Genomic DNA, 72,089 nt, shown 5'->3' with positions numbered 1-72,089 from the left:
TTGTTGCTGCTGCTGTGCCAAGGAGACCTACCCCATGCTACTGTTGCGCCTGCTATGCCTCCTCTACATGAATCTACAACGAGCTACTGCTACTGCACCGCACCTGCACCACCGCAACACTACTGCACCACTTCATCTACTACCTGACAGAGAGGCACGCGAGCACCTCGCCGGATCCAGTCTGATATAAGGGGGAAGAAGGAAGGGGAGGTGCAGCCTCACCTTGGGAAGGAAGGGGGGATCCGATCGGAGGAGGAGAGCCTTGGAGATGAAGAAGATGCTGGAGACGCCTTGTTGCAGAACCGAAGACGCGGAGCAGATCACCAGGAGTGCGTCCTTGGCGAGCTCGGGGCCGTCGGTGTGGTCGCTCCCTGACCCTACCGACGGTGGGAATGGAACGCAGGGTCGAACCCCGGGCTCCTGGACATGGCGACGGCACCGGACGCCGACGAGAACGGAGGTAGACGGCGGCGATGACCTCTCTCTCTCAGCTATTCCTACATGACACTTACCGGCGAGGGAAGGAAGGGAGACTAGATGGAGATGGGGAGAGGTGGCGGCGATGGCTGAGGGGGGAAGAGGAACCCTAGGCAGTTGGGCACGGACGCCAACGAATATAAAGGGGGGCCCCTCGACGTGGTGCACACGGTGGCAACTCGCCCTCACTCAGCTTCTGACGGAAAGGTGCAGGGCACGGACGGCGTCAGGTGGGAGAAGGAGGAGCGGGGGTGGGCTCCGAGCGCGAGCGGGAAGGAGCGGGATGGGCCGGCCTGTGGGAGAGAGCCCAGAGGTGGCGCCATATATAAGAAAGGCCACCCTGCCTCTTCTTTTGACAAAATAAAAACAGGGAAAGAAAATAAGCAGAGGGCTATATGTGGTGGGAAAAAATCAAACTAAAAATGGCCTTGGTCATCAAAATAAATAACCTATTTAAATAAAATACAAATGTTATTTTTGGAGCAACTAAAATAATTACAAAATAATAATTGTGTTATCTGTTTTGTGATTTCTTGCACCTTTAGGACACTCTACAAATCACCAAATATGGCACCCCAACATCTCCACAATTAACTCCAAACACACGGCATCTTTAAATCAGCTTTGGGGAAGATGGATTTTTAACATGAGATTAAAATAGAGAAAAGGGTTTTTTGCAAATAAATAGAGGGGGTTTGAAAATATGACAAGCACCACTACCCTTAGTACTACCATCACAACCACATGAAATCATAACAGCACCTCATCACATATACAAGATCACATGCATCACAACGTACCTAACCACAAGATCACAACCACCACATGAAATGCTATGACCATAATGCAACAACACAAGACATATGTTATGCATGCATGCAAGGAAGAAAAATACAAGGGACATCACAAGAAGTCATGTCACAAATGATATCATCATATCCCTGATAAGGTGGACCCACTTGCAGTAGGTTCCAAATAGGGAAGGTTACACTTGGGGCACTACAACCCCCTCATGGCAAAGAACCTCTTCACCGGATTTTTTTGCCGTCTACTTTGCCGTCTGCTGACCGACGGCAAAGCCTTTGCCGTCCATGGTTCCCCCCTTTGCTGTCCGCCATGGCAGACGGCAAATTTCTGAATTTCAGTAGTGTATACCTTTGACGTTGCCGGCCTTCTTATCTGCTAAGTACTTGGGGCAGTTCCGCTTCCAGTGACAGGTTCCCTTGCAGTAATAGCACTCAGTCTCAGGCTTGGGTCCTTTCTTTGGCTTCTTCCTGGCAACTGGTTTACCGAGCGCGACAACTGCTTTGCCATCCTTCTTGAAGTTCTTTTTCCCTTTTCTTTGAAACTGGTGGACTTATTCACCATCAACACTTGATGTTCTTTCTTGATTTCCACCTTGATACGTCCCAAACGTATCTATAATTTCTGCTTCCTCCATGCTAGTTTTGAGTGATATTGCTATGTGTTTTGTACACTTTCATCCATTTTTCAACATATTTGGACCCTAGCCTTTGTTTGGGAGAGAAACACGCTCCACTCCACCCTAGAACACAACATAAGTTTTCATGCTCATCTTTTTGTGTGTTCTTTATCTTTTCATAGCTGCTATCACGTTTAGCTCTTAGTTTTCATGCTTTATCTTTTTAAGAGCTTTTATTTAGGATGATTTTGGAACTCCCTTGAGTTATCATGCTTATCTTGTTTAGAGCGTTGGCTTGTTGCACTGAGTTGTGAGTCTTGCATGAGTAGGTAATTGAGGTTGCTATTTAAGTATAGTAGTAACTTGCAATAGTTTTGAGGTATTGATTTGAGTAATGTTTGGACTATTGGTGTCAAGAGGTTGATCCTATTAGTGATAGGTGTCGTATTTTTGGAAATCCGTGTGTATTTTCAAAACTAAAAAAAAATTAGTTGATAACTCCAGCTACTAGATGGATCGCAAACCTCTCGAGGGGTTGGAATATATAGAGTACCCTCACGTTATCATGGATCGAGGATGCGCAAGGATAACCAAACCCCCAAACACTCCTCCTCGGGGTACTTGTCTCTTTGTGAATCTCCTCACTAGATAGAGAGTTACCGATAATAAGTGCATGAGTTCTTCGGACTAATGTGAGTATTCGATTCTTGGCACTTCACCATCCATATTTTGCTAGGCTCTTCTGTATCGTGCATTTCCCTTTCTCATCTTGAGAGTTTGTGCAAACTTCGCCGGTGCATCCAAAACCTTGGCATGATACGCTCTGTCATCATAAGCCTCATTATGTCTTTCCTCAAAACAGCCACCATACCTACCTATTAAGGCATTTCCATAACCTTTCTGAGATACATTGCCATGAAACATCCACCATCTCATGACTTAATCTTAATGTCATACATGCTTTTGCTTGATCGAGGAGCCGCATGCTAGTTGGGAGCCTTGAACTTATTATTGCTACATGACGCGCTAGTTTCATTGCATATCCTGCTACACTGGTAGAGGCATACATTTGCATACATCATGATAGTTTTCATTTATCTTTATGTTGAGTACTTATAAAGTGTGAAGATCTTATTTTTATTTCTTGTATAATATAGAGTGTTGCCTTTAAGTGAGGAAAATATCCCAAAGAGGACAAATTAAAAGATCCCAAAAGAGGACACATGAAAAGATCCCAAAGAGGACAAATGAGAGATAAATAGAAAGAGCCAAAGAGGCCCCAAAAAAAGGAAGAAAAAGGGAAAAAAGATAGAGAAGGGGGCAATACCACTATTCCTTTTGAAAGGTCCACACTCGTACTCCATTGTTATGTTTGTACTCCATAGAGATTATCATTCATGCATAACTATGTGGGGACCCTTACACTATAGAACTTGGCTTGTATATTCCAATGATGAGCCTCCTCAAATGAGCTCTAGGTCTTCATGAGCAAGAAATTTGGATGCACCCCCACTAGTTCCATTGGAGAGCTTACCTTAGCTCATATGTGCATCCCTTGCATGGCAATCCCTACTCCTCACATCATATCTATCATTTGGCTTTCTCTCGCCTATGATTCTCCTCATTGATGTGAGCCTTTCACACCTTTTTTGTCTTCCTTACCCATATTATTCTCTTTGCCATACTAAGTACCAACATATCTTCCTTGCGCTCATCCATTGCATGAGTGCTCAAAGTCGAAAGGGAGATAATCATTTTGACTTGTGCCTGACTAGTGGTCTGGGGATGAGTCAAAATAAGATTTCGAATGAGACGAAGTGTGAAGTTTTAGTAGATTGAGTTCTCAATTAAACCATATAATATTTTTTATGCTCTAAACCCATCTCCCACTTCTTGCACCCAAACACCATTTGGAGACATTCGAGTCACGCACAGCGAGAGCTCTTGCACCTTTATGTTCTTACTTTGCTAGTTTCAATACTAGATATAGACTGATGCTTGTTATTGTCTTGACTTGAATTGCATACCTTACTTGCTTTACTTTGAAGTTCTTATATGCGTGTTAGCATGTCACCATAGAAACTATGGTTGTTATCATTTACCTACTCGAGGACGAGCAAGAATTAAGCTTGGGAATGTTGATACGTCCCAGACGTATCTATAATTTCTGCTTGCTCTATGCAAGTTTTGGGTGATATTGCTATGTGCTTTGTACACTTCCATACCCTTTTCAACGTATTTGGACTAACCTACTAACTCAGTGCATCCAGTGCCAGTTTCTGTCCGCTGATGTGTGTGAATTGCAGGTTTATACCCATATTTACAGTGCCCGAAAAATTCCACAGAATATATATAAAAAACCAGCATTCCAGAAGACTCCAGACGGCAGAAGGAAGGCCATAGGGGGGTCACCAGGTCGCGCGGCCTGCCCCCTGGCCGCGCAGGGAGGCCACCTGGGTAAGGCCCACCCCCTCTGGTGCCTACTTTGGCTCATATTTTTACCCCCGTGGAGAAAACCCTGATTCCGGAACCCTTTTCTCCAGAAGCAATTCCGATATCCGCCTCCATTGCCAACAAGTTTTGGGGGACCAGAATTCCTATGTTGGCACCCTTCCGGGACGGGGAAGTGCCCCCGGATTCATCTCCATCGACGTTGCTTCCTCCCTCCATGAAGCGGGAGTAGTTCCTCCTCGGGGCTGAGGTCTTCTAGAGTAGCCATGTGGTTAATTCTCTCTCCCATGATGTGATCTTGATTGTGATCATGGGCTATGTTAATCTAGGGTGATCCCATGATGTTTCCCCTTCTTCTATGTCTTGGATAGATGTACTCACTTGATCTTATCTAGTATAATCCCCGAGACCATGGTGACAGCGGTCTATTGGACATGGATTAGAAGAATGTTTTCATGAGTGATTTCCTCTTTTGTGAATTGATTGAAGATTTAGAGTCTCTTGGTGCTTTTCTTTGACTATCCTTGAGAAATGTTGTGGTCATTGTGGTACTCTCTTTGGATGGCCGCGGTGACATTGGGAAATCCATAGATGAGAACTACGAACTCTGAAGTGTGCTTTTGTAGCCCTACATAATTCTCGTCCTCTATTGATCACAAAGGGATGACCTCCGAGTACGTCCTCATTGCATATTTTAGTGGAAATATCATGTGATTAGACTATGTTAATGTTGTTGGGAGTTTCCACTAGTGAAAGTGTGAAACCTAGGCCTTGTTTCTCACCATTGTTACACCGTTTATGCTCACTTTTGTCACTTGCTACCTTGCTGTAATTTTTATTAGAGATTTATATTACCTTGCTTTGCCACACCTATCACCCATATTTTACCATCTCTTCGCTAAACTAGTGCACCCATACAATTTACCATTGTATTAGGTGTGTTGGGGACACAATAGACTTCTTGTTTCTTAATTGCATGGTTGCTTGAGACAGACCATCTTCAACCTCTACTTCCCTGAGTTCGATAAACCTTAGGTCATCCACTTGAGGGAAATTGCTGATGTCCTATGAACCTCTGCGCTTGGAGGCCCAACATAGTCTACAAGAATAGAAGCGTGTGTATACATCAAGCTATTTCTGGCGCCGTTGCCGGGGAGGTGAGTGCTTGAAGGTATATATTTAGATCTTGCAATTAAATCTTTTCGTGTCTTGTTTTTATTTCACTAGTTAGGCTTAATGGAAAATAACAAAAATATGATAAATTTTTATAAACTTTATCTTGAACTAAGACATGAAGTGTTTGAGGAGAAAATTAAAAAACCTATGGAACTTTATTATTTGCATAACAATTATGATGGTGGCAATGTTATTAGTATGCTTTCTTTGAATATCAATATTGCTAATGACATGGAAAGCTCTAAGCTTGGGGATGCCGGGTTTGATGAACATGATATTTTTAGTGCCCCAACTTTTGAGGAGAAAATTTGCTTTGATGACACTATGGTTCCTAAACATGATGATTACCATGATGATAATGATTGCTTTACTCTCACTATTCCTAATAAGAAAGATTTTGCTTATAAGAAGAGTAATGATACTTTTGTGGTTTTGGATCATGGAAATAATGCCTTATGTGATAGTTATATTGTTGAGTTCATCCATTATGCCACTGAAATTTATAATGAGAGGGGGAGACATGGTTCTAAATATCTAAAAAATAAGAAGTTTCCCCTCTTTATGTCGAAGGTTTTGAAGCTGCACTTGTTTTGCCTTCCTATGCTTATTGCTTTGTGCTTCAATGAATTATTCTATTGAACTATTCCTATGCATAGGAAGCATGTTAGACTTAAATGTCTTTGGTATTTGCTTCTTGATGCTTTTTTTTCTACAACTCTTATTCCTACAAGAGCATCATTAAAATCTTAAGCCTATCTATAAGGCTATAAAGAAAGAGCTCTAGGGAGACAACCCTTGTTATCTTTACGTTGAGTTTTTACTTTCAGTTTTAAGTGGTCTTGATGTGTGTTACTACTGTCGCAACATCATTCTATCTTTATTTTTAAGCTTTGTGCCAAGTTTTAGCCTCCGATTGCAAGAAAGTTCAAAAGTTGTGACATGCTGTCTATAAACAGATTCTGTCTAATTGACGGAAAAAAATCACCAAAAATCACCAGATCATCTTTTTGATCTGAATTTTTTCCGCAGTATGCTATATGCAATTGTATTTCTGGCATATGTTCTAAGTTTGTTTATTTGAGTTGTAGAAGTGCCTTGCAAAAATTATTTACTACCTGTTGGTCTGTTTTTCAGAGATTCTGCCACATTTTGCGTTTTCATCGTTTTGCAAATCTTAAGCTTGCTTTTTCTTTGCAAAAACGTTTTGGCAATATTTAGAAACAGTAACTCTTCATGGAAATCTTTATTTCGAGTGTAGAATTATTTTTTTATCATGGGCACTAACCACTCTAATCAGCTTATGATGAGTTTCGTATGAAGGGAGTTTTCAAGTATGCGATGGAAGATGATGAAAGAAGATCTAGGAGTGTCAAGCGCTCAAGCTTGGGGATGCCTCCATGTAACCCCAAGAAATATTCAAGGATACTCAAGCGTCTAATCTTGGGGATGCCCCCGTGCATCCCCTTCTCCATCAACAATCATCAGTTCGTCCTTCTCCATGCTATATTTTTATCACTTCATATGTTATGTGTTATGCTTGGAGCGTCCCGCTCTTTACTTTTTAGTTTGTTTTAGTTTTGCTTGCTATTCATAACAAGTTGGACCCTAGACTTCTTTGTTTGGGAGATAAACATGGTCCACTCCACCCTAGAACACAATATAGGTTTTCATGCTTATCTTTTTGTGTGTTCTTTATCTTTTCATAGCTGCTATCACGTTTAGCTCTTAGTTTTCATGCTTTATCTTTTTAAGAGATTTTATTTAGGATGATTTTGGAACTCTCTTGAGTTATCATGCTTATATTTTTTAGAGAGTTGGCTTGTTGCACTGAGTTGTGAGTCTTGCATGAGTAGGTAACTGAGGTTGCTATTTAAGTATAGTAGTAACTTGCAATAGTTTTGAGGTATTTATTGAAGTAATGTTTGGACTATTGGTGTCAAGAGCTTGAGACTATTTGTGACAGGTGTCATATTTTGGGAAATCCGTGTGTATTTTCAAAATTAAAATAATAATTAGTTGCAAACTCTAGCTACTAGATGGATCGCTAACCTCTGGAGGGGTTGGAATATATAGAGTACCCTCACGTTATCATGGGTCGAGGATGTGCAAGGATAACCAAACCGCCAAACACTCCTCCTCGGGGTACTTGTCTATTTGTGAATCTCCTGAATAGATAGAGAGTTACCGATAATAAGTGCATGAGTTCTTCGGACTAATGTGAGTATTCGATTGTTGGCACTTCCACCATCCATATATTTCTAGCCTCTTCGGTACCGTGCATTGCCCTTTCTCATCTTGAGAGTTGGTGCAAACTTCGCCGGTGCATCGAAACCCTTGGCATGATACGCTCTGTCATTATAAGCCTCATTATATCTTTCCTCAAAACAGCCACCATACCTACCTATTAAGGCATTTCCATAGCCTTTCCGAGATACGTTGCCATGCAACACCCACCATCTCATGACTTGATCTTCATGTCATACATGCTTTTGCTTGATTGAGGAGCCGCATGCTAGTTGGGCCTTGCCCTTATTATTGCTACATGACGCGCTAGTTTCATTGCATATCCTGATACACTGGTAGAGGCATACATTTGCATGCATCATGATAGTTTTCATTTATCTTTATGTTGAGTACTTCTTATAAAGTGTGAAGATATTCTTTTTATTTCTTGTAAAATATAGAGTGTTGCCCTTAAGTGAGGAAAAGATCCCAAAGAGGACAAATTAAAAGATACGGAAAGAGGACACATGAAAAGATCCCAAAGAGGACAAATGAGAGATAAATAGAAAGAGCCAAAGAGACCACAAAAATAGAAAAAGGAAGAAAAAAGAAAAAAAGAGAGAGAAAGGGGCAATACTACTATTCCTTTCGAAACATCCACACTCGTACTCCATTGTTATATTTGTACTCCATAGAGATTATCATTCATGCATAACTATGTGGGGACCCTTACACTATAGAGCTTGGCTTGTATATTCCAATGATGAGCCTCCTCAAATGAGCTCTAGGTCTTCATGAGCAAGAAAGTTGGATGCACCCCCACTAGTTTCATTGGAGAGATTACCTTAGCTCATATGTGCATCCGTTGCATGGCAATCCCTACTCCTCACATCATATCTATCATTTGGCTTTTCTCGCCCATGATTGTCCTCATTGATGTGAGCTTTTCACACCTTTTTTGTCTTCCTTCCCCATATTATTCTCTTTGCCATCTTAAGTGCCAACATATCTTGCTTGCGCTCATCCATTGCATGAGTGCTCAAAGTCGAAAGGGAGAGGATCATGTTGACTTGTGCCTGACTAGTGGTCTGGGGATGAGTCAAAATAAGATTTCAAATGAGACCAAGTGTGAAGTTTTAGTAGATTGACTTCTCAATTAAACTATATAATATTTTTATGCTCTAAACCCATCTCCCACTTCTTGCACGCAAACACCATTTGGAGACATTCGAGTTACGGACAGTGAGAGCTGTTGAACCTTTATGTTCTTACTTTGCTAGTTTCAATACTAGATTTAGACTCTTGCTTGTTATTATCTTGACTTGAATTTCATATCTTGCTTTATTTATGTTAAAGTTCTTAAATGCGTGTTAGCATGTCACCATAGAAATTATGCTTGTTATCATTTACCTACTCGAGGATGAGCAGGAATTAAGCTTGGGGATGTTGATACGTCCCAAACGTATCTATATTTTCTGCTTGCTCCATGCAAGTTTTGGGTGATATTGCTATGTGTTTTGTACACTTTCATACCTTTTTCAACATATTTGGACTAACCTACTAACTCAGTGCACCCAGTGCCAGTTTCTGTCTATTCATGTGTGTGAATTGCAGGTTTATACCCATATTTACAGTGCCCAAAAAATTCCACAAAAAATATATAAAAAACCAGCGTTCCAGAAGACTCCAGACGGTCGAAGGAGGGCCAGAGGGGGTCACCAGGCGTTGTGGTGGCGCGGCCTGCCTCCTAGCCGCGCATGGAGGCTGCCTGGGTGGGAGCCACCCCCTCTGATGCCCTACTTTGTCTTCTATTTTTACCCCCGTGGAGAAAACCCTGATTCCGGAAACGTTTTCTCCAGAAGAAATTTCGATGTCCGTTGCCCTCGCCAACAAGTTTCGGGGGGCCAGAGTTCCTGTGCCGGCACCCTGCCGGGACGGGGAAGTGCCCCCGGATTCATCTCCATCGACGTTGCTTCCTCCCTCCATGAAGCGGGAGTTGTTCCTCCTCGGGGTTGAGGTCTTCTAGAGTAGCTATGTGGTTAATTCTCTCTCCCATGATGTGATCTTGATTGTGATCACGGGCTATGTTAATCTAGGGTGATCCCGTGATGTTTCCCCTTCTTCTATGTATTGGATAGATGTACTCAATTGATCTTATCTATCATAATCCCCGAGACCATGGTGACAGCGGTTTATTGGACATGGATTAGAAGAATATTTTCATGAGTGATTTCCTCTTTTGTGAATTGATTGAAGATTCAGAGTCTCTTGGTGCTTGTCTTTGACTATCCTTGAGAAATGTTGTGGTGATTGTGGTACTCTCTTTGGATGGCTGCGGTGACATTGGGAAATCCATAGATGAGAACTACGAACCCTGAGGTGTGCTTTTGTAGCCCTACATAATTCTCATGCTCTCTTGATCACAAAGGAATGACCTCCGAGTACGTCTCCATTGCATGTTTTAGTGGAAATATCATGTGATTAGACTATGGTAATGTTGTTGGGAGTTGCCACTAGTGAAATATGAAGCCTAGGCCTTGTTTCTGACCATTGTTACACCGTTTATGGTCACTTTTTTTCACTTGCTACCTTGCTGTAATTTTTATTACAGATTTATATTACCTTGCTTTGCCACACCTATCACCCATATTTTACCATCTCTTCGCTGAACTAGTGCACCTATACAATTTACCATTGTATTAGGTGTGTTGGGGACACAAGAGACTTCTTGTTTCTTAATTGCGGGGTTGCTTGAGAGAGACCATCTTCAACCTCTACTTCCCCGAGTTTGATAAACCTTAGGTCATCCACTTGAGGGAAATTGTTGTTGTCCTACGAACCTCTGCGCTTGGAGGCCCAACATAGCCTACAAGAATAGAAACGTGCGTAGACATCACACCTCCGCTGATTTCAGCGTTGAATACAACTCGGGAATGGTCTTCTCCATCCCTTGCATGTTGTAGTTCATCACAAAGCTCTTATAGCTAGGTGGAAGCGACTGCACGATTCTGTCAATGACCGCGCCATCCAGAAATTCAACTCCCAGCTGAGACAGACGACTGTGCAACCTAGACATTTTGAGTATGTGCTCACTGACAGACCCATTCTCCTCCATCTTACAACTGAAGAACTTGTCGGAGACTTTATATCTCTCGACCCGGGCATGAGCTTGGAAAACTAGTTTCAGCTCTTGGAACATCTCATATGCTCCATGTTGCTCAAAACGCCTTTGAAGCCCCGATTGTAAACTGTACAGCATGCCGCACTGAACCAGGGAGTAGTCATCTCTTTGCGACTTCCAGGCGTTCTGAACGTTCTTATATGCGTGTTAGCATGTCACCATAGAAACTATGGTTGTTATCATTTACCTACTCGAGGACGAGCAAGAATTAAGCTTGGGAATGTTGATACGTCCCAGACGTATCTATAATTTCTGCTTGCTCTATGCAAGTTTTGGGTGATATTGCTATGTGCTTTGTACACTTCCATACCCTTTTCAACGTATTTGGACTAACCTACTAACTCAGTGCATCCAGTGCCAGTTTCTGTCCGCTGATGTGTGTGAATTGCAGGTTTATACCCATATTTACAGTGCCCGAAAAATTCCACAGAAAATATATAAAAAACCAGCATTCCAGAAGACTCCAGACGGCAGAAGGAAGGCCATAGGGGGGTCACCAGGTCGCGCGGCCTGCCCCCTGGCCGCGCAGGGAGGCCACCTGGGTAAGGCCCACCCCCTCTGGTGCCTACTTTGGCTCATATTTTTACCCCCGTGGAGAAAACCCTGATTCCGGAACCCTTTTCTCCAGAAGCAATTCCGATATCCGCCTCCATTGCCAACAAGTTTTGGGGGACCAGAATTCCTATGTTGGCACCCTTCCGGGACGGGGAAGTGCCCCCGGATTCATCTCCATCGACGTTGCTTCCTCCCTCCATGAAGCGGGAGTAGTTCCTCCTCGGGGCTGAGGTCTTCTAGAGTAGCCATGTGGTTAATTCTCTCTCCCATGATGTGATCTTGATTGTGATCATGGGCTATGTTAATCTAGGGTGATCCCATGATGTTTCCCCTTCTTCTATGTCTTGGATAGATGTACTCACTTGATCTTATCTAGTATAATCCCCGAGACCATGGTGACAGCGGTCTATTGGACATGGATTAGAAGAATGTTTTCATGAGTGATTTCCTCTTTTGTGAATTGATTGAAGATTTAGAGTCTCTTGGTGCTTTTCTTTGACTATCCTTGAGAAATGTTGTGGTCATTGTGGTACTCTCTTTGGATGGCCGCGGTGACATTGGGAAATCCATAGATGAGAACTACGAACTCTGAAGTGTGCTTTTGTAGCCCTACATAATTCTCGTCCTCTATTGATCACAAAGGGATGACCTCCGAGTACGTCCTCATTGCATATTTTAGTGGAAATATCATGTGATTAGACTATGTTAATGTTGTTGGGAGTTTCCACTAGTGAAAGTGTGAAACCTAGGCCTTGTTTCTCACCATTGTTACACCGTTTATGCTCACTTTTGTCACTTGCTACCTTGCTGTAATTTTTATTAGAGATTTATATTACCTTGCTTTGCCACACCTATCACCCATATTTTACCATCTCTTCGCTAAACTAGTGCACCCATACAATTTACCATTGTATTAGGTGTGTTGGGGACACAATAGACTTCTTGTTTCTTAATTGCATGGTTGCTTGAGACAGACCATCTTCAACCTCTACTTCCCTGAGTTCGATAAACCTTAGGTCATCCACTTGAGGGAAATTGCTGATGTCCTATGAACCTCTGCGCTTGGAGGCCCAACATAGTCTACAAGAATAGAAGCGTGTGTATACATCAAGCTATTTCTGGCGCCGTTGCCGGGGAGGTGAGTGCTTGAAGGTATATATTTAGATCTTGCAATTAAATCTTTTCGTGTCTTGTTTTTATTTCACTAGTTAGGCTTAATGGAAAATAACAAAAATATGATAAATTTTTATAAACTTTATCTTGAACTAAGACATGAAGTGTTTGAGGAGAAAATTAAAAAACCTATGGAACTTTATTATTTGCATAACAATTATGATGGTGGCAATGTTATTAGTATGCTTTCTTTGAATATCAATATTGCTAATGACATGGAAAGCTCTAAGCTTGGGGATGCCGGGTTTGATGAACATGATATTTTTAGTGCCCCAACTTTTGAGGAGAAAATTTGCTTTGATGACACTATGGTTCCTAAACATGATGATTACCATGATGATAATGATTGCTTTACTCTCACTATTCCTAATAAGAAAGATTTTGCTTATAAGAAGAGTAATGATACTTTTGTGGTTTTGGATCATGGAAATAATGCCTTATGTGATAGTTATATTGTTGAGTTCATCCATTATGCCACTGAAATTTATAATGAGAGGGGGAGACATGGTTCTAAATATCTAAAAAATAAGAAGTTTCCCCTCTTTATGTCGAAGGTTTTGAAGCTGCACTTGTTTTGCCTTCCTATGCTTATTGCTTTGTGCTTCAATGAATTATTCTATTGAACTATTCCTATGCATAGGAAGCATGTTAGACTTAAATGTCTTTGGTATTTGCTTCTTGATGCTTTTTTTTCTACAACTCTTATTCCTACAAGAGCATCATTAAAATCTTAAGCCTATCTATAAGGCTATAAAGAAAGAGCTCTAGGGAGACAACCCTTGTTATCTTTATGTTGAGTTTTTACTTTCAGTTTTAAGTGGTCTTGATGTGTGTTACTACTGTCGCAACATCATTCTATCTTTATTTTTAAGCTTTGTGCCAAGTTTTAGCCTCCGATTGCAAGAAAGTTCAAAAGTTGTGACATGCTGTCTATAAACAGATTCTGTCTAATTGACGGAAAAAAATCACCAAAAATCACCAGATCATCTTTTTGATCTGAATTTTTTCCGCAGTATGCTATATGCAATTGTATTTCTGGCATATGTTCTAAGTTTGTTTATTTGAGTTGTAGAAGTGCCTTGCAAAAATTATTTACTACCTGTTGGTCTGTTTTTCAGAGATTCTGCCACATTTTGCGTTTTCATCGTTTTGCAAATCTTAAGCTTGCTTTTTCTTTGCAAAAACGTTTTGGCAATATTTAGAAACAGTAACTCTTCATGGAAATCTTTATTTCGAGTGTAGAATTATTTTTTTATCATGGGCACTAACCACTCTAATCAGCTTATGATGAGTTTCGTATGAAGGGAGTTTTCAAGTATGCGATGGAAGATGATGAAAGAAGATCTAGGAGTGTCAAGCGCTCAAGCTTGGGGATGCCTCCATGTAACCCCAAGAAATATTCAAGGATACTCAAGCGTCTAATCTTGGGGATGCCCCCGTGCATCCCCTTCTCCATCAACAATCATCAGTTCGTCCTTCTCCATGCTATATTTTTATCACTTCATATGTTATGTGTTATGCTTGGAGCGTCCCGCTCTTTACTTTTTAGTTTGTTTTAGTTTTGCTTGCTATTCATAACAAGTTGGACCCTAGACTTCTTTGTTTGGGAGATAAACATGGTCCACTCCACCCTAGAACACAATATAGGTTTTCATGCTTATCTTTTTGTGTGTTCTTTATCTTTTCATAGCTGCTATCACGTTTAGCTCTTAGTTTTCATGCTTTATCTTTTTAAGAGATTTTATTTAGGATGATTTTGGAACTCTCTTGAGTTATCATGCTTATATTTTTTAGAGAGTTGGCTTGTTGCACTGAGTTGTGAGTCTTGCATGAGTAGGTAACTGAGGTTGCTATTTAAGTATAGTAGTAACTTGCAATAGTTTTGAGGTATTTATTGAAGTAATGTTTGGACTATTGGTGTCAAGAGCTTGAGACTATTTGTGACAGGTGTCATATTTTGGGAAATCCGTGTGTATTTTCAAAATTAAAATAATAATTAGTTGCAAACTCTAGCTACTAGATGGATCGCTAACCTCTGGAGGGGTTGGAATATATAGAGTACCCTCACGTTATCATGGGTCGAGGATGTGCAAGGATAACCAAACCGCCAAACACTCCTCCTCGGGGTACTTGTCTATTTGTGAATCTCCTGAATAGATAGAGAGTTACCGATAATAAGTGCATGAGTTCTTCGGACTAATGTGAGTATTCGATTGTTGGCACTTCCACCATCCATATATTTCTAGCCTCTTCGGTACCGTGCATTGCCCTTTCTCATCTTGAGAGTTGGTGCAAACTTCGCCGGTGCATCGAAACCCTTGGCATGATACGCTCTGTCATTATAAGCCTCATTATATCTTTCCTCAAAACAGCCACCATACCTACCTATTAAGGCATTTCCATAGCCTTTCCGAGATACGTTGCCATGCAACACCCACCATCTCATGACTTGATCTTCATGTCATACATGCTTTTGCTTGATTGAGGAGCCGCATGCTAGTTGGGCCTTGCCCTTATTATTGCTACATGACGCGCTAGTTTCATTGCATATCCTGATACACTGGTAGAGGCATACATTTGCATGCATCATGATAGTTTTCATTTATCTTTATGTTGAGTACTTCTTATAAAGTGTGAAGATATTCTTTTTATTTCTTGTAAAATATAGAGTGTTGCCCTTAAGTGAGGAAAAGATCCCAAAGAGGACAAATTAAAAGATACGGAAAGAGGACACATGAAAAGATCCCAAAGAGGACAAATGAGAGATAAATAGAAAGAGCCAAAGAGACCACAAAAATAGAAAAAGGAAGAAAAAAGAAAAAAAGAGAGAGAAAGGGGCAATACTACTATTCCTTTCGAAACATCCACACTCGTACTCCATTGTTATATTTGTACTCCATAGAGATTATCATTCATGCATAACTATGTGGGGACCCTTACACTATAGAGCTTGGCTTGTATATTCCAATGATGAGCCTCCTCAAATGAGCTCTAGGTCTTCATGAGCAAGAAAGTTGGATGCACCCCCACTAGTTTCATTGGAGAGATTACCTTAGCTCATATGTGCATCCGTTGCATGGCAATCCCTACTCCTCACATCATATCTATCATTTGGCTTTTCTCGCCCATGATTGTCCTCATTGATGTGAGCTTTTCACACCTTTTTTGTCTTCCTTCCCCATATTATTCTCTTTGCCATCTTAAGTGCCAACATATCTTGCTTGCGCTCATCCATTGCATGAGTGCTCAAAGTCGAAAGGGAGAGGATCATGTTGACTTGTGCCTGACTAGTGGTCTGGGGATGAGTCAAAATAAGATTTCAAATGAGACCAAGTGTGAAGTTTTAGTAGATTGACTTCTCAATTAAACTATATAATATTTTTATGCTCTAAACCCATCTCCCACTTCTTGCACGCAAACACCATTTGGAGACATTCGAGTTACGGACAGTGAGAGCTGTTGAACCTTTATGTTCTTACTTTGCTAGTTTCAATACTAGATTTAGACTCTTGCTTGTTATTATCTTGACTTGAATTTCATATCTTGCTTTATTTATGTTAAAGTTCTTAAATGCGTGTTAGCATGTCACCATAGAAATTATGCTTGTTATCATTTACCTACTCGAGGATGAGCAGGAATTAAGCTTGGGGATGTTGATACGTCCCAAACGTATCTATATTTTCTGCTTGCTCCATGCAAGTTTTGGGTGATATTGCTATGTGTTTTGTACACTTTCATACCTTTTTCAACATATTTGGACTAACCTACTAACTCAGTGCACCCAGTGCCAGTTTCTGTCTATTCATGTGTGTGAATTGCAGGTTTATACCCATATTTACAGTGCCCAAAAAATTCCACAAAAAATATATAAAAAACCAGCGTTCCAAAAGACTCCAGACGGTCGAAGGAGGGCCAGAGGGGGTCACCAGGCGTTGTGGTGGCGCGGCCTGCCTCCTAGCCGCGCATGGAGGCTGCCTGGGTGGGAGCCACCCCCTCTGATGCCCTACTTTGTCTTCTATTTTTACCCCCGTGGAGAAAACCCTGATTCCGGAAACGTTTTCTCCAGAAGAAATTTCGATGTCCGTTGCCCTCGCCAACAAGTTTCGGGGGGCCAGAGTTCCTGTGCCGGCACCCTGCCGGGACGGGGAAGTGCCCCCGGATTCATCTCCATCGACGTTGCTTCCTCCCTCCATGAAGCGGGAGTTGTTCCTCCTCGGGGTTGAGGTCTTCTAGAGTAGCTATGTGGTTAATTCTCTCTCCCATGATGTGATCTTGATTGTGATCACGGGCTATGTTAATCTAGGGTGATCCCGTGATGTTTCCCCTTCTTCTATGTATTGGATAGATGTACTCAATTGATCTTATCTATCATAATCCCCGAGACCATGGTGACAGCGGTTTATTGGACATGGATTAGAAGAATATTTTCATGAGTGATTTCCTCTTTTGTGAATTGATTGAAGATTCAGAGTCTCTTGGTGCTTGTCTTTGACTATCCTTGAGAAATGTTGTGGTGATTGTGGTACTCTCTTTGGATGGCTGCGGTGACATTGGGAAATCCATAGATGAGAACTACGAACCCTGAGGTGTGCTTTTGTAGCCCTACATAATTCTCATGCTCTCTTGATCACAAAGGAATGACCTCCGAGTACGTCTCCATTGCATGTTTTAGTGGAAATATCATGTGATTAGACTATGGTAATGTTGTTGGGAGTTGCCACTAGTGAAATATGAAGCCTAGGCCTTGTTTCTGACCATTGTTACACCGTTTATGGTCACTTTTTTTCACTTGCTACCTTGCTGTAATTTTTATTACAGATTTATATTACCTTGCTTTGCCACACCTATCACCCATATTTTACCATCTCTTCGCTGAACTAGTGCACCTATACAATTTACCATTGTATTAGGTGTGTTGGGGACACAAGAGACTTCTTGTTTCTTAATTGCGGGGTTGCTTGAGAGAGACCATCTTCAACCTCTACTTCCCCGAGTTTGATAAACCTTAGGTCATCCACTTGAGGGAAATTGTTGTTGTCCTACGAACCTCTGCGCTTGGAGGCCCAACATAGCCTACAAGAATAGAAACGTGCGTAGACATCACACCTCCGCTGATTTCAGCGTTGAATACAACTCGGGAATGGTCTTCTCCATCCCTTGCATGTTGTAGTTCATCACAAAGCTCTTATAGCTAGGTGGAAGCGACTGCACGATTCTGTCAATGACCGCGCCATCCAGAAATTCAACTCCCAGCTGAGACAGACGACTGTGCAACCTAGACATTTTGAGTATGTGCTCACTGACAGACCCATTCTCCTCCATCTTACAACTGAAGAACTTGTCGGAGACTTTATATCTCTCGACCCGGGCATGAGCTTGGAAAACTAGTTTCAGCTCTTGGAACATCTCATATGCTCCATGTTGCTCAAAACGCCTTTGAAGCCCCGATTGTAAACTGTACAGCATGCCGCACTGAACCAGGGAGTAGTCATCTCTTTGCAACTTCCAGGCGTTCTGAACGTCCTTGGCTACCGCGGGAACGGGAGGGTCACCTAGCGGTGCATCAAGGACATATGCCTTCTTGGAAGCCATGAGGATGAGCTTTAAATTAGGAGCCCAGTTCGCATAGTTGCTACCATCGTCTTTCAACTTGGTTTTCTCTTGGAACGCGTTGAAATTGAGGTTGACATTGGCGTTGGCCATTGGATCTACAATATTTGTAAAGACATTTTAGACTAAGTTCATGATAATTAAGTTCATCTAATCAAACTATATATTGAACTCCCACTTAGATCTACATCCCTCTAGTCATCTAAGTGATACATGATCCATGTCGACTAGCCCATGTCCGATCATCACGTGAGATGGACTAGTCATCAATGGTGAACATCTCCATGTTGATCGTATGATCCATACGACTCATGTTCGACCTTTCGGTCTCTTGTATTTCGTGGCCATGTCTATACATGCTAGGCTCGTCGAGTCAACCTAAGTGTTTTGCGTGTGTAAATCTGGCTTACACTCGTTGTATTCGAACATTAGAATCTATCACACCCGATCATCACACGGTGCTTCAAGATAACGATCCTTCGCAACGGTGCACATTTAGAGGAATATTTATCTCGAACTTTTAATGAGGGATCATCTTATCTTTGCTACCGTCATTCTAAGCAATAAGATGAAAAACATGATAAACAACACATGCAAATCATATAGTGACATGATATGGCCATTATCATCTTGCTCCTTTGATCTCCATCTTCGGGGCACGACATGATCATCATTGTCACCGGCATGACACCATGATCTCCATCATCATGATCTCCATCATTGTGTCTCCGTGAAGTCGTCTCACCAACTATTACTTATACTACTATGGCTAACGGTTAGCAATAAAGTAGAGTAATCACATGGCGTTGCATCTCATACAATAAATTAAGACAACTCCTATGGCTCCCACCAGTTGTCACACTCATCGACATGCAAGTCGTGAATCCTATTACAAGAACAAGATCAATCGCACACATCACATATATATCATCACATCCTTTTGGCCCTATCACATCACATAGCATACCCTGCAAAAGTAAGTTAGACGTCCTCTAATTGTTGTTGCAAGTTTTACGTGGCTGATTTGGGTTTCTAGCAAGAACGCTTCTTACCTACGTGATAGCCACAATGTTATATGACAATGCTATTTACCCTTCATAAGGACCCTTTTCATCGAATCCAATTCGACTAAAGTGGGAGAGACAGACACCTGCTAGCCACCTTATGCAACAAGTGCATGTGAGACGGTGGAACCACTCTCACGTAAGCGTACGTGTAAAGTCGGTCCGAGCCGCTTCATCCCACAATATCGCCGAAAAAAGATTGGACTATTAACGACAAGCGATTGACAAAATCATCGCCCACAACTTTTGTGTTCTACTCGTGCATAGAATCTATGCATAGAACCTGGCTCGGATGCCACTATTGGGGAACGTAGTAGTAATTCAAAAAATTCCTACGTCACACCAAGATCCATCTAAGAGAAACTAGCAACGAGCAAGGGTAGAGCATCTTCATACCTTTGAAGATCGCTAAGCGGAAGCATTACTATGAACGCGGTTGATGGAGTCGTACTCATAGCGATTCAGATCGCAGAAGATTCTGATCTAAGCGTCGAACAATGGCGCCTCCGCGTTCAAGACACGTGTAGCCCGATGACGTCTCCTTCACCTTGATCCAGCAAGGAGAGAGGAGAAGTTGAGGGAGAGCTCTGGCAGCACAACGGCATGGTGGCGGAGGAGCTATGCAGTTCTCCGACGGGGCTTCGCCAAGCACCGCGGAGGAGGAGAAGAGCGAGAGGCAGGGTTGCGCTAAGAGGTGGTGTAAAAGGTGTGTGCATCCCTCCCAAATCCTTCGCTATATATAGGAGGGAGGGAGAAGGGGTGCGCCACCCCTAGGAAAACCCTAGGAGGTGCGGCAACCCTAGATGGAGGTGGGGGCGGCGCCCTAGGGGGTGGCTTGCCACCCAAGGCATCCCCCACGCCTAGGATTTGGCCTTCCTTGCCTCCTTGTGCGCCTTGGGCCTTGGTGGGTGGCGCACGGCCCATCTAGGGGCTGGTTCCCTTCCACTTTTGGCCCACGTGGCCCTTCGGGGCTGGTGGCTCCTCCCGGTGGAGCCCTGGAACCCTTCCGGTGGTCCCGGTACAATACCGATGATCCCCGAAACATTTCCGGCGATCAAAACTCCACTTCCTATATATGAATCTTTACCTCCGGACCATTTCGGAGCTCCGCGTGATGTCCGGGATCTCATACGGGACTCCAACAAGTTTCAGTAACCACATACTATTCCCATTACAACTCTAGCGTCATCGAACCTTAAGTGTGTAGACCCTACGTGTTCAGGAACCATGCAGACATGACCGAGACACCTCTCCGGTCAATAACCAACAGCAGGATCTGGATATCCATGTTGGTTCCCACATATTCCACGATGATCTCATCGGATGAACCATGATGCCGGGGATTCAATCAATCCCGTATGCAATTCCCTTTGTCTACCGGTATGACACTTTCCCGAGATTCGATCGTTGGTATCCCTATACCTTGTTCAATCTCGTTACCGGCAAGTCTCTTTACTCGTTCCGTAACACATCATCCCGTGACTAACTCCGTAGTCACATTGAGCTCATTATGATGATGCATTACCGAGTGGGCCCAGAGATACCTCTCCGTCACACGGAGTGACAAATCTGAGTCTCGATTCATACCAACCCAACAAACACTTTCGGAGATACCTGTAGTGCACCTTTATAATCACCAAGTTACGTTATGATGTTTGATAGACCCAAAGCACTCCTACCGTATCCGGGAGTTGCACAATCTCATGGCCTAAGGAAATGATACTTGACATTAGAAAAGCTTTAGTAGACGAACAATACGATCTAGTGCTATGCTTAGGATTGGGTCTTGTCCATCACATCATTCTCCTAATGATGTGATCCCGTTATCAATGACATCCAATGTCCATGATCAGGAAACCATGACCATCTATTGATCAACGAGCTAGCTAACTACAGGCTCACTAGGGACATGTTGTGATCTATGTATTCACACATGTATTACGGTTTCCGGTTAATACAATTATAGCATGAATAATAGGAAATTATCATGAACTAGGAAATATAATAATAACCACTTTATTATTGCCTCTATGGCATATTTCCAATAGCGCGAAGCTCTGTTGACTTATGACACCTTGGGACATGTCGGCTTCTCGATTTTCATGGTGGAGACTATTTGGGAACGTTGCATGGGAAACATTTTTTTCCTACGCACACAAAGACCTATCATGGTGATGATCATCTACGAGAGGGAGATCGGATCCAAATACCCTTGTAGATTGCTAAGCGGGAAGCGTTAAGACATGCGGTTTATGTAGTGGAACGTCTTCGCAATCCTAATCGCCGCCGTCCCACGATCCGTCCCGATCTAGCGCCGAACGGACGGCACCTCCGTGTTCATACACGTACAACTCGATGATGATCTCCGCCTTCTTGATCCAGAAAGAGTGGGCGGAGAGGTAGATGAGTTCTCCGGTAGCGCGACGGCATGACAACGATGGTGGTGGAGCTAGTCGAGCAAGGCTTCACCTAAGCACCACTGAAAACTTGACTAGGGGAGAAATAGATCTAGAGAGAGGGGAGCACGTGGCTGATTATTGTGTCTCAAAAACCCTCAAAACTTCTATTATATATAGGACGAGAGGAGAGGAGGCTGTCTTGGCCCCTCCTCCAAGGAGAGGGGTCGGCTGAACCAAAGGAAGAGTCCACATTCCTTGTGGGAAGGTGGACTACTTTGGGAGGACTCCCCCTTCCCTTCCTTTTGAAGGTCTTTTACCTTTTATCTCTTCTCCTAGCCGCATGGGCCTTTGAGAGAGGCTTTGGCCAGCCCACCAGGGGCTGGTCCACCTCTTCTCATAGTCCACAAGATTCTTGGGTCGTCACACCCCTCTCGGTGGTCCCCCGGCACCCTCCCGGCACTCCGGGTACACTACCGATGAGCCCGAATTCTTTCCGGTGACCAAAACAAGACTTCCTATATATCAATATTTACATCCGGACCATTTCGGAGCTCCTCGTGACGTCCAGAATCTCATCCGGGACTCCGAACAACCTTCGGCCACCGACACCTATAATTCAACTATACCGAAACGTCACCGAACCTTAAGTGTGCATACTCTGCGGGTTGAGAACTATGCAGACATGATCGGGACAATCTCCAGTCAATATCCAATAGCGGGACCTGGATGCCCATATTGGATCCTACATATTCTACGAAGATCTTTATCGGTTGAACCTCTATGTCAAGGATTCAGTTAATCCCGTATGTTGTTCCCTTTGTCCCCCGGTATGTTACTTGCCCGAGATTCGATCGTCGGTATCTCCATATCTAGTTCAATCTCGTTACCAGCAAGTCTCTTTACTCGTTCCGTAATACAAGATCCCGTGGCTAACTCCTTAGTCACATTGCTTGCAAGGCTTGTTTGTGATGTTGTATTACCGAGTGGGGCCCGAGATACCTCTCCATCATACGGAGTGATAAATCCCAGTCTCGATTCACGCCAACCCAATAGACACCTTCGGAGATACCTGTAGAGAAACTTTATAGTCACCCAGTAACGATGCAACGTTTTATACACACAAGGTATTCCTCCGGTGTCCGTGAGTTGCATGATCGCATGGTCATAGGAACAGATACATTGACATGCAGAAAACAGTAGCAACAAGCTGGCATGATCATATGCTACTTTTATAGTTTGGGTCTTGTCCATCACATTATCCTCCTAATGGTGTGATCCCATTATCAAGTGACAACACTTGTCTATGGCCAGGAAACCTTGACCATCTTTGATCAACGAGCTAGTCAACTAGAGGCTCACTAGGGACAGTTTGTTGTCTATGTATCCACACATGTATTTGCACTACAAGAAAAATGCCCAATTATGACCCAAAAAATGATGGTGGTTTAATTGGTCATTGATCCATGACCAAAATTCCAAAATTAGTCATGGCAAGCCTAAGAGGGTCCAAAGCCCATAGCGTTATGACCTTTTGCATCCATTAGGTCACAATACTATTGCATAAATTGGTCATTAAGTGCTACCGATTAAAAAAGAAGAAGAGAAAAAGTGATATACGTGTGTTGTATGAGGGGAGGGTTTTGGAGCATTGGATGTAGGAGGAGTGGATGGCCAGGATTTGTTTCTTGGGAGGGATCCGTGGCCTTGCATGTGATAGGCTGAATCTTTATTCAGATCGAGATGTAGATCACGTCTCTCTCTCTCACACGCACCAGATCTAGAGCACCCCGGCCCGTGCCTCTTCCCGCTTCATCCCCGCCGCCGGAGCCCCCGGAGCCCGGGCGACCCCGGCTCCGTGCCCCCACGCCCTGGCCTCGCCCCCGACATCCCACACCCCGGTGACCCTCGCCTCGCCGCCGCACCCCCGGAGACCCTAGCACAGCCCCCACGCCCCCGCAGGCCTCCTCTCCCCGGCGCCGCCAACCTCCTTGTGTGTCGCCCCCGGCACCTTCGCCCTCCTCATCCGTCACCCCCAGCATCGTCGGGCCTCCTCGCCCGTCGCCCCAGCAGGCTTTAACTGTGTCTCCCGCTGCATCTGGGGCAAGGTCTCCTGCCCCCACGACAACACCGCGTCGTCCGCGGCAGGTTCACCTCCAACCTGCCCGTCGAGGCCATGGTGAGTTGTTGGGTCCAACTCCCCCGATTCTCTATTTCGGTGGCATGCTTGCTGCTTTTTGATGTACTGACTTGTGATGTGGTGTTTGCATTGCTCGGGGGGAAAAGGTCAGGGTCTTCGTAACTGAGCATCATCTAATAGGTTAGAATCGATTGGTTGCTGGTTGTCTATTTACCATCCAAGCACCTGTCTCAGAATGTTTTGTTGTGTGATGCACAATTTTCTAGATCGAATTGTTAGTTATTCACGACTCATCCATGTGTGTTTTGTTCTTATTGTGCAAACTATGAAACAGTGTTATGAAAATACCATGAATGTGGATGTATGATGTAAATACCGCGAATGTGGATGTATGATAAATGTACTATGCATACAACCAGAACCAAAAAATGAGATCTATGTATATTCCCTTTAATTATTTATTTTATACATTTTTTGTGTGAGGGCTCTTTACAGGAAGCAACTGTGCTGTGCTCATTGATGATGCTGAGACGTAATTTTTAGTGTTCCATGGATCCTAGTTTGGTTAAAGAAAAATATCGCGTCTACTTGAGATGATGCCAAAAACCTCAACTTCAATATGAAGTTTGTACTTGTTTTTGGTTTTATAGAAGTTTGCCATTTAGATTTTCCTTAGTAATAATATAATAATCCATCTTCCTGTATTTTAGATTCAACATCAATATGGCATATTACAACAAGTATCATATAAGAAGACTTACCATGCTATATGCAGAGTACTAGAATAATTAAGGAGTAGTTCCCATGAAGTAGACATGATTTCTTGCAAATTAGTACTTCAGAACATGTTTACCTGGACTTGTAGTCAAGATTCTCATACAATTCTACTCTTACTTTTCAGATATTGTCTTTATTTCCTTCATATAAAGGAAAATCAGTGCTGGAGCTTGGTGCGGGAATAGGTCGCTTTACTCGAGAACTGGCTAAGACAGCTGGGCATGTTCTTGCAATTGTTTCATTGAAAGTGTGATTAAAAAGGTATCAGCATTTAATTACTCCTGATTTAAGAAAACATATTGGGTGCCTGAAATGCAATGGCATTCTTTTAATCGCCACATGCATGAAATGCCCGATTCACTGAGCTCTTTTCAATATATTTTCATTGTAGAATGAAAGCATAAATGGCCATTACGAAAATGCAACCTTCATGTGTGCCGATGTTACCTGTCTAGACCTGGTGATTGAGGGCAACTCGATTGATCTCATATTTTCAAACTGGCTATTGATGTATCTTTCAGACGAGGAGGTAAGAGAATGCACTTATGAACCTGGTTGTTTGTCTCGATCCTTGATTTAATAGCCATTTTACAGGCGTGTAGCAGGACCGGTCCTAACAATTCGGGGGGGCGGCAAAAGTAAACCCGGGGCCCTTTAGTACAAACATAAAAAGAAATTATGTATTGTCCTTGGTTCTTGAATTCTCTTTTTAATTTGAACTTAATTATGTGTAAATATCTTCTACAGCTATCCCATTACTTATTATTGGGTAAATATTCAAGCATAGCTTGGATTCTCTATTTAATTTGAACTCGAAAGAACATCATATAGGAATTTCTAGGCTACACATCGTGATCCATTTTGCAAAATGAAGAAAAATAAGCAAATAAGGATATTCAACATGAAGATATCTACGTCCATGCTGTAATAAGAAACTGGGCATGCCTGAAAATAGGCTAGTTCTTGTGAAATAGAAATCTGCTAAAAGTCGCAAAAACTATATCTACTTAACTTCAAAAATATTTGTACAACAACACTGTTCTGATGATACCTCAGCTACCATTAATCCAAACTAAAAAAACTGGGTTAGATTGGAATGCAATCCACAACAATTACAATGTAAATTTTTGTGTCATCTTGAAATTAAGCACAAATAGTGCAGTTTTCAACACACTAATCCTATCCAATGGTTGGATTATCAAAAACAATTTTGGGCATCAACTTCAATTAACAAACAACAATACTGGCCTATTGTCTAGATCAATAGTTAACCCTGGTTCCGGAAAGCCTGAACTGATAACATCTAAGCTAATTTTTTGTCGGCATGTGTTAACTGGTATTCTATTTGATTTCCTGTGACTGTTTCTAAGCTTTATCCCTTGCTGTAGGTCGAGAATCTTGTAGAAAGAATGGTTAAATGGCTCAAAGTTGGTGGCCATATCTTGTTTAGAGAATCATGCTTCCATCAATCTGGACACTCAAAAAGGAAAGTGAATCCGACACATTATCGCGAACCAAGGTTTTACACTAAGGTAAAAAATGCTAACTTTTCTACCACTAGTGCCTTTCTCCCATTTCAGTTTTAGTTTTCAGTCAATTTTCTGTTCTATTCGAAATTAATCATTACCTACTTTACTGCATATTAGCTATTGCCTCTAGATCAGTACAAATTAGTGCTAAGTTAAACTAAAATGTTATGCATACAACCAGAACCAAAAAATGAGATCTATGTATATTCCCTTTAATTATTTATTTTATACTTTTTTGTGTGAGGGCTCTTTAGAGGAAGCAACTGACTCATTTAGAAAATCATGTTAATATTTTTTTTCTTATTGCGATCATCTGAAATCGATCTCTTGTAATTCTGTGATGGGCTAGAGGGCTGCCATTTTTTGTATTGCGTGCTACACGGCTTAGTAATGGTGTCCATGTTCAGTTTTGACAGGTTCATTATGCTGGGATTTTAAGTTTTTAATGGCTATAAAATAGAACAAAATGCTTGCCTGTCGTGAAGGGCTGCGTATTGATAGAACAAGTGTTGTCCTTCTCTTGGAAATGATCATATCATGTGCTGCACTTCAGTCCCAAGGATAAATTCTCTAGTGTTAGATATCAGTCATGTGTATGTGTCTTCAAAAGTAGAACTGATAGGAGCAAAAATACTAGATCAATCATGTGTTATTGGTGCTATTAGATGTAACAGTTGAATATGTGAAAATAAGATAAATGCGCACAGGCCCACCTAGGTGGCGCCCCAACCTCTAGTACATGCAAACATACGCGTAGTCAGAGCTCAATACACTACCACTGTTGGAGGATGAAATAGTTCTAATTTATTTATTACATGTACATTATAATATTTGATTATTTTGTATGCTTTCTTATGTTTGATTATTTTAATTACTAGGATGATCTGAAGCACCCAGAAGAAGTAGATTACAGGTCAGGAGGAGGGAACAAGAAGCTTCGTTTATCATTGATGTTATGTGTGATCAATAAAAACTTGTGCTTCTCATCCAATCTTTGTCGAACTATGTTGACGTGTGATTATGTGTTGGATAACGTCGCATGGGAAACAAAAATTTTCCTACGCGCACGAAGACCTATCATGGTGATGTCCATCTACGAGAGGGGATGAGTGATCTACGTACCCTTGTAGATCGTACAACAGAAGCGTTAGTGAACGCGGTTGATGTAGTGGAACGTACTCACGTCCCTCGATCCGCCCCGCGAACAATCCCGCGATCAGTCCCACGATCTAGTACCGAACGGACGGCACCTCCGCGTTCAACACACGTACAGCTCGACGATGATCTCGGCCTTCTTGATCCAGCAAGAGAGATGGAGAGGTAGAAGAGTTCTCCGGCAGCGTGACGGCGCTCTGGAGGTTGGTGATGACCTTGTCTCAGCAGGGCTCCGCCCGAGCTCCGCAGAAACGTGATCTAGAGGAAAAACAGTGGAGGTATGTGGTCGGGCTGCCGTGGAAAAGTCGTCTCAAATCGGCCCTAAAACCTCCGTATATATAGGTGGGAGGGAGGGGACCTTGCCATGGGGCTCAAGGAGCCCCAAGGGGGTCGGCCGAGTCCAAGGGGGGAGGACTCCCCCCCCCAAACCGAGTTGGACTTGGTTTGGTGGGAGGGAGTCCTTCCCTTCCTTCCCACCTCCTCTTTTTTTTCTCTTGATTTTTTCTTCTTGGCGCATAGGGCCCTTTTGGGCTGTCCCACCAGCCCACTAAGGGTTGGTGTGCCACCCTCAAGGCCTATGGGCTTCCCCGGGGTGGGTTGCCCCCCCGGTGAACTCCCGAAACCCATTCGTCATTCCCGGTACATTCCCGGTAACTCCGAAAACCTTCCGGTAATCAAATGAGGTCATCCTATATATCAATCTTCGTTTCCGGACTATTTCGGAAACCCTCGTGACGTCCGTGATCTCATCCGGGACTCCGAACAACATTCGGTAACCAACCATATAACTCAAATACGCATAAAACAACGTCGAACCTTAAGTGTGCAGACCCTGCGGGTTCGAGAACTATGTAGACATGACCCGAGAGACTCCTCGGTCAATATCCAATAGCGGGACCTGGATGCCCATATTGGATCCTACATATTCTACGAAGATCTTATCGTTTGAACCTCAGTGCCAAGGATTCATATAATCCCGTATGTCATTCCCTTTGTCCTTCGGTATGTTACTTGCCCGAGATTCGATCGTCAGTATCCGTATACCTATTTCAATATCGTTTACCGGCAAGTCTCTTTACTCGTTCCGTAATACAAGATCCCGCAACTTACACTAAGTTACATTGCTTGCAAGGCTTGTGTGTGATGTTGTATTACCGAGTGGGCCCCGAGATACCTCTCCGTCACACGGAGTGACAAATCCCAATCTTGATCCATACTAACTCAACTAACACCTTCGGAGATACATGTAGAGCATCTTTATAGTCACCCAGTTACGTTGCGACGTTTGATACACACAAAGTATTCCTCCGGTGTCAGTGAGTTATATGATCACATGGTCATAGGAATAAATACTTGACATGCAGAAAACAGTAGCAACAAAATGACACGATCAACATGCTACGTCTATTAGTTTGGGTCTAGTCCATCACGTGATTCTCCTAATGACATGATCCAGTCATCAAGCAACAACACCTTGTTCATAATCAGAAGACACTGACTATCTTTGATCAACTGGCTTGCCAACTAGAGGCTTGCTAGGGACGGTGTTTTGTCTATGTATCCACACATGTAAATGAGTCTTCATTCAATACAATTATAGCATGGATAATAAACGATTATCTTGATACAGGAATTATAATAATAACTATATTTATTATTGCCTCTAGGGCATAATTCCAACAGTCTCCCACTTGCACTAGAGTCAATAATCTAGCCCTCACATCATCATGTGAATTACATTGTAATAAATCTAACACCCATACAGTTCTGGTGTTGATCATGTTTTGGCCGTGGAAGAGGTTTAGTCAGCGGGTCCGCTACATTCAGATCCGTGTGCACTTTGCATATATTTACGTCCTCTCCCTCGACGTAGTCGCAGATGAGGTTGAAGCGTCGTTTGATGTGTCTGGTCTTCTTGTGAAACCGTGGTTCCTTTGCTAAGGCAATGGCACCAGTGTTGTCACAGAACAAGGTTATTGGATTCAGTGTGCTTGGCACCACTCCAAGATCCGTCATGAACTGCTTCATCCAGACACCCTCCTTAGCCGCCTCCGAGGCAGCCATGTACTCCGCTTCACATGTAGAATCTGCTACGACGCTTTGCTTGGAACTGCACCAGCTTACTGCACCCCCATTAAGAATAAATACGTATCCGGTTTGCGACTAAGAGTCGTCCGGATCTGTGTCAAAGCTTGCATCGACGTAACCTTTTACGGCGAGCTCTTCGTCACCTCCATACACGAGAAACATCTCCTTAGTCCTTTTTCAGGTACTTCAGGATATTCTTGACCGATGTCCAATGATCCACTCCTGGATTACTCTGGAACCTACCTGCCATACTTATGGCCAGGCTAACATCCGGTCTAGTGCACAACATCGCATACATGATAGAACCTATGGCTGAAGCATAGGGGACGGAGCGCATATGCTCTCTATCTTCATCAGTTGCTGGGCACTGAGTCTTAGTCAATCTCGTACCTTGTAAAACTGGCAAGAACCCTTTCTTGGACTGTTCCATTTTGAACCTCTTCAAAACTTTATCAAGGTATGTGCTTTGTGAAAGTCCTATCACGCGTTTTGATCTATCCCTATAGATCTTAATGCCTAGAATGTAAGCAGCTTCTCCTAGGTCCTTCATAGAGAAACTTTTATTCAAGTAACCTTTTATGCTCTCCAAAAACTCTACGTTGTTTCCAATCAGTAATATGTCATCCACATATAATATTAGAAACGCCACAGAGCTCCCACTCACTTTCTTGTAAATACAAGATTCTCCAACCACTTGTATAAACCCAAATGCTTTGATCACCTCATCAAAACGTTTGTTCCAACTTCGAGATGCTTGCACCAGTCCATAAATGGATCGCTGGATCTTGCACACCTTGTTAGCATTCTTAGGATCGACAAAACCTTCGGGTTGTATCATATACAATTCTTCCTTAAGGAAACCGTTAAGGAACGCCGTTTTGACACCCATCTGCCAGATTTCATAATCGAAAAATGCAGCTATTGCTACCATGATTCTGACGGACTTAAGCATCGCTACGGGTGAGAATGTCTCATCGTAGTCAACTCCTTGAACTTGTGAAAAACCCTTTGCCACAAGTCGAGCTTTATAAACGGTCACATTGCCGTCAGCTTCCGTCTTCCTCTTAGAGATCCATTTGTTCTGAATAGCCTTGCGGCCCTCAGGTAGTACCTCCAAAGTCCACACTTTGTTCTCATACATGGATCCTATCTCGGATTTCATGGCCTCTAGACATTTGTTGGAATCTGGGCCCACCCATTGCTTCTTCATAATTTACAGGTTCATTGTTGTCTAACAACATGATTGATAAGACGGGGTTACTGTACCACTCTGGAGCAGCACGTGGTCTCGTCGACCTGCGTGGTTCGACAGAAACTTGCACTGGAGTTTCATGATCGTCATCATTAACTTCCTCCTCAACCGGCGTCGCAATGACAGAGGTTTCCCCTTGCCCTGCGCCACCATCCAGAGGGATGAGAGGTTCGACAACCTCGTCAAGTTCTATCTTCCTCCCACTCAATTCTCTCGAGAGAAACTCCTTCTCGAGAAAAGCTCTGTTTTTAGCAACAAACACTTTGCCCTCGGATTTGAGATAGAAGGTGTACCCAACTGTCTCTTTTGGGTAACCTATGAAGACACACTTTTCCGCTTTGGGTTCCAGATTTTCAGGTTGAAGCTTTTTGACATAAGCATCACATCCCCAAACCTTAAGAAACGACAACTTTGGCCTTTTGCCATACCACAGTTCGTATGGTGTCGTCTCAACGGATTTTGATGGTGCCCTATTTAAAGTGAATGCAGCTGTTTCTAATGCATAACCCCAAAATGATAACGGCAAATCAGTAAGAGACATCATAGATCGCACCATCTCTAATAGAGTACGATTACGACGTTCGGACACACCATTACACTGTGGTGTTCCAGGCGGTGTTAACTGTGAAACAATTCCACATTGTCTTAAGTGAGTACCAAACTCGAAACTCAGATATTCACCCCCACGATCACACCGTAGGAACTTGATCTTCTTGTTACGATGATTTTCCACTTCACTCTGAAATTGCTTGAACTTTTTAAATGTTTCAGACTTGTGTTTCATCAAGTAGACATAACCATATCTACTCAAATCGTCAGTGAAGGTGAGAAAATAACGATATCCGCCGCGTGCCTCCACGCTCATCGGACCACACACATCGGTATGTATGATTTCCAACAAGTCACTTGCATGCTCCATTGTTCTGGAGAACGGAGTCTTAGTCATCTTGCCCATGAGGCATGGTTCGCACGTGTCAAGTGAATCAAAGTCAAGTGACTCCAAAAGTCCATCAGCATGGAGTTTCTTCATGCGCTTTACACCAATATGACCTAAGTGGCAGTGCCACAAAAATATGGTGCTATCATTGTTAACTCTAACTCTTTTGGTCTCAATGTTATGTATATGCGTATCGCTATCAAGATTCAATATGAACAATCCTCTCACATTCGGTGCATGACCATAAAAGATGTTACTCATAGAAATAGAACAACCATTATTCTCTGACTTAAAAGAGTAACCGTCTCGCAATAAACAAGATCCAGATATAATGTTCATGCTCAACGCAGGCACTAAATAACAATGATTTAAGTTCATCACTAATCCTGAGGGTAACTGAAGTGACACTGTGCCGACGGCGATTGCATCAACCCTGGAACCATTTCCTACGCGCATCGTCACTTCATCTTTCGCCAGCCTTCGTCTATCCCGCAGTTCCTGTTTCAAGTTGCAAATATGAGCAACAGAACCGGTATCGAATACCCAGGCACTACTACAAGAGCCGGTTAAGTACACATCAATAACATGTATATCAAATATACCTGATTTTTCTTTGCCCGCCTTCTTATCTGCCAGATACTTGGGGCAATTGCGCTTCCAGTGACCCATACCCTTGCAATAGTAACACTCCGTTTCTGGCTTAGGTCCAGCTTTGGGTATCTTCGTCGGATTGGCAACAGGCTTGCCGCTCTTCTTCGAATTGCCCTTCTTGCCTTTGCCGTTTCTCTTGAAACTAGTGGTCTTATTCACCATCAACACTTGATGCTCTTTACAGAGTTCAGACTCTAAGACTTTCAGCATCGCAAACAACTCGCCGGGAGACTTGTTCATCCCTTGCATGTTGTAGTTCAACACAAAGCCTTTATAGCTTGGCAGTAGTGATTGAAGGATTCTGTCAGTGATAGTTTCTTGCGGGAGTTCAATCCCCAGCTCAGCCAGACGGTTTGAGTACCTAGACATTTTGAGCACATGTTCACTGACAGATGAGTTTTCCTCCATCTTGCAAGCATAGAATTTATCGGAGGTCTCATACCTCTCGATCCGGGCGTTCTTCTGAAAGATAAACTCCAACTCCTGGAACATCTCAAATGCTCCATGACGCTCAAAGCGACGTTGAAGTCCCGGTTCTAAGCCATACAAGACTGCACATTGAACTATTGAGTAGTCCTCCTTACGCGCTAACCAAGCGTTCTTAACATCCTGATCAGCCGTAGCGGGTGGTTCATCTCCTAACGCAGCATTAAGGACATAATCCTTCTTCCCAGCTTGTAAGATTAGCTTAAGATTACGAGCCCAGTCTACAAAGTTGCTTCCATCATCTTTCAACTTAGCTTTCTCTAGGAACGTATTAAAATTCAGGATGACTGTCGCGTGAGCCATGATCTACAACACAAATATATTCAGAGTGGACTTAGACTATGTTCAAGATAATCAGAGTTTAACTTAATCAAATTATTCGCTAAACTCCCACTCAAAAAGTACATCTCTCTAGTCATTTGAGTGGTTCATGATCCACTTACACTAGCTCAAGTCCGATCATCACGTGAGTTGAGTATAGTTTCAGTGGTAAGCATCCCTATGCTAATCATATCATCTATATGATTCATGATCGACCTTTCGGTCTCATGTGTTCCGAGGCCATATCTGCACATGCTAGGCTCGTCAAGCTTAACCCGAGTGTTCCGCGTGCGCAACTGTTTTGCACCCGTTTTATGTGAACGTTGAGTCTATCACACCCGATCATCACGTGGTGTCTCGAAACGACGAACTGTAGCAACGGTGCACAGTCGGGGAGAACACAATTTCGTCTTGAAATTTTAGTGAGAGATCACCTCATAATGCCACCGTCGTTCTAAGCAAAATAAGGTGCATAAAAGGATTAACATCACATGCAATTCATAAGTGACATGATATGGCCATCATCACGTGCTTCTTGATCTCCATCACCAAAGCACCGGCACGATCTTCTTGTCACCGGCGCCACACCATGATCTCCATCAACGTGTTGCCATCGGGGTTGTCATGCTACTCATGCTATTACTACTAAAGCTACATCCTAGCAAAATAGTAAACGCATCTGCAAGCACACACGTTAGTATAAAGACAACCCTATGGCTCCTGCCGGTTGCCGTACCATCGACGTGCAAGTCGATATTTCTATTACAACATGATCATCTCATACATCCAATATATCACATCACATCATTGGCCATATCACATCACAAGCATACCCTGCAAAAACAAGTTAGACGTCCTCTAATTTTGTTGTTGCATGTTTTACGTGGTGACCATGGGTATCTAGTAGGATCGCATCTTACTTACGCAAACACCACAACGGAGATATATGAGTTGCTATTTAACCTCATCCAAGGACCTCCTCGGTCAAATCCGATTCAACTAAAGTTGGAGAAACCGACACTTGCCAGTCATCTTTGAGCAACGGAGTTACTCGTAACGATGAAACCAGTCTCTCGTAAGCGTACGAGTAATGTCGGTCCAAGCCGCTTCAATGCAACAATACCGCAGAATCAAGAAAAGACTAAGGAGGGCAGCAAAACGCACATCACCGCCCACAAAAACTTTTGTGTTCTACTCGAGAAGACATCTACGCATGAACCTAGCTCATGATGCCACTGTTGGATAACGTCGCATGGGAAACAAAAATTTTCCTACGCGCACGAAGACCTATCATGGTGATGTCCATCTACGAGAGGGGATGAGTGATCTACGTGCCCTTGTAGATCATACAGCAGAAGCGTTAGTGAACGCGGTTGATGTAGTGGAACGTCCTCACGTCCCTCGATCCGCCCCGCGAACAATCCCGCGATCAGTCCCACGATCTAGTACCGAACGGACGGCACCTCCGCGTTCAGCACACGTACAACTCGACGATGATCTCGGCCTTCTTGATCCAGCAAGAGAGACGGAGAGGTAGAAGATTTCTCCGGCAGCGTGACGGCGCTCCAGAGGTTGGTGATGACCTTGTCTCAGCAGGGCTCCGCCCGAGCTCCGCAGAAACGCGATCTAGAGGAAAAACCGTGGAGGTATGTGGTCGGGCTGCCGTGGAAAAGTCGTCTCAAATCAGCCCTAAAACCTCCGTATATATAGGTGGGAGGGAGGGGACCTTGCCTTGGGGCTCAAGGAGCCCCAAGGGGGTCGGCCGAGTCCCAGGGGGGAGGACTCCCCCCCCCCAAACCGAGTTGGACTTGGTTTGGTGGGAGGGAGTCCTTCCCTTCCTTCCCACCTCCTCTTTTTTTTTCTCTTGATTTTTTCTTCTTGGTGCATAGGGCCCTTTTGGGCTGTCCCACCAGCCCACTAAGGGTTGGTGTGCCACCCTCAAGGCCTATGGGCTTCACCGGGGTGGGTTGCCCCCCCCCCCCGTGAACTCCCGGAACCCATTCGTCATTCCCGGTACATTCCCGGTAACTCCGAAAACCTTCCGGTAATCAAATGAGGTCATCCTATATATCAATCTTCGTTTCCGGACTATTCCGGAAACCCTCGTGACGTTCGTGATCTCATTCGGGACTCTGAACAACATTCGGTAACCAACCATATAACTCAAATACGCATAAAATAACGTCGAACCTTAAGTGTGCAGACCCTGCGGGTTCGAGAACTATGTAGACATGACCCGAGAGACTCCTCGGTCAATATCCAATAGCGGGACCTGGATGCCCATATTGGATCCTACATATTCTACGAAGATCTTATCGTTTGAACCTCAGTGCCAAGGATTCATATAATCCCGTATGTCATTCCCTTTGTCCTTCGGTATGTTACTTGCCCGAGATTCAATCGTCAGTATCTGTATACCTATTTCAATCTCGTTTACCGGCAAGTCTCTTTACTCGTTCCGTAATACAAGATCCCGCAACTTACACTAAGTTACATTGCTTGCAAGGCTTGTGTGTGATGTTGTATTACCGAGTGGGCCCCGAGATACCTCTCCGTCACACGGAGTGACAAATCCCAATCTTGATTCATACTAACTCAACTAACACCTTCGGAGATACCTGTAGAGCATCTTTATAGTCAACCAGTTACGTTGTGACATTTGATAGACACAAAGTATTCCTCCGGTGTCAGTGAGTTATATGATCTCATGGTCATAGGAATAAATACTTGACATGCAGAAAACAGTAGCAACAAAATGACACGATCAACATGCTACGTCTATTAGTTTGGGTCTAGTCCATCACGTGATTCTCCTAATGACGTGATCCAGTCATCAAGCAACAACACCTTGTTCATAATCAGAAGACACTGACTATCTTTGATCAACTGGCTAGCCAACTAGAGGCTTGCTAGGGACGGTGTTTTGTCTATGTATCCACACATGTAAATGAGTCTTCGTTCAATACAATTATAGCATGGATAATAAACGATTATCTTGATACAGGAATTATAATAATAACTATATTTATTATTGCCTCTAGGGCATAATTCCAACATTATGCACTTGTTGGGCCCTTTTGCTGTGCACCTGCACTTGTAGAACTATTTTGTTGTGCACTTGTTGGGCGTGAAATCTTTATGTGTAGATGAGTCGATGGATGATGTATTGTAATTCATGTGATGTGCTACTGAAATGAAATATATAGAACTAATTTGCAATCTTTTATTCTTTTGTACTTGTTTTTTAATCATCCTATCCTGAGATATACATGCTTGCATCAGCCTAAACAATTTAGACATTTGTAATAATAAAATAGTATTGGTGGAGGTCCATGTAGACAAGATTATTGAATTGGGCTGTGAAATTTATGATGATTCCATTTGGTAACTAGCAATGCCATGTCAGCACAGCCACGTCAGATCCTACGTGGCTCACACAAATGGGTAATGACCAAACCAAAATTTTGGTCAATAGAGCTCTATGACCAAAATTTGAGAAATGTCAAGTTTGTTCATTCTTGATGGCCAACTGTTGACCTTGTAAATTTGGTTAAAAAAGGTCAATAAACAACAACAATGTTGAATCAATGACTAATATAGGGAGTCATAATTGACCTTATTTCTTGTAGTGTTGAGTTTTCAATCAATACAATTCTAGCATGGATAATAAATGATTATTATGAACAAGGAAATATAATAATAACCAATTTATTATTGCCTCTAGGGCATATTTCCAACAGAGACAACAGTGGAGAAGGTCATGATGGCCGAGACCGGAGGATCAGTTACACAGATGGAGTCTTGGAGGCGATGGAGACAACCAGGTGTTAGATGAATCCCACGAGCAAAAGTGATTTGTGGGGCGGAAATAGTGAATGATTTCTTCTTTAGTGGTACTCCTCGGGGCATCAAGTCGTGACTTTCAGGGTGAAAATCAAAGGTCTGGCCTTCATTGGTTGTGCCTGGAGATTACCTTGTTGAAGGAATTGTTTTGGGAGCACAGACTTTCTCCAGAATGAAAACCTAAGATCTTTTATCGGGCAACGACGGTGCTTGTGCACTGTTCCCTTCTTGAAGACGTTGCTTTTGGAGAACTGTTATGTTTTATGGATGTTGTATTTGGTGGTGGTATGAGTGTTGCTGTTGGGAGGAATTGATCGCTGTGGTTGGACCTTTTTTTTCATTTCTTTTCATTTTTTCTATGGCTGTGTGCATCCTGGATGTCTCGGCGACATCTTGTAGGTGCAGAGACTGGGTGTAATTGGTATCTTTGCGATATTAATATATTTTGTTTTTCAAAAAAATATAAAGCTCTTCACGAAACAGGACTCCAAGCTTTGCACTACCATAATCTCCAAAATTGAGAGCTTGTACCGGGAAAAAAGAGTCAGATTCCAGCAAAACACGCTGGATGCATGCAATACACGCCTCCGGTTCAGCTAGCAACACACTTCTAACATGCATGATGAGCTTCCTCGCTCCACCTGCAATGAACTCATCCGAGTCTGAATGCAAAATATAGCGTTATTCACCGTCGCCCAAGGCTTGTTTGAAAGCCGCGTCGAAATTAACTTAGACAAACTATGTTTTCTGTCTTTCGCATTTTGCGGCATGAGGACCAATTTGGCTTTTGGGAGAATCATCACATGCAAACTCCATCATGTGCTTTTGGATGGTGAAGCAAAGAGAGCCTTGGCTCAGTGGTTGGGTATGCGGTTGTGCATCCTAACGACCCAAGTTCAATTTCTAAAATTGACAGGTGATGCACAGGAGTTTTCCCCCATTTATTGAGGATCAAGTTTGATATGTGGTGAAACTACTCATCAAAAAATATCTTGATACTCATTTAAAAAAATTATGAAGACCATGTTTATCTTGGTATTCATACTAATATGACCATGTGCATCCCTAGTTGGTCAGATCTGATCTGGCATGATTGGCTAGCTTGCTCTGCGGTGGCGGAGATCGGTGGTCGCCTCTGTGCACGATGTGAGACGAAGATTCGTCGGGCGGGTCCGGGAGAAATCCTTGTTCATGGCTTGTTGCTAAGTCCGGCGATGGCGGCACTCTTCTATGTCGTCAGCTTCTTGGGGGCATCATCGTGGAGAAGCTCAAGACCTCTATCCGCTACCTCCGGGGGAAACCCTAGATCAGTAGATCGGATGACGACTGCACGCAGGTGTCGTTTTTTTCTTGTGGACGTCATTCTTGGAGGTGTACACGGGCTTGAGGGACCAGTGGACGACTTTTTTGGTGGAGCGGTGCTTCATCTTACTCATTGATGGCGGTGGATCTCGACAACGTGGCACAGCGGAGACTCGGTGTCTGATGCGTGGATATGGACTCGTGCAGGATGTGGAAGCTCTCCGGCGTCATGGTGGCGTCTATGGCAGAGAGGTCCAGCAAGTCGGTGTGTTAGTTTCTTCTCTAAAGACGGATTGGTGGAAGATGGCGGCGACGACACATGAGAGTTCGTCGGACCGGTTTGTACCCTAAACCCAGTATGTGGCTCGGTTGGGGCCTCCGGCTTTAGATGTTTGGCTTTGGTGTGATGTATGTTTGGTATTAGGCTCGGACTATCGGCACCCCTTCATCAAGTGAGTAGGAGTAGCGATAGTTGTTGCTAAGATGGTGGCTTCGGACAAACTGATGTACTACTTGTAAGGTCTTTGTGAATAATTAATAAAAATGGCTGCATGAATCGTCCAGATGCAGAGGCCGGGGGTAATCCTCCTTTTCTAAAAAAATATCTTCATCCTTTGTCTATTACGTACTACTCCATCTGTTTCTAAATATAAGTCTTTTTAGATGTTTCATTAAAAGATTACATACGGATATATATAGACATATTTTAGAGTGTAGATTCATTAATTTTGCTCCGTATGCAGTATTTTAATGAAATCTTTAAAAAGACTAATATTTAAGAACAGAGAGTATATTTTTCTTGCGAGTCGTGACTAGCACACGAGCAGCACACCAACCTGACGTTGTAATGATAACAACAACATTGGGTCGTTCCAGGAGCAGCAGCCTAGTCTCTTCCAGATCCTTCTGCCTCCATACTTGCTTCATGCTTGACAAACTCTTTTTGTGAGAGGATCATGCTTGATATACTTGCACCGGAGAAAAATATGGCCTCCATCCTTGATGTCGAGTTATGTACACACCGGACACCGGGGTATCAAGCTCAACATGTTTGCGTTTAATATTCATGAGTTGTGTACATCACTGCCTTAGCAGGGAGCTTCAATGCCTAGAGTGTTTCCATCTAGAGCACCTATATTTGGGCATATCCCGGACCGGACAAAAAAAGCCCTTTTCTAAAAACCCAGGTCCAAACTCGGCCCAATCCGACTGTCGGACCTAGTAAATTGGGCCCAAACCTGGCCTGAGCCCGACATGGCCTGACTACAGCTATAGTTTTTGTCCAAAGCCCGACTCGGCCCAACCGTCGGGCTTGATTTCCAGGCCCAAGCCAAACTTGGTATTTACAGGCCGGGTCGGGTCGGACCATCCGAGTAGGGCTGCCCATGACCAGGTATAAGAGCAACGTGACCACTATTTTTTTCTGAAGTGGTAGAATCCGTGTGGTGATTCGAATCCCACAACATGACCCCAAGCTGGTATGTGGAGCAGGTACTAAAAATGCCTTTGTTATCATAGTGTATGCCATGTGATCTTCCTCTCCACTATGACGGGGAATCGATAAATTGTCTTGAGCATCTGCAAGCCCAAAGAGATCATTGATGATCGCATCGTACCATTTCTCCGTAACCGGGTTGATTAACTGTGCCACCTTTGTCAACCCTGCTTGACCCCTGGCGGAAGATAGATGCCTAGTCATTCCACTCGGAATCCTTAGATGCTGCCACATACAGATTTTTTTTGGAAAAAGGAGGTTAAGACCCCCAGCCTCTGCATCAATCGATGCATACAACTATTTTTATTACTTATTCAATAAAGGTCTAACAAGAACGTACATCAAACCACCCGAAGTGTTGGGAACGTTGCATGGTAAACAAAAAAATTCCTATGCGCACGAAGCGCTATCATGGTGCTGTCCATCTACGAGAGGATATTTGGATCTACGTACCCTTGTAGATCGCACAGCAGGAAGCGTTAAGAAACGCGGTTGATGTAGTGAAACGTCTTCACGTCCCTCGATCAGCCCCACGAACCGTCTCGCGATCCGTCTCACGATCCGTTCCGATCTAGTGCCGAACGGACGACACCTCCACGTTCAGCACATGTACAGCTCGACAATGATCTCGACCTTCTTGATCCAGCAAGGAAGACGGAGAAGTAGATGAGTTCTCTGGCAGCGTGACGGCTCTCCGGTGGTGGTGACGATCTACTCCTGCAGGGCTCCGCCCGAGCTCCGTAGAAATACGATCTAGAGGAAGAACTATGGTGTACAGATCTGAGTTGCACGTGGCAAAAGTTGTCTCAAATCAACCCTAAATCACCACTATATATAGGAGGGAGGGGGAGGAGGCTTTCCATGAGGGCCAAGCCTTCAAGAGTGCGCTGATACGTCTCCAATGTATCTATAATTTTTGATGGTTCCATGCTATTATCTTGTCAAACTTTGGATGTTTTGTATGCCTTTTATATCTTTTTTGGGACTAACTCATTAACTCAGTGCCAAGTGTCAGTTCCTGTTTTTTCCGTGTTTTGACCCTTTTCAGAGGAGGATTTTAAACGGTGTCCAAACGGAATAAAACTTCCGAAAAGATTTTTTCCGGAACAGAAGATACGCGCCAGACTTGAGAACCAAGGTAGCGGCTAGCAGGGGACCCCACAGGCCCCCTAGGCGCGACCAGGGGGGCGCCTAGCAGGCTTGTGGGCCCCGTGTGGCACGTCTGCCCTACTTCTTCCGCCTATAAATCCAAAAAAATCCAAAACTGCGGGAGAGATCCACGAAAATACTTTTCCGCCGCCGCAAGCTTCTGTCTCCGCAAGATCCCATCTGGGGCACGTTCTGGTGCCCTCGCGGAGGGGAGATTCGTATACGGAGGGCTTCTTCATCAACACCATGACCTCTCCAATGATGCGTGAGTAGTTCACCATAGACCTTCGGGTCCATAGCTAGTAGCTAGATGGCTTCTTCTCTCTCTTGGATCTTCAATACAAAGTTCTCCATGATCTTCATGGAGATCTATCCGATGTAATCTTCTTTGCTGTGTGTTTGTCGAGATCCGATAAATTGTGGATTTATGATCAGATTATCTATGAATCTTATTTGAGTTTCTTCTGATCTCTTATATGCATGATTTCATATCCTTGTAATTCTCTTCGAGTTGTGGGTTTTGTTTGGCGAACTTGATCTATGATTCTTGCAATGGGAGAAGTGCTTGGTTTTGGGTTCATACCATGCGGTGACCTCTCCCAGTGACAGATTGGGTAGCAAGGCACGCATCATGTTGTTGCCATCATGGGTAAAAAGATGGGGTTTTCATCATTGGTTTGAGTTTATCCCTCTACATCATGTCATCTTGCTTAAAGCGTTACTCTGTTTGTCATGAATTCAATACACTAGATGCATGCTGGATAGAGGTCGATGTGTGGAGTAATAGTAGTAGATGCAGAAATTTGCCTTAGATAGTAGTAGATGCAGAGATTTGCCTTAGATATCGGTCTACTTATCTCGGACGTGATGCCTATATGTTCTATCATTGCCTTAGATATCGTCATGACTTTGCGCGGTTCTATCAATTGCTCGACAGTAATTTGTTCACCCACCGTAATATTTGCTATTTTGAGAGAAGCCTCTAGTGAACACTATGGCCCCCGGGTCTACTTCACACCATATCTTCAGCCTTACTCTTTTACTTCGTTGCACTTTCCGCCTTCAGATCTCACTTTGCAATCAATATTGAATGGATTGACAGCCCCTTTATAGCATTGGGTGCAAGCTCTTTTGTGTTTGCGCAGGTACTCTGGACTTGACACGATTCTCCTACTGGATTGATACCTTGGTTCTCAAACTGAGGGAAGTACTTACTGCTCCTGTGTTGCATCACCCTTTCCTCTACAAGGGAAAAACCAACGCAAGCTCAAGAGACAGCATGCGTCGGCCAGGGAGGAGAGGAGGAATCCTACTCCAATTAGGATTGGAAACTGGAGTCCTTATCTTCCCTCCCACCTCTCCTTTTTTTTCTTTGGTTTTCTTCTCTTGGCGCCAAGGCCCTCTTGGGCTGTCCCATGAGCCCACTAAGGGCTGGTGCGCCACCCCTAAGGCCATTGGGCTTCCCCCGGGTGGGTTGCACCCTCCCGGTGAACTTCCGGAACCCATTCGCAACTCCCGGTACAATGCCGGTTGTAACAACCTATGTTTGGATTTCCTGACTAATTAACTTATTTCAAAAATTAGGACCAATTAAAATTTTTTTATGAATGCTTGTGATGCTTGGATTGACTATTGTTTGCCTGCTTGCTTGAATGCATGTGATTGCTCCCCAATAATTCTTGCTATCCTTCAACTCACCTCCTCATCCCATGTTCTCCTGCCTAATGATCATGCCATGTGTTAGGACCAATATCAATTTTTACCAAATATTATTTTCACCAAAAGGCATTTCCTTGAATTAACTCTCTAACCCCTCAGGTGAGGTTTGTACTACAAGTCCTCAATTGGGGAACTTATTTTTGCACCAATTATTTTATTTAAAACCTATTATCAAAATGTCTTCCAAAAACCACAATATTATTATTTTAAAAGTTATTTATTATTTTATTTAAATGCCTCTGTGTGAGGCTAGAAATGGTCTCTTATGAAGGAAAGTTATTTTTATTGCTTTCAAAATATTTAGGAAACTTTTGGGAAACTCACTGGATATATTTATTCCGTAAATATGAGTTTCAACACATGGTCATGTTCATAAAATTGGGCAAACCCCTCCAAAACCATTCCTGCCTATTTCAAGCTTTGGAAATATTATCAATAAATTCCAGTAAAATTCCAGCATGTCATATATGATATTCTTGATGATCTTGCCAAGTTTCATCTCAATCCAAGTTGATTTGACTCCCCTAATTATTCTAAAACCCTATCTGTCCAGATTCAAATTTGAACAACTCTACATTGTGAAGTGTCTCCCATTGTGCTCAAATTTGGTGGACATGTTCTAATACTCCAATAAGGCATCCACACCAAGTGGTACTTCAGGGAGAATAGAAGAACTTGTCCTAAGACCCTCAAAACCTTCTCTACTGATTTCTGACTTTGGGAAACTTTACACTGCAAAGTTTCTCCAATTGACCTCAAACTTTTTGTGCATCCCTTAATGCTAAAATAATGCCCCTACACCAAATATTGGATTTGTGGGAATTTATTTGAATAGGGTTGTAAGCAGAAATCCATTTCTGTCCATTTTAGGGCTTTTTCAAGTCTACATTGGAAAATTTCTCCAGCAAATCCCAAATTTGGTGTGCAAGCTTATTTTCATCTATTATTTGATCCTGTTAAGTTTCATAGCCATTGGAATTCATCTGGTGGCCTAACCACAGATCAAACACCTTGTGTGCACTCACTAAATTGGCTTCTTTGATCCTCTCCACTTTTACCCTTGAGCTCAACTTTTTACCATAGCCTCAGATAGTTACATTTTACCCCCAGTAACAATCCCATGGCCATTGGTCAATTATTGGGGAAAGACTCTATGTAACTATCTCTCATTTTACCCTTGGGATCACTATTTTTACCCCTCTTGCCTCACTTCTTCTTATGCCAAAGCCCCCATCTCTTTCCAGAGGGTGCCTAGCTCCCCAATGCATGGTTTCAAGCCAAGAGATGGCATGCTCTTGTGGAAAAAATGAGCAGCACATCTACAACTTCATTTGTGGCTGAAATATAGCTTTGTACAGCAAGTGCTAGCTACCCTCCTCTGCTTGATCTCAAACTTGGCAGTATTGTAGTCCTTTCATAGATAACACTGCCAGACATAATGTTTTCCCAAGACTCCCCATTTGAGACCCACTCTCCTTAATTCTAAGATTGTTGTTGCAAACTTAACAGCAGTCAAACCCCAGTCAAAACTGGTCCTCTTGGGTTCAAAATCCACCAGTGCTTCGTGGCACGCATGCCTTGCCTGTTTGACACCTTGGCCTGGCCAACGGGTGGCCCAGGACACCAAGTGGGGTGGTGACCACCTCCCTGGCATGCAGAAATGGTGCTCTGCACCTTGTGTTCTTTCTCCAGGGCGTATCCGACTGTTTCTTAGTGTCTCAGAGCACCAGGGCATCTTGTTTGACTGGTCCAAGCTCCTCCCGATGCTGGCTAACCGCCAAGACGCCCTAGGGGCGCATGTCTTCTTGCTTGTCAAAGAGCTCCGGGAGCTCCCGAGCTCACCTTCGGTTTTCCCCTCTCCATTTGAAGCCTCCCCGAGCCACTGTTACCTCGGCAGCTCTCCACCTCTCCCTGGGAGTCTCCTAGATCTCCTCCCCGTCTCTCCCAAGCTTCCCTCCTGCTACCCCTAGCAATGGCCGAAGCCCTTCGGCGGCCTCCCTCGCTCTCGAGCTAGCCAGTCTCCCTGGCCTCGGGCCTTCCCTTCAGCCGCGTCTCCACAGCTCACCCGTCCTCCTGGACACCTCTAGGGCCCCTCCCCGAGGTCGTGCCACGCCCTCCACAGCGGCCAGAGCCGTCGGCCGCTTCTCATGGTGGGGCGCTCCCTCCAGCCATTACCCGCGGCCGCCAAGACCGCCCCCGGGCACAGCAGGGAGCAGGGCACCCGCCCATACCCTCGGCTCGGCGGCTGAGCCAGCAGGTGTCGAGGGCCGCGGCAGCCAACACCCCCATCTACACCCCGTCATGAGGTAGAAGAAAGGCTGGGAAGAGAGAAGGAGTCGGGCGGGTCCCAGGTGTCGGTGACCTGCGAGCCAGGACCGGCAGATGAGTGGAGGCGCACACCCGCTTTGCGCCTTCCCTGAGCCAAAGGCGTACCCGAAGGAATACGCCTCCTGCGTGGCCCCTCGCTGGTGGCCCGAGCCACTGGGCCGGCCCGAAGGCCTATCTGGCGCCTTGGTGGCAAGATAACCCCCAGAGGCTGAGCCTTTTCCCTTTTTCATTTTATTCATAACTTCAAAAATCCATCATAAATCCATTTTAGCTTCGATTCTAATGATTCAAATTTCTACAGGTTCCTAAATTAAGGCTCTATCCACATATGTGCTTTGCACATTTTTCGAACAAATGTTTCTGTGGTGTTTTACTTAAATCCAATTCTGGATGATTTAAACCCCACCTTGTGAAAATCCTAGAAGACTCAATTCAACTCCAATTGGAGTGATTCCAATTCCTAAGGCCTTATAAAATCATTCCCTATTTTTAGAACCTTGGTCAACATTTTACTCAGGCTTTGTTCTATTGTATAAAATAAATGGCTTCTTATGGCTATTTATTCCATGTTAGAAAATTCCTAGCATAATCATTTCAACTCCAAATCCAGTGAAAGAACTTCCCAAGTATTTCTAATATCATGCTCTATTTATTGAGTGCCTCCACTCATTTTTAAGAGAATGATTTCTGTAGGCTTCTTCAATAATCACCTATTCCTCCTTTCCTCCATTCAAACACCGTGATGATCCAAACCCCCCCTTGGCAAAGATTCAGGTATTTTTCTTATGACTAGAGAGATCCAAGAAAAATATAACTTCTATTTTGTGGCATTTTTATTTCTGCTTGTTGTGTGGCTTACCGTGGTTGTTTCCGACGATAGTTGACGGGTAGACGACGTATTTGGAGTTGGAGCGGAAGACCTCGAAGACCCCGAGGACTTACGTAAGCAAGTCAAGGAGCCCTTTGACCATGCCTGAGCATATGTTACTTTGCATGTTAAAGTAGAAAGTATTCCCGTTGCATATGATCATAAGTGCGGGTAATCATTTGATATGATTTTACCGAAGGCTCCCCCGGAGCACAAGCATTGAGCTTGACCCTACCCCTTGAGGGTCCAGCTAATACCATGTTGACAAGTAAAGATAGTAGTAGTATTATCATGAGCATGTTGTTGACATAAAACATGAGTTTAATAAAACCCCGTCGGGTGCCACTAATGCCCGAGGGTGATGATGAGTTAGGTGGTCACTTTCGGTGAAGTGATGCACCCAGTATTTGTGTGAGTATGGTTTCGGAAACGGGATTAGATTTATGATGTGTCGATCGTCCCAACCTTACCAGTACGACCACGTTACCCCTCGTGGGACGGGGCTATGTTAATTACTCTGGTCGGTGCTAGCAAAGAGCCACATTACTAGTGGCGGGAGTGATGTGTGGTCACTCTCATGATGGGGTCGTACCAGGTAGGACGACTATGCCATTTTTCTGAGTTCCAGTCACACCGTTGGTCCCCGCATGGTTGGTACTGTCCAGAGTTGGTGCTCGTAAGACGTACAACATGTGGGCTGGGTACCAATCGAGTGGACCTCTTTGTCTAGTATCGTCAGGGGAAAGGCATTGATCGAGTACTTACCTCGGGTATGTGATATACCGCGAGTCGTGGATGACACGGAAGTTTTCCGGATCTCGTGGGTCGAGCGTACTACCTCTACAGAGTGTAAACTATTCGAATAGCCGTGTCCACAGTCAAGGACAGTTGGGTAATCCTGCTTAAACTACGTCGAGTTATTTCCGCATAAACCAAGTGTGAGTGTGTGGTGTTGAAAAAGGTGTTACTGTGACAGTAACGATATGACCAAGTTCGGTGACTTGGCATATAGGATGAACCCGGATGGTTCAGCCCCCGACAGATATATTGATATCTGTAACCTGTTCTTCAAAAGTAATTCTTTAACTTGATGCATATTCATGATCATTCCACCTAGATGACTTACACCAAAGATGCATGACATTGTTATCCTTCAATTTCGTTGATTATATCATGGGCTGTTTGCGAGTACATTCAAAGTACTCATTGGCTTGTCACTGGTTATTTCATTGACCAGGTATGAAAGAACAGGATATGGTGAAGATTAACTCGGTGACGTTCTTGCGAGCTAGGACGCTTCCCAGTCAGAATGCCTGTAGGTTAAGGCTGATGGCATGGGTTCACGCTTTCAACCAATAATTCCGCTATTGGTACAGTTTGGAGTGTTGGCCTTTAAGGCCCTATATATGTAAGACTTGACCGAGGTGGTCGTTTACTGTATGAGACGATATGTATGGATGTAAGACTCTTTTATTCGGTATCTATGTTCGGTGAGCATTGATCTCTGGGATCACTGAGCACGACGATCTCGACTCGTAAGTCGGGGTCCCCACAGAGGTGGTATGAGAGCCATCCTGACTGTAGGAAGACCTTAGTTAGCACAGACGTTAGTTTAGGATAAAACTGCTTTCCAGATCCTTCAAAATACTTACAAAACCTATATATTTTCTCGACTCTCCTAAATCTTCCAGGAAGGTGAAGGTTATACATTAGCCTTCCACCCTTATTTTCTTGAGACCCCTCGTCTACTTTTTCAAACTTGCAAATGGTCGCTAGTACCTTATTCCCTCAGACCACGGGATTGAAATCCACGTGAGCAGCCTGCAAGGAAGTTACCTTTCCAGGCAAACACCTATGCTGAAGGACAGAGAAGACAACTGTGCGACCAGACGACACCAACAGAGGTACCTCCATGAGGAACAAGGACATCGAGGCTTAGAAGATCGTGACACCCCAAGCACTGTCCCAGAGTGATGCCACTTTCACCTACGATAATCTGGGCATAATATATGCAAACCATGGCCTGCATCACTAATAGAGCAACCCTGTCAATTAAAAGGATTGTGTCGACCACCACGAGTGGATGAGAACCTTTCCATTTGGTCCGCCTCACCTTAGTGAGTAGGAAAACGGTTCTCTTCATCCCCTGCTCTAGGTGTCGATCTTGCAATTAGTATGATTAACAAATCAGAACTCTATCATGTCTTGCAAATATCAGTGCATGAAGATGTCCACTTGAGACTCTCGAAGCCTCAGAAGACAAGAAGAAAATGACAAGATCAGGAAGACAAGGAGATCATGTCAATGACAGCCATGAAGGACCACCTGCGCCAGCAACTCCCCAAACGAGAAGACAGCAAGAGTTCTTTACAACTCAAGCGAATTGCTTCGGCAAGCGACAACAAGAGGCGTGATAACACCATGAGAAGGTCTAGAAGACTTAGCGGATTCCTCTTCGAGGCACGAAGCAAGCACAACTGTCAAGTCCTAGAACCCTAGGTTAGGATGAGTCGTAAATTCCCTATGCGAAGTTGAGTCCGTGAAATGGTTCGGATGGACCATGTTGTGTGTTGCTTATTTTTGTTGTTTGTGCTTTGAGATAAGTCGCACTTTTGCTTAGGCAACAAGCATGCGGTTATATCACTCGTCTTGTTTTGATGTTCAAAATGATTTTTGGCACTTGTTTGAGTTGAATTTTCAACGCTTGTTCGATTGCACTAAAACCCTTAGACACTCCCCTTTGTGCTCTCTCTCTCCCCCTCTCGACAACTGAAGACGACAAGACAAGATGCACCAAGGATCCACTTCGAAGGACGAATGACACTGAAGACACTGACTGTGCTATGCTTAACGGCACATAACCGTAGTAGTGATGCTTTTCCCTCAAGATTGGAAAACCCCACTAGACCAGACTAACCTCCACAAGCCTTTCCGGCTCAAGTTTTCTGGTCACGTGTCTAGTACACGGACTTGCTAGAACACATGTAGGTCCCCAGTGAACCCCGCCTAGCACCGGGTTCTTAATGGAACGAGTGATTGCAGTGAACCAGTACCCCTCAATCTTAAGCTAGCACCATAACCTTGATGCTATAAGTATGACCATTTTTAGGTATAGAGTACTAGACTAATATTGTTGTGATGATGATAGTTGTCTTGAAGATATAGCCAGACTATTTTGGTGGATCATGAGACACTTATAAAGGTAGGTGAACTTGTTGGAACAAGTTGATATAGTAGCATAACCTACCTAATCTGGAGTAAGATTGGATTTAGTAGGACGATTATGATCGCAAACATTATTCTTGGTGGTATACATGACTTTAGCAAGTAGTTGGCATGGTTTTGGCGATAATTGTCATGATGACTCGAAGTATCAAGTAGAATTCTTATTGGTCTTGAGTCTTGGATTTACATAGGTAATCGTAATAGAGTATCGAGGATGACAGGGACCACATGGTTCGGAGTAAATTGGATTTAGACCGATAATCTCGATCATGATACCATGTTTCTCGGTGGATATAGAGTGTGTGTACTTGGAATTGTCAAATTGGTTTAGAACCTATGTGGTTTGGCCTTGGAGATTAGATGGCCATGATTATTGAAGTTGGTGGATATACTATGACGTAATCCTTGCAGTAATATGTGAATTATGAGGACTCTAAGAGATCATGTAGAACCCCGTCAATATTGGATTCATAGGAGTGATAGGTCAAGTGATGATTGATCGGATTGATGGATCACTTTATCGGATTCGTAGGAAGAAAACAAGATATTGGATTGGCATACTATGTGTTTTCTTAATATAGTAATGCAGTACCCTGTCCATTAGATGACTTAGATGGACATTTGGATTGTTGTGTCTTAAATTCAATCATAGGAGCTTGTATGCTTCCCGAGGTTCTTGCATAAGGAATGCATGTGCAATGCATGATACTTGTAGTGTTTGGGTTTAGTTCTTCCCTCAACCCGGAGTTGACTAGCATGAGCGGTATGGAGTTGACCCACGTGGGATGGTATCTTTGATGAGATGAGGTGATATCGTCTCGAGTTAGAGGTCGAACTATTGGCATCTAAAGAATGTGCTTAGAGATAAGATGATAACTGTTCACCCACATCCTAAGTTCCTTGAGACCCTAAAGCTTCGTTGAGCCACAAGATGGACGGATTACGACCATAGAAGACGACTCTAAGTCGTTAAAATATGGCCAGTACCCGCCCATAGAAAGTTCCTTTCTCCTCACCCGACTCTTGAGCACTGTGCTTATGTCCTGTTTGGGAAAAAAATGTTGTCATCCTCACCGATGACATACATATTCACCCAGTAAGAGGAAGAACACACCTTAGTCCTGTTTGGACGAGCCCAGGAACGCCGATTGTTATGCCTCTCGAAGCAACCCCAAGACAACGGAAGTCTACCCTACTCAAGACAAGACAAAGGACCGTCATGGTTGGGAAACCATGGCAACGAGGAAGAAGTAGAAGACGTCAACCGACTACATCAACGATGTCCAGAAGCCTCGATGATTCAAGATGACGAAACCTTTTCACAAGCGAGAGGATCGGGAAACCTGCTAAAGGTCATTCCTCGCTTGCCGAGTCACAGACCTTAGGAGTGGACGAATGGTTTATACTCTTTTGTAGCCAGCTCATCTAGAACCCCTCTCAAACTCCCCCAAGATGGCAGGGCCTGTTCTGTACTCTGAGCCTCCGAGCTTAGACTCATGGGTGAGACCCAACCCGGACCCTTTCACGAGAAGCCTTCGAAGACCACTGCAACGCCCTCAAGGATGAAGACCATTTGCGACCATAGCTTGCCTGCCAAAATGAAGTCAAGGACTTCCCCGTAAGCAGGAAGCTACATGAAGACCTTGGCAGTGCATTCTATCACGAGGCATCTAGATGTCACTAACCGGCATGCGAAACCCGGGACCAGAACCCAGACACACCATCTTGCCACGTATTCTGACTTTGGAATACACTTGCAAGCCAGAACCTTGCACAGACTTAGCTCACCAAGCCTTGACCTCGGTCAAGCATAACTTATTGCCAGATCCCACTCACGATCACGCAAGGACGTGCGAACATTCGAAGTTGTGTCATCAAGCACCTCAAGACCACCACAGCAATATGGGGACATGAAGACTACCTCTGACTCAAGATTTTGAATCTCTCCAACCCCAAGCCTAGAAATCTCGGGGACGAGATTTTCTTAAGGGCTTAAGATCTGTAACACCCTGTGTTTGGCTTTCCTGACTAATTAACTTATTTCAAAAATTAGGACCAATTATTTTTTTTGTGAATGCTTGTGATGCTTGGAGTGACAATTATTTGCCTTCTTGCTTGAATGCATGTGATTGCTCCCCAATAATTCTTGCTATCCTCCAACTCACCTCCTCATCCCATGTTCTCCTGCCTAATGATCATGCCATGTGTTAGGACCAATATCTATTTTTACCAAATATTATTTTCACCAAAAGGCATTTCCTTGAATTGAACTCTCCGACCCCTCAGGTGAGGTTTGGGCTACAAGTCCTCAATTGGGGAACTTATTTTTGCACCAATTATTTTATTTAGAACCTATTATCAAAATGTCTTCCAAAAACCACAATATTATTATTTTAAAAGTTATTTATTATTTTATTTAAATGCCTCTCTATGAGGCGAGAAATGGTCTCTTATGAAGGAAAGTTATTTTTATTGCTTTCAAAATATTTAAGAAAATTTACGGAAACTTAGTTGATATATTTATTCCATAAATATGAGTTTCAACACATGGTCAAGTTCATAAAATTGGGCAAACCCCTCCAAAACCATTCCTGCCTATTTCAAGCTTTGGAAATATTTCTATAAGAAATATTCTCAATAAATTCCAGTAAAATTCCAGCATGTCATATCTGATATTGTTGATGATATTGCCAAGTTTCATCTCAATCCAAGTTGATTTGACTCCCCTAATTATTCTAAAACCCTATCTGTCCAGATTCAAATTTGAGCAACTGTACATTGTGAAGTGTCTCCAATTGTGCTCAAATTTGGTGGACATGTTCTAATACTCCAATAAGGCATCCACACCAAGTGGTACTTCAGGGAGAATAGAAGAACTTGTCCTAAGACCCTCAAAACCTTGTGTGTTGATTTCTGACTTTGGGAAACTTTACATTGCAAAGTTTCTCCAATTGACCTCAAACTTTTTGTGCATGCCTTAATGCTCAAATAATGCCCCTACACCAAATATTGGATTTGTGGGAATTTATTTGAATAGGGTTGTAAGCAGAAATCCATTTCTGCCCATTTTAGGGCTTTTTCAAGTCTCCATTGGAAACTTTCTCCAGCAAATCCCAAATTTGGTGTACAAGCTTATTTTCATCTATTATTTGATCCTGTTAAGTTTCATAGCCATTGGAATTCATCTGGTGGCCTAACCACAGATCAAACACCTTGTGTACACTCACTAAATTGGCTTCTTTGATCCTCTCCACTTTTACCCTTGAGCTCAACTTTTTACCATAGCCTCAGATAGTTACATTTTACCCCCAGTAACAATCCCATGGCCATTGGTCAATTATTGGGGAAAGACTCTATCTAACTATCTCTCATTTTACCCTTGGGATCACTATTTTTACCCCTCTTGCCTCACTTCTTCTTATGCCAAAGCCCCCATCTCTTTCCAGAGGGTGCCTAGCTCCCCAATGCATGGTTTCAAGCCAAGAGATGGCATGCTCTTGTGGAAAAAATGAGCAGCACATCTACAACTTCATTTGTGGCTGAAATATAGCTTTGTACAAAAAGTGCTAGCTACCCTCCTCTGCTTGATCTCAAACTTGGCAGTATTGTAGTCCTTTCATAGATAACACTGCCAGACATAATGTTTTCCCAAGACTCCCCATTTGATACCCACTCTCCTTAACTCTAAGATTGTTGTTGCAAACTTAACAGCAGTCAAACCCCGGTCAAAACTGGTCCTCTTGGGTTCAAACTCCACCAGTGCTTTGTGGCACGCATGCCTTGCATGTTTGACACCTTGGCCTGGCCAAGGGGTGGCCCAGGACACCAAGTGGGGTGGTGACCACCTCCCTGTCGTGCAGAAACGGTGCTCTGCACCTTGTCTTCTTTCTCCAAGGCGTATCCGACTATTTCTTAGTGTCTCAGAGCACCAGGGCATCTCGTTTGACTGGTCCAAGCTCCTCCCGACGCTGGCTAACCTCCAAGACGCCCCAGGGCGCGTGTCTTCTTGCTTGTCAGAGAGCTTCGGGAGCTCCCGAGCTCACCTTCGGTTTTCCCCTCTCCATTTGAAGCCTCCCCGAGCCACTGTTGCCTCAACAGCTCTCCACCTCTCCCTGGTAGTCTCCTAGATCTCCTCCCCGTCTCTCCCAAGCTTCCCTCCTCCTACCCCCAACAATGGCCGAAGCCCTTCGGCGGCCTCCCTCGCTCTCGAGCTAGCCAGTCTCCCCTGGCCTCGGGCCTTCCCTTCAGCCGCGTCACCACAGCTCACCCGTCCTCCTGGACACCTCTAGGGCCCCTCCCCGAGGTCGTGCCACGCCCTCCGCAGCGGCCAGAGCCGTCGGCCACTTCTCATGGCGGGGCGCTCCCTCGAGCCATTCCCCGCGGCCGCCAAGACCGCCCCCGGGATCAGCAAGGAGCAGGGCACCCGCCCACACCCTCGGCTCGGCGGCTGAGCAAGCAGGTGTCGAGGGCCGCGGCAGCCAGCACCCCCATCTACCCCCCGTCGCGAGGTAGCATAAAGGCAGGGGAGAGAGAAGTAGTCGGGCGGGTCTCACGTGTCGGTGACCTGCGAGCCGGGCCCGGCACATGACTAGAGGCACACTGCCACTTTGCGCCTTCCCTGAGCCAAAGGCGTACCCGAAGGAATACGCCTCCTGCATGGCCCCTCGCTGGTGGCCAGAGCCACTGGGCCAGCCTGAAGGCCTATCTGGCGCCTTGGTGGCAAGATAACCCCCAGAGGCTGAGCCTTTTCCCTTTTTCATTTTATTCATAACTTCAAAAATCCATCATAAATCCATTTTAGCTTTGATTCTAATTATTCAAATTTCTACAGGTTCCTAAATTCAGGCTCTATCCACATATGTGCTTTGCACATTTTTCCAAGAAATGTTTCTGTGGTGTTTTATTTAAATACAATTTTGGATGATTTAAACCCCACCTTGTGAAAATCCTAGAAGACTCAATTCAACTCCAATTGGAGTGATTCCAATTCCTAAGGCCTTCTAAAATCATTCCCTATTTTTAGAACCTTGGTCAACATTTTACTCAGGCTTGGTTCTGTTGTATAAAATAAATAGCTTCCTATGGCTATTTATTCCATGTTAGAAAATTCTTAGCATACTCATTTCAACTCCAAATCCAGTGAAACAACTTCCCAAGTATTTCTAAAATGATGCTCTATTTATTGAGTAACTCCACACATTTTTAAGAGAATGATTTTTGTAGGCTTCTTCAATAATCACCTATTCCTCCTTTCCTCCATTCAAACACCCCTCATGATCCAGCCCCCCCCCCCTTGGCAAAGATTCGGGTATTTTTCTTATGACCAGAGAGGTCCAAGAAAAATATAACTTCTATTTTGTGGCATTTTTATTTCTGCTTGCTGTGTGGCTCACCGTGGTTGTACGTCTTACGAGCACATGCATTGAGCTTGACCCTACCCCTTGAGGGTCCTGCTAATACCATGTTTACAAGTAAAGATAGAAGTAGTATTATCATGAGCTTGTTGTTGACATAAAGCATGAGTTTAATAAAACCCCGCCGGGTGCCACTAATGCCCGAGGGTGATGATGAGTTAGGTGGTCACTTTCGGTGAAGTGATGCACCCAGTATTTGTGTGAGTATGGTTTCGGAAACGAGATTAGATTTATGATGTGTCGACTGTCCCAACCTTACCAGTACGACCACGTTACCCCTCGTGGTACGGGGCTATGTTAATTACTCCGATCGGTGCTAGCAAAGAGCCACATTACTAGTGGCGGGAGTGATGTGTGGTCACTCTCGTGATGGGGTCGTGCCAGGTAGGACGACTATGCCATTTTTATGAGTTCCAGTCACACCGTTGGTCCCCGCATGGTTGGTACTGTTGAGAGTTTGTGCTCGTAAGACGTACAACATGTGGGTTGCGTACCAATCGAGTGGACCTCTTTGTCTAGTATCGTCAGGGGAAAGGCATTGATCGGGTACTTACCTCGGGTATGTGATATACCGCGTGTCGTGGATGACACGGATGTTTCCCGGATCTCGTGGGTCCAGCGTACTACCTCTACAGAGTGTAAACTACTCAAATAGCCGTGTCCACGGTCAAGGACAGTTGGGTAATCCTACTTAAAATACGTCCAGTTATTTCCGCATAAACCAAGTGTGAGTGTGTGGTGTTGAAAAAGGTGTTACTGTGACAGTAACGATATGACCAAGTTCAGTGACTTGGCATATAGGGTGAACCCGGATGGTTCAGCGCCTGACAGATATATTGACATCTGTAACCTGTTCTTCAAAAGTAATTCTTTAACTTGATGCATATTCATGATCATTCCACCTAGATGACTTACACCAAAGATGCATGATATTGTTATCCTTAACTTTCGTTTATTATATAGTGGGCTGTTTGCGAGAACATTCAAAGTACTCATTGGCTTGCCACTGGTTATTTCATTGACCAGGTATGAAAGAACAGGATATGGTGAAGATTAACTCGGTGACGTTCTTGCGAGCTAGGACGCTTCCCAGCCAGAATGCCTATAGGTTAACGCTGATGGCATGGGTTCACGCTTTCAAGCAATAATTCCGCTATTGGTCCAGTTTGGAGTGTTGGCCTTTAAGGCCCTATATATGTAAGACTTGACCGAGGTGGTCGTTTATTGTATCAGACGATATGTATGGATGTAAGACTCTTTTATTCGGTATCTTTGTTTGGTAAGCATTGATCTCTGGGATCACTGAGCACGGCGATCTCGACTTGTAAGTCGGGGTCCCCACACCGGTAATCCCGAAAACCATCCGGTAACCAAATGAAACCATCCTATATATCAATCTTCATTTCCGGACCATTCCGAAAACCGTCGTGATGTCCCTGTTCTCATTCGGGACTCCGAACAACATTCGGTAACCACACATATAACTCAACTATACTAAAACATCATCGGCCTTAAGTGTGCAAACCCTGCGGGTTCGAGAACTATATAGACATGCCCCGAGGTACTCCTCGGTCAATATCCAATAGCGGGACCTGGATGCCCATATTGGATCCTACATATTCTCCGAAGATCTTATCAGTTGAACCTCAGTGTCAAGGATTCATATAATCCCTCATGTCATTCCCTTTGTCCTTCGGTATGTTACTTGCCCGAGATTCTTTCGTCGGTATCCGCATACCTATTTCAATCTCGTTACCGGCAAGTCTCTTTACTCGTTCTGTAATACAAGATCCCGTGACTTACACTTAGTCACATTGCTTGCAAGGCTTGTGCGTGATGTTGTATTACCGAGTGGGCCCCGAGATACCTCTCCGTCACACGGAGTGACAAATCCTAGTCTTGATCCATACTAACTCAACGGACACCTTCGGAGATACCTGTAGAGCACCTTTATAGTGACCTAGTTACATTGTGAAATTTGATGCACACAAGGTATTCCTCCGGTGCTAGTGAGTTATATGATCTCATGGTCATAGGAACAAATACTTGACACACAGAAAACAATAGCAATAAAACGACACGATCAATATGCTATGTTCATAGTTTGGGTCTAGTCCATCACATGATTCTCCTAATGAAGTGATCCATTTATCAAGCAACAACACTTTGCACATAGTCAGAAAACCTTGACTATCCTTGATCAACTGGCTAGCCAACTAGAGGCTTGCTAGGGACATTGTTTTGTTTATGTATCCACACATGTATCTATGTTTTCATTCAATACAATTATAGCATGGATAATAAACGATTATCTTTAAACAGGAAATATAATAATAACTATTTATCATTGCCTCTAGGGCATATTTCCAACAGTCTCCCACTTGAACTAGAGTCAATAATCTAGTCCTCACATCGCCATGCGATTTACATTGTAATAAATCGAACACCCATACAGTTCTGGTGTTGATCATGTTTTGTTCGTGGAAGAGGTTTAGTCTGCGGGTCTGCTACATTCAGATCCGTGTGCACTTTGCAAATATTCACGTCCTCTCCTTCGTCGTAGTCGCGGATGAGGTTGAAGCGTTGTTTGATGTGTCTGGTCTTCTTGTGAAACATTGGTTCCTTTGCTAAGGCAATGGCACCAGTGTTGTCACATAACAGAGTTAATGGATGTAGTGCGCTCGGCACAACTCCAAGATCTGTCATGAACTGCTTCATCCAAACACCCTCCTTTGCTGCCTCTGAGGCAGCCATGTACTCCACTTCACATGTAGAATCTTCTACGACGCTCTTCTTGGAACTGCAAAGCTTACCGCACCCCCATTAAGAATAAATACGTATCCGATTTGCGACTTAGAGTCATCCGGATCGGTGTCAAAACTTGCATCGACGTAACCCTTTACGACGAGCTCTTTGTCACCTCCATAAACGACAAACATTTCCTTAGTCCTTTTCACGTGCTTCAGAATATTCTTGACCGCCGTCCAGTGATCCACTCCTGGATTACTGTGAAACCTGTCTGCCATACTTATGGCCAAGCTGACGTCTGGTCTAGTGCACAACATTGCATACATGATAGAACCTACGGCTAAGGCATAGGGGACAAAACTCATTTGTTCTCTATCTTCCGCAGTTGCTGGGCACTGAGTCTTACTCAATTTTATACCTTGTAATACTGGAAGAACCCTTTCTTGGACTGATCCATTTTGAACTTCTTCAAAACTTTATCAAGGTATGTGCTTTGTGAAAGTCCTATCAGGCGTCTCGATCTATCCCTATAGATCTTAATGCCTAGAATGTAAGCAGCTTCTCCTAGGTCCTTCATAGAGAAACGTTTATTTAAGTAATCCTGTATGCTCTCCAAAAGCTCCACGTTGTTTCCAATCAGCAATATGTCATCCACATATAATATTAGAAACGCCACAGAGCTACCACTCACTTTCTTGTAAATACAAGATTCTCCAACCACTTGTATAAACCTAAATGCTTTGATCACCTCATCAAAGCGCTTATTCCAACTCCGAGATGCTTGCACCAGTCCATAAATGGACCGCTGGAGCTTGCATAATTTGTTAGCATTCTTCGGATCGACAAAACCTTTGGGTTGCATCATATACAACTCTTCCTTAAGAAAACCGCTAAGGAACGCCGTTTTGACATCCATCTTCCAGATTTAATAATCGTAAAAGGCAGCTATTGCTAACATGATTCGGATGGACTTAAGCATCGCTACCGGTGAGAAAGTCTCGTTGTAGTCAACTCCTTGAACTTGTGAAAAAACCTTTGCCACAAGTCGAACTTTATAAACGGTCACATTACCGTCTGCGTCCATCTTCTTCTTAAAGATCCATTTGTTCTGAATAGCCTTGCGGCCTTCACGTAGTACTTCCAAATTCCACACTTTGTTCTCGTACATGGATCCTATCTCGGACTTCATGGCCTCCAGCCATTTGTTGGAATTCGGGCCCACCATTGCTTATTCATAATTCGCAAGTTCATTGTTGTCCAACAACATAATTGATAAGACAGGATTACCGTACCACTCAGGAGCAGTACGTGATCTTGTCGACCTGCGAGGTCCGATAGGAACTTGATCCGAAGTTTCATGATCATCATCATCAACTTCCTCCTCAACCGGCGCCGTAGCAACAGGGGTTTCCCCTTGCCCTGCGCCACCATCTAGAGGGATTAAAGGTTCGACAACCTCATCGAGTTCTATCTTCCTCCCACTCAATTCTTTCGAGAGAAACTCCTTCTCAAGAAAAGCTCTGTTTTTAGCAACAAACACTTTGCCCTCGGATTTGAGATAGAAGGTATACCCAACTATCTCTTTTGGGTAACCTATGAAGACACACTTTTCCTCTTTGGGTTCCAGCTTTTCAGGCTGAAGCTTTTTGACATAAGAATGACATCCCCAAATTTTAAGAAACGACAATTTTGGTCTTTTGCCATACCATAGTTCGTATCGTGTCGTCTCAACGGATTTTGATGGTGCCCTATTTAAAGTGAATGCAGCTGTCTCTAATGCATAACCCCAAAACGATAACGGGAAATCGGTAAGAGATATCATAGATCGCGTCATCTCTAATAAAGTATGATTACGACGTTCGGACACACCATTAAGCTGTGGTGTTCCAGGCGGTGTCAATTGTGAAACAATTCCACATTGTCTCAAGTGAGCACCAAACTCGAAATTTAGATATTCACCCCCACGATTAGACCGTAGGAACTTGATCTTCTTGTTACGATGATTTTCAACTTCACTCTGAAATTGCTTGAACTTCTCAAACGTTTCAGACTTGTGCTTCATCAAGTAGACATAACCATATCTACTCAAATCGTCAATGAAGGTGAGAATATAATGATATCCACCGCGCGCCTCCACACTCATCGGACCGCACACATCGATATTTATGATTTCCAACAAGTCACTTGCACGCTCCATTGTTCCGGAGAACGGAGTCTTAGTCATCTTGCCCATGAGGCATGGTTCGCACGTGTCAAGTGAATCAAAGTCAAGTGACTCCAAAAGTCCATCAGAATGGAGTTTCTTCATGCGTTTTACACCAATATGACCTAAGCGGCAGTGCCACAAAAACATGACGCTGTCATTGTTAACTCTAACTCTTTTGGTATCAATGTTATGTATATGTGTATCATCGCTATCAAGGTTCAATATGAACAATCCTCTCACATTGGGTGCATGACCATAAAAGATATTACTCATAGAAATAGAACAACCATTATTCTCTCACTTAAACGAGTAACCGTCTCGCAATAAACAAGATCCAGATATAATGTTCATGCTTAACGCAGGCACTAAATAACAATTATTTAAGTTCATAACTAATCCTGGTGGTAACTGAAGTGCAACTATGCCGACGGCGATTTCATCAACCTTTGAACCATTTCCCACGCGCATCGTCACTTCATCCTCCGCCAGCCTTCGCTTATTCCGCAGTTCCTGTTTCGAGTTGCAAATATGAGCAACAGAACCGGTATCGAATAGCCAGGCACTACTACGAGAACTGGTTAAGTACACATCAATAACATGTATATCGAATATACTTGATTTTTCCTTGGCCGCCTTCTTATCAGCCAAATACTTGGGGCAGTTGCGCTTCCAGTGACCTTTAGCCTTGCAATAATAACACTCCGTTTCAGGCTTAGGTCCAGCTTTGGGTTTCTTCGTCGGATTGGCAACAGGCTTGCCGCTCTTCTTGGAATTACCCTTATTTCCTTTGTCGTTTCTCTTGAAACTAGTGGTTTTAAACACCATCAACACTTGATGCTCTTTATGGAGTTCTGACTCTCCGACTTTCAGCATCGCAAATAACTCACCGGGTGGCTTGTTCATCCCTTGCATGTTATAGTTCAACACAAAGCTCTTGTAGCTTGGTGGCAGTGATTGAAGAATTCTGTCAGTGATAGCTTCTTGCGGGAGTTCAATCCCCAGCTCAGCTAGACGGTTTGAGTACCCAGACATTTTGAGCACATGTTCATTGAGACACGAATTCTCCTCCATTTTGCAAGCATATAATTTATCGGAGGTCTCATACCTCTCGATCCGGGTGTTCTTCTGAAAGATAAACTTTAACTCCTGAAACATCTCAAATGCTCCATGACACTCAAAGCAACGTTGAAGTCCTGGCTCTAAGCCATACGAGACTGCACATTGAACTACTGAGTAGTCCTCCTTACGTGTTAACTAAGCATTCTTAACATCTTGGTCAGCCGTAGCGGGTGGTTCATCTCCTAGCGCAGCATTAAGGACATAATCCTTCTTCCCAGCTTGCAGGAGCAACTTAAGATTATGAGCCTAGTGTACAAAGTTGCTTCCATCATCTTTCAACTTAGCTTTCTCTAGGAACGTATTAAAATTCAGGGTGACTATCGCGTGGGCCATTGATCCACAACACAAATATTTCAAAGTGGACTTAGACTATGTTCAAGATAATTAGAGTTTAACTTAATCAAATTACTTGCTAAACTCCCACTCAAAAGGTACATCTCTCTAGTCATTTGAGTGGTACATGATCCAAATTCACTAACTCAAGTCCGATCATCACGTGAGTTGAGAATAGTTTCAGTGGTAAGCATCTCGATGCTAATCATATCAACTATACGATTCATGCTCGACTTTTCGGTCTCATGTGTTCCGAGGCCATGTCTGCACATGCTAGGCTCGTCAAGCTTAACCCGAGTGTTCTGTGTGTGCAACTGTTTTGCACCCGTTGTATGTGAACGTTGAGTCTATCACACCCGTGTTGGAGAACGTAGCATAAATTCAAAAAATTTCCTACGCTTATTCAGATCTTCCTATGGAGAGACCAGCAACGAGAGAGGGGTAAGAGCATCTTCGTACCTTTGAAGATCGCTAAGCGGAAGCGTTGCTAGAACGCGGTTGATGGAGTCGTACTCGCAGCGATTCCGATCTAGTGCCGAACGACGGCACCTCCGCGTTCAACACACGTGCAGCCCGGTGACGTCTCCCGCACCTTGATCCAGCAAGGAGGAGGGAGAGGTTGGGGAAGAAGTCCAGCAACACGACGGCGTGGTGTCGGTGGAGAGACGAGGTCTTCCGGCAGGGCTTCGCCAAGCGCCGGCAGAGAGGAGGAGGGAGAGGAGCAGGGCTGCACCGAGAGAGAGAGATTCCACCGTATCTCAAACAGCCCCGAACCTCATCTATATATAGGGGAGAGGGAGGGGGCGCAGCCCTTAGGGTTCCCACCCCTAAGGGGTGCGGCAGCCCTTAGATGGGAGAGGGGTGGCGGCCAGGGCAAGGGGGAGGGGTGGCGCACCCCTCTGGTGGGCCTAAGGCCCACCTTAGTTAGGGTTCCCCCCTTTCCCTTTTTTCTAGTGCACATGGGCTGGGTGGGGGGCACACCAGCCCACTTAGGGGCTGGTTCCCTTCCCCACTTAGCCCATCTAGCCTCCCGGGGTCGTCACCCCCCTTTGGTGGTCCCCCGGGATCACCTCCGGTGGTCCCGGTGGTCCCGGTACGTTACCGGTGATGCCCGAAACACTTCCGGTGTCCGAAACCATCCGTCCTACATATCAATCTTTACCTCCGGACCATTCCGGAGCTCCTCGTGACGTCCGGGATCTCATCCGGGACACCGAACAACTTTCAGTAATCTTGTATAACAATTCCCTATAACCCTAGCGTCATCGAACCTTAAGTGTGTAGACCCTACGGGTTCGGGAGACAGGCAGACATGACCGAGACACCTCTCTGGCCAATAACCATCAGCGGGGTCTGGATACCCATGGTGGCTCCCACTAGCTCCACGATGATCTCATCGGATGAACCACGATGTCAAGGATTCAATCAATCCCGTATACGATTCCCTTTGTCTGTCGGTATAGAACTTGCCCGAGATTCGATCGTCGGTATACCTATACCTTGTTCAATCTCGTTACCGGTAAGTCTCTTTACTCGTTCCGTAGCACGTCATCGTGTGACTAACTCCTTAGTCACATTGAGCTCATGATGATGTTCTACCGAGTGGGCCCAGAGATACCTCTCCGTCACACGGAGTGACAAATCCCGATCTCGATTCGTGCCAACCCAACAGACACTTTCGGAGGTACCCGTAGTGCACCTTTATAGTCACCCAGTTACGTTGTGACGTTTGATACACCCAAAGCACTCCTACGGTATCCGGGAGTTGCACAATCTCACGGTCGAAGGAAAAGATACTTGACATTAGAAAAGCATTAGCATACGAACAATACGATCTAGTGCTAGGCTTAGGATTGGGTCTTGTCCACCACATCATTCTTCCAATGATGTGATCCCGTTATCAATGACATCCAATGTCCATGATCAGGAAACCATGATCATCTATTGACTAACGAGCTAGCCAACTAGAGGCTTGCTAGGGACACATTGTGATCTATTCATTCACACATGTATTATTGTTTCCTGTTAATACAATTATAGCATGAACGATAGACGATTATCATGAACAAGGAAATATGATAATAACCATTTTATTATTGCCTCTAGGGCATATTTCCAACAGTCTCCCACTTGCACTAGAGTCAATAATCTAGTTACATTGTGATGTATCGAACACCCATAGCATTATGGTGCTGATCATGTTTTGCTCGTGGAAGAGGTTTAGTCAACGGGTCTACAATATTCAGATCCGTGTGTACTTTACAAATATCTATCACTCCACTCTGGACATGGTCCTGGATGGAGTTGTAGCGGCGCTTGATGTGCTTCGTCTTCCGATGAAACCTAGGCTCCTTGGCTATGGCAATGGCTCCAGTGTTATCACAGAAGAGTGTCATAGGACCCGACGCGCTTGGAACCACTCCAAGGTCGGTGATGAGCTCCTTCATCCAAATTCCTTCATGAGCCGCTTCTGAAGCAGCTATGTACTCCGCTTCACATGTAGATGCTGCCACGACTTCTTGCTTGCTGCTGCACCAGCTCACTGCCCCACTATTCAACACATATACGTATCCGGTTTGTGACTTCGAGTCATCCTGATCTGTGTCGAAGCTAGCGTCGACGTAACCCCTTACGACGAGCTCTTCGTCACCTCCATAAACGAGAAACATTTCCTTAGTCCTTTTCAGGTACTTAAGGATATTCTTGACCGCTGTCCAGTGTTCCGCACCGGGATTACTTTGGTACCTCCCTACCAAGCTTATCGCAAGGTTTATATCAGGTCTGGTACACAGCATGGCATACATTAGAGAGCCCACGGCTGAAGCGTAGGGGACAGAACTCATCTTCTCTCTATCTGCTGTCGTGGTCGGCGACTGAGTCTTACTCAATCTCATACCTTGCAAAACTGGCAAGAACCCTTTCTTTGAGTTTTCCATATTGAACTTCTTCAGTATCTTGTCAAGGTATGTACTTTGCGAAAGACCTATGAGGCGTCTCGATCTATCTCTATAGATCTTGATGCCTAATATGTATGCAGCTTCTCCAAGGTCCTTCATTGAAAAACTCTTGTTCAAATAGGCCTTTATGCTCTCCAACATCTCTATATCATTCCCCATCAATAATATGTCATCCACATATAGTACGAGGAAAGCTACAGAGCTCCCACTCACTTTCTTGTACAAACAGGCTTCTCCGTAAACCTGTATGAACCCAAACACTTTAATCACCTCATTAAAGCGAATGTTCCAACTCCGAGATGCTTGCACCAGCCCATAGATGGAGCGCTGGAGCTTGCATACTTTGTTAGCACCTTTAGGATCGACAAAACCTTCTGGTTGCATCATATACAACTCTTCCCTAAGATTCCCGTTAAGGAACGCTGTTTTGACGTCCATTTGCCAAATTTCATAATCATAAAAGGCGGCAATTGCTAACATGATTCGGACTGATTTCAGCTTCGCTACGGGAGAGAAAGTCTCTTCGTAGTCAATTCCTTGAATTTGTCGAAAACCCTTTGCGACAAGTCGAGCTTTGTAAACGGTTACATTACCGTTTGCATCAGTCTTCTTCTTGAAGATCCATTTATTTTCTATGGCTCGCCGGTCATCGGGCAAGTCCACCAAAGTCCATACTTTGTTCTCATACATGGATCCTATCTCGAATTTCATGGCTTCAAGCCATTTGTTGGAATCTGGGCCCGCCATTGCTTCTTCATAGTTCGAAGGTTCACCGTTGTCTAACAACATGATTTCCATCACAGGGTTGCCTTACCACTCTGGTGCGGAGCGTACCCTTGTGGACCTTCGCGGTTCAGTATTAACTTGATCCGAAGCTTCATGATCATCATCATTAACTTCCTCTTCAGTCGGTGTAGGCACGACAGGAACAACTTCTTGCGTTGCGCTACTTTCCTGTTCGAGAGGGGGTGTAATTACCTCATCAAGTTCTACCTTCCTCCCACTTACTTCTTTCGAGAGAAACTCTTTCTCTAGAAAGGATCCGTTCTTGGCAACAAAGGTTTTACCTTCGGATCTAAGATAGAAGGTATACCCAATAGTTTCCTTAGGGTATCCTATGAATACGCATTTTTCCGCTTTGGGTTCGAGCTTTTCTGGTTGAAGTTTCTTCACATAAGCATTGCAGCCCCAAACTTTAAGAAACGACAACTTAGGTTTCTTGCCAAACCATAGTTCATACGGTGTCGTCTCAACGGATTTAGACGGTGCCCTATTTAAAGTGAATGCTGCAGTTTCTAATGCGTATCCCCAAAATGATAGCGGTAAGTCGGTGAGAGACATCATAGATCGTACCATATCTAATAAAGTGCAATTACGATGTTCAGACACTCCGTTGCGCTGCGGTGTGCCAGGCGGCGTCAGTTGTGAAACGATTCCACACTTCCTTAGGTGTGTGCCAAACTCGTGACTCAAATATTCTCCTCCACGATCGGATCGTAGACATTTAATTTTTCTGTCACGTTGATTCTCAACCTCACTCTGAAATTCCTTGAACTTTTCAAACGTCTCAGATTTGTGCTTCATCAAGTAGATATACCCATACCTACTCAAATCATCGGTGAGAGTGAGAACATAACGATAACCACCACGAGCTTCAACGTTCATTGGACCACACACATCAGTATGTATTATTTCCAATAAGTCGGATGCTCTCTCCATTATTCCTGAGAATGGAGTCTTAGTCATCTTGCCCATGAGGCACGGTTCGCATGTGTCAAATGATTCAAAGTCAAGAGACTCTAATAGTCCATCAGTATGGAGCTTCTTCATGCGTTTAACGCCGATATGACTAAGGCGGCAGTGCCACAAGTATGTGGGACTATCATTATCAACTTTGCATATTTTGGTACTCACACTATGAATATGTGTAACGTCACGATCGAGATTCATCAAGAATAAACCATTCACCAGCGGAGCATGACCATAAAACATATCACTCATATAAATAGAACAACCATTATTCTCTGACTTAAATGAGTAGCCGTCTCGCATTAAGCAAGACCCTGATACAATGTTCATGCTTAAAGCTGGTACTAAATAACAATTATTAAGGTTTAAAACTAATCCCGACGGTAGATGTAGAGGTAGCGTGCCGACGGCGATCACATCGACCTTTGAACCATTCCCGACGCGCATCGTCACCTCGTCCTTGGCGAGTCTCCGCTTATTCCGCAGTTCCTGCTTTGAGTTGCAAATGTGAGCAACAGCACCGGTATCAAATCCCCAGGAGCTACTACGAGCGCTGGTAAGGTACACATCAATAACATGTATATCACATATACCTTTAACGTTGCCGGCCTTCTTGTCCGCTAAGTATTTGGGGCAGTTCCGCTTCCAGTGACCTTTTCCCTTGCAGTAGAAGCACTCAGTCTCAGGCTTGGGTCCGTTCTTTTTCTTCTTCCCGGCATCTGGCTTACCGGGCGCGGCAACAGCTTTGCCGTCTTTCTTGAAGTTCTTCTTACCCCTGCCTTTCTTGAGACTAGTGGTCTTGTTGACCATCAACACTTGATGCTCCTTCTTGATTTCTACTTCTGCAGACTTGAGCATCGAGTACAACTCGGGAATGGTTTTCTCCATCCCTTGCATGTTGTAGTTAAGCACAAAGCCTTTGTAGCTTGGTGGGAGAGACTGGAGGATTCTGTCAATGATGGCATCATCCGGAAGTTCGACTCCAAGTGAAGTCAGACGACCGTGTAACCCAGACATTTTGAGTATGTGCTCACTGACAGAACTGTTCTCCTCCATCTTACAGCTGAAGAACTTGTCGGAGACTTCATATCTCTCGACACGGGCATGAGCTTGAAAAACTAGCTTCAGCTCTTGGAACATCTCATATGCCCCGTGTTGCTCAAAACGTCTTTGGAGCCCCGTTTCTAAACTGTATAACATGCCACACCTGACCAGAGAGTAGTCATCACTCCGCGCTTGCCAGACGTTTAGAATGTCCTGGGCTGCTGCGGGAGCGGGAGGGTCACCTAGTGGCGCATTAAGGACATAAGCCTTTTTAGCTGCTTCAAGGATGAGCTTCAGGTTGCGAACCCAGTCCGCATAGTTGCTACCATCATCTTTCAGCTTGTTTTTCTCTAGGAATGCGTTGAAGTTGAGGTTGACGTTGGACATCTACAATATTTGTCAAGACAACTTTTAGACTAAGTTCATGACAATTAAGTTCATTTAATCAAATTAAGTATGAACTCCCACTTAAATCGACATCCCTCTAGTCATCTAAGTGATACATGATCCATGTTGACTAACCCGTGTCCGATCATCACGTGAGACGGACTAGTCACCATGGTGAGCAACTTCATGCTGATCGTATTCAACCATACGACTCATGTTCGACCTTTTGGTCTCTTGTATTCGAGGTCATGTCTGTACATGCTAAGCTCGTCGAGTCAACCTAGGTGTTCCGCGTGTGTAAATCTGGCTTACACCCGTTGTATGCGAACGTTAGAATCTATCACACCCGATCATCACGTGGTGCTTCGAGACAACGAACCTTCGCAACGGTGCACACTTAGGGGAATACGTTCTCGAAATTTTAAGAGGGATCATCTTATTCTGCTACCGTCGTTTTAAGCAATAAGATGTAAAACATGATAAACATCACAATGCAATCATATAGTGACATGATATGGCCATTATCATCTTTGCTCTTTCGATCTCCATCTTCAGGCATCGCATGATCATCATCGTCACCGGCGTGACACCATGATCTCCATCATCGTGTCTCCGTGAAGTCGTCACGCCAACTACTACTATCACTACTACTATGGCTAACCGTTAGCAATGAAGTAAAAGTAGTAAGCACATGGCGTTGCATCTCATACAATAAATTAAGACAACTCCTATGGCTCCTGCCGGTTGTCATACTCATCGACATGCAAGTCGTGAAACCTATTACAATAATATGATCATCTCATACATCATACATGCAACATCACAACTTTGGCCATATCACATCACATGTCAAACCCTGCAAAAACAAGTTAGACGTCCTCTAATTGTTGTTGCAAGTTTTACGTGGCTGATTTGGGTTTCTAGCAAGAACACCTTCTTACCTACGTGAAAGCCACAACGATGATATGCCAAAGCTATTTACCCTTCATAAGGACCCTTTTCATCAAATCCAATCCGACTAGAGTAGGAGAGACAGACACCCGCTAGCCACCTTTATGCACGATGTGCATGTCTGTCGGTGGAACCAGTCTCACGTAAGCGTACGTGTAAGGTCGGTCCGGGCCGCTTCATCCCACAATACCGCCGAAAAAGAATAATACTAGTAACGGCAAGCAAATTGACAAACCATCGCCCACAACTTTTGTGTTCTACTCGTGCATAGAATCTACGCATAGAAAACCTGGCTCTGATGCCACTGTTGGAGAACGTAGCATAAATTAAAAAAAAATTCCTACGCTTATTCAGATCTTCCTATGGAGAGACCAGCAACGAGAGAGGGGTAAGAGCATCTTCGTACCTTTGAAGATCGCTAAGCGGAAGCATTGCTAGAACGCGGTTGATGGAGTCGTACTCGCAGCGATTCCGATCTAGTGCCGAACGACGGCACCTCCGCGTTCAACACACGTGCAGCCCGGTGACGTCTCCCGCACCTTGATCCAGCAAGGAGGAGGGAGAGGTTGGGGAAGAAGTCCAGCAACACGACGGCGTGGTGTCGGTGGAGAGACGAGGTCTCCCGGCAGGGCTTCGCCAAGCGCCGGCAGAGAGGAGGAGGGAGAGGAGCAGGGCTGCGCCGAGAGAGAGAGATTCCACCGTATCTCAAACAGCCCCGAACCTCATCTATATATAGGGGGAGAGGGAGGGGGCGCAGCCCTTGGGGTTCCCACCCCTAAGGGGTGTGGCAGCCCTTAGATGGGAGAGGGGTGGCGGCCAGGGCAAGGGGGAGGGGTGGTGCACCCCTCTGGTGGGCCTAAGGCCCACCTTAGTTAGGGTTCCCCCCTTTCCCTTTTTTTCTGGTGCACATGGGCTGGGTGGGGGTGCACCAGCCCACTTAGGGGCTGGTTCCCTTCCCCACTTAGCCCATCTAGCCTCCCGGGGTCGTCACCCCCCTTCGGTGGTCCCGGTGGTCCCGGTACGTTACCGGTGATGCCCGAAACACTTCCGGTGTCCGAAACCATCCGTCCTATATATCAATCTTTACCTCCGGACCATTCCAGAGCTCCTCGTGACGTCCGGGATCTCATCCCGGACTCCGAACAACTTTCAGTAATCTCGTATAACAATTCCCTATAACCCTAGAGTCATCGAACCTTAAGTGTGTAGACCCTACGGGTTCGGGAGACAGGCAGACATGACCGAGACACCTCTCTGGCCAATAACCATCAGCGGGGTCTGGATACCCATGGTGGCTCCCACTAGCTCCACGATGATCTCATCGGATGAACCACGATGTCAAGGATTCAATCAATCCCGTATACGATTCCCTTTGTCTGTCGGTATAGAACTTGCCCGAGATTCGATCGTCGGTATACCTATACCTTGTTCAATCTCGTTACCGGTAAGTCTATTTACTCGTTCCGTAGCACGTCATCGTGTGAATAACTCCTTAGTCACATTGAGCTCATGATGATGTTCTACCGAGTGGGCCCAGAGATACCTCTCCGTCACACGGAGTGACAAATCCCGATCTCGATTCGTGCCAACCCAACAGACACTTTCGGAGGTACCCGTAGTGCACCTTTATAGTCACCCAGTTACGTTGTGACATTTGATACACCCAAAGCACTCCTACGGTATCCGGGAGTTGCACAATCTCACGGTCGAAGGAAAAGATACTTGACATTAGAAAAGCATTAGCATACGAACAATACGATCTAGTGCTAGGCTTAGGATTGGGTCTTGTCCACCACATCATTCTTCCAATGATGTGATCCCGTTATCAATGACATCCAATGTCCATGATCAGGAAACCATGATCATCTATTGACTAACGAGCTAGCCAACTAGAGGCTTGCTAGGGACACATTGTGATCTATTCGTTCACACATGTATTACTGTTTCCTGTTAATAAAATTATAGCATGAACGATAGACGATTATCATGAACAAAGAAATATGATAATAACCATTTTATTATTGCTTCTAGGGCATATTTCCAACAACCCGATCATCACGTGGTGTCTCGAAACGACGAACGGTAGCAACGGTGCACAATCGGGGAGAACACAATTTCGTCTTGAAATGTTGGTGAGAGATCACCATATAATGCTACCGTCGTTCTAAGCAAAATAAGGTGCATAAAAGGATTAACATCACATGCAATTCATAAGTGACATGATATGGCCATCATCTTGTGCTTCTTGATCTCCATCACCAAAGCACCGGCACGATCTTCTTGTCACCAGCGCCACACCATGATCTCCATCATCATGATCTCATCGGGGTTGTCGTGCTACTTATGCTATTACTACTAAAGCTACGTTCTAGCAATATAGTAAACGCATCTGCAAACACAAACGTTAGTTTAAAGACAACCCTATGGCTCCTGCCGGTTGTCGTACCATCGACTTGCAAGTCGATATTAACTATTACAACATGATCATCTCATACATCCAATATATCATATTAGGTCATTGGCCATATCATATCACAAGCATACCTTGCAAAAACAAGTTAGACGTCCTCTGATTTGTTGTTGCATGTTTTACGTGGCTGCTATGGGTATCTAGTATGATCGCATCTTACTTACGCAAAAAACACAACGAAGGTATGCAAATTGCTATTTAACCTCTCCAAGGACCGCCTCGGTCAAAACTAATTCAACTAAAGTTGAAGAAACCGACACCCGCCAGTCACCTTTATGCAACGAGGTTGCATGCCAATCGATGAAACCAGTCTTCCGTAAGCGTACGAATAATGTCGGTCCGGGCCGCTTCGATCCAACAATACCGCTGAATCGAGAAAAGACTAAGGAGGGCAGCAAATCGAACATCACCGTCCACAAAACCCTTTGTGTTCTACTCGAGATAACATCTATGCATGAACCTAGCTCATGATGCCACTGTTGGGGAACATTGCATGGGAAACAAAAAATTTCCTACGCACACGAAGACCTATCATGGTGATGTCCATCTAAGAGAGGAGATTTGGATCTACGTACCCTTGTAGATCGCACAGAAGGAAGCGTTAATAAACGTGGTTGATGTAGTGGAACGCCTTCACATCCCTCGATCAGCCCCACGAACCGTCCCTCGATCCGTCCCTCGATCCGTTCCGATCTAGTGCCGAACGGACGACAGCTCCGCGTTCAGCACATGTACAGCTCGACGATGATCTTGGCCTTCTTGATCCAGCAAGCAAGACGGAAAAGTAGATGAGTTCTCCGACAGCGTGACGACGCTCCGGTGGTGGTGACGATCAACTCGTGCAGGGCTCCGCCTGAGCTCCGCAGAAATACGATCTAGAGGAAGAACTATGGTGTCTAGATCGGAGTTGCACGTGGCAAAAGTTGTCTCAAATCAGCCCTAAATCACCACTATATATAGGAGGGAGGGGGAGGAGGCATGCCTTGATGGCCAAGCCCTGAAGGGTGCGCCGGCCAGGGAGGAGAGGAGGAATCCTACTCCAATTAGGATTGGAGAGTGGAGTCCTTCTCTTCCTTCCCACCTCCCCTTTTTTTCTTTTCTTTGGTTTTCTTCTCTTGGCACCAAGGCCCTCTTGGGCTGTCCCACCAGCCCAGTAAGGGCTGGTGCGCCACCACTAAGGCCATTGGGTTTCCCCCGGGTGGGTTGCCCCCTCCCGGTGAACTTCCGGAACCCATTCGTCACTCCCGGTACAATGCCGGTAATGCCCGAAAACCTTTCGGTGACCAAATGAAACCATCCTATATACCAATATTCGTTTCCGAACCATTCCGAAAACCCTCGTGACGTCCGTGATCTCATCCGGGACTCCGAACAACATTCGGTAACCACACATATAACTCAACTATACTAAAACATCATCTAACCTTAAGTGTGCAGACCCTGCGGGTTCGAGAACTATGTAGACATGACCCAAGGCACTCCTCGGTCAATATACAATAGCGGGACCTGGATGCCCATATTGGATCCTACACATTCTCCGAAGATCTTATCGGTTGAACCTCGGTGTCAAGCATTCATATAATCACGTATGTCATTCCCTTTGTCCTTCGGTATGTTACTTGCCCGAGATTCGATCATCGGTATCCGCATACCTATTTCAATCTCGTTACCGGCAAGTCTCTTTACTCGTTCCGTAATACAAGATCCCATGACTTAC

The sequence above is a fragment of the Hordeum vulgare genome, chromosome 4H, assembly GCF_904849725.1.
Source record: "Hordeum vulgare subsp. vulgare chromosome 4H, MorexV3_pseudomolecules_assembly, whole genome shotgun sequence".
NCBI classification, from domain to species: domain Eukaryota; kingdom Viridiplantae; phylum Streptophyta; class Magnoliopsida; order Poales; family Poaceae; genus Hordeum; species Hordeum vulgare.
This window is presented reverse-complemented; position numbering follows the sequence as displayed.